The sequence below is a fragment of the Anomalospiza imberbis genome, chromosome 3 (genome assembly GCF_031753505.1).
Source record: "Anomalospiza imberbis isolate Cuckoo-Finch-1a 21T00152 chromosome 3, ASM3175350v1, whole genome shotgun sequence".
Classification (NCBI taxonomy): Eukaryota; Metazoa; Chordata; class Aves; order Passeriformes; family Viduidae; genus Anomalospiza; species Anomalospiza imberbis.
In genome coordinates, this window is record NC_089683.1 from 114,519,403 (window position 1) to 114,586,470 (window position 67,068).

Here is a 67,068-nt window from a genome sequence, read left to right on the forward strand (position 1 = left end):
GCTAGTCATTAAGAAAAGTAATAAGAACTTTCTCTTCCTGCTGCTGCCCCGAGGACAGCTCGGCCTCTTTCCCGGCGCCTCGGCAAGTCTTCCCCTCGACAGGCAGTCCGGGGGGGGTCTCTGCTCAGCCCCCCGCGGGCGGCGGGAGCCGCACTCGCGAACGGGGAGCAACCGCGCCCCCTTTCCCGGCAGGGCATCCCGGTGCGGCGGCGGAGAGAGGGGCAGCGGGGCCGGCGCGGCGGGGGCTCCGCCGGCGGGCCGCGGGCAGGCGGCAGCGGCGGGGCTCCCTCCTCGGCTGGGTTTCTGGTTTGGTTTGGGTTTTGTTGGGTTTTTTTGGTTTTTGTTTTTTTTTTTTTTTTTTTTTTTTTTAATTTTCAGACGTTAAATTCTTTTGCAAACATTCATGCCTTAGGAAGGGCTGGAACAAAGCTCAGCTGCTCCAACCGGTCGGACAGGTAAGCAGACTTGTTGACACCGTTATGTTTGCAGCACGCATGCTCCTTCCCAAGTTTCCTGGTGCATTTTTCTATTCCACCTTATGAAACTTTCCTCCCCCCCACCCTCTCCCCTCTCCTCCCCTCCCCTTCCCCTCCCCGCGCCTCAGCGGCTCTGCCCGGTGCGTGCGGTCCCGCTCCCCCGGACGGCAGCGCAGCGCCCGCGCCCCGTCGGGCTGCGGGCGGGCGGCGGCGCTGAGCGGCCGCTCCGCTCCGTGCCCAGCCGTGCCCCCTGCCCGCGCCATGCCCAGAGCCTTCCTGGTGAAGCGCCGGAGCCCGCAGCCGGCGGTGCGCAGCTGGGATGGGCTGCCCGACGAGGAGAGAGCCGACACCTACATCCCAGGTACGGCGCCGGCGGCCGCCGCCCCGCGCCGGGCGCCGCCGGGGGCGCGCAGGGAGCGGGGTCCGCCTTCCGCGGAGGGGGCGGCTTGGGGAGGGGGCTCTGCCGGGCCGGGGGAGCCCCGAGGGGGCGGGCGGCGGCTTAGAGAGAGCTGTGCGAAACGCGGTGGAGGGGACACGGACAAGGCTCGGGGGAAAAGTCCCCGGGCGGCGGCAGGGGTGCCAGCCCCGCCGGGCCGTGCGCCCCCATGCCTGGCAGCGTCTCCCACCCCGGGGAGCCCCCGGGATGGCGGGGCTCCCCGGGGAGCGGATCTGGGGGGGAGTGTGTGTGTGTGTGTGTGTCCAGGAAGGTGGGAAACCTCGTTTGCATGAGAAAGGTGGCTGGGGGAGGAGAAGGAAGGACCCAGGGCGGGGGGGGGGGGGGGGGATGATGTACTTCTGGCCTCCCCCTCTCCTCCTCCTCCCGCTCCTCCTGCCCTTGCCCGGGGTATAACGGGAAGGCGGCGGAGCTGGCTTGTTTGAACTTTGGGACCGTTCGTGTTTGAGTTTCCGATTGCAGCGTGAGCCGGGGATCCTCCCCCGCCGCCAGCGGCCCGCCCGCAGGTTAAACACCGGGGCCCGCCGGCTCCCTCCCCTGCCCTGCCCGCGGCTCCGGGGTCCCCCCGCTTTATCGCATCCCCACCCCGTTGCAGGCGGGATCGGCTGCGTGCTGCTGGGCTATGAAGACAGCTGCAGCCTGGAGAGCAGCGGCAGCAGCGGGACCCGGGACGCCGAGCCCAGCGACCCCCCGACGCCCCAGCCTGCCCCCGGCGAGCTGGGCACGGGCGAGGGGATGCTGCTGGACCTGGCCGTCAAGCGCCCCATGGTCAGGTCAAAAATCAAGGTAACCGCCCACACCCCGACCATCTCTTCTCTGGCAATGGGGTGACCCCTGTTCAAGGTCAAGGCCTGGCTGCTGCCCGGGAATACCAAACCCTTGGGCTCTCTTTGCTAGTGGTGACAGCACCTGTCCTGCATACCGAGGTGGAGGCCTGCGAGAGCAGCCGGCTGTAGGATGGCAGCGGCAGGGAAAGCCTCGTAAGCGATGTGCCATAATCTTCCAGTGCCCTTTGCCTTCTCTTATCCTTGCCTGGGATGTGCTGCCCCTGACCTGTTTGGCTCAGGTCCTGCAGGAGCTCTGAACCCAGCCAGGAAGGACCAGCCCTGGCAGCGAGGAGTCATGCCCCATGGTGCGTGGGTGGATCTTGTTCCTTAGCGTGGGGCCTCCTTAGAAGCTGCCTTCTAGGTTGTACTCAAGCCTTCACCAAGAGGGGCTGGCGTGACCCTTCAGGCTGCCCACCTCCCACCACGAGCTGTCAAGAAAGCAGCTAAACGTTCTCCTCCATAGCTGTGAAGGACCATTGCGACCTGCGGGCTTGGGTGAAATGAAGCAGTCGTCTGTCCACTGGCTGTGCTGAGGAGCCTCTGTGCTGCAAGGGCAGGAGCTCTGGCTGCCTGGCTGCTCCCTGGGCAGAGCCAGCAGAGCAGCGCAGTGATTTCCCTCCCAAAGGCTGAGAAGGCAAATTGCTCACGGTGCCTCAGGTCCTCGTGGTACCTGAGAATTCAACACCGAGCGAGCTCCCGAACAGCGCCGCGTCTCTCTCTGAGCATCCAGGGTCCGCTGAGCAGAGGTAGAGCCGGGCCACCCCAGCGCTAGGCAGAAGGAGATGTGTTGACCACTGCTAGTTAACACCTCGTTAAACCCTGGCTGCTGTTTTGCTGGATGGAGCAGTAGAAATTAGCATTGTCTGTGCGGGGCTGACAGCTTTTCAGTCACCGTGTTCTGAAGTCTCATGATTAAATTTCACCCCGGTTATATGCAGCTGCTTGAGGTGGAGTCATAGCCCTGTTGCCCAACAGATTCTTCCCAGATGGCTCCCCCTCCAGTTTCACACCTCGTGGTTTCACAGCTGCCGATTTTTTCTAATCTTTCTTTGCAGTGTTGAGTAGCGTAGCTTCAGTAGTAAGCAGAGGAGGAGAACCGGGATAAATAACTGGCTCTTCAGGAAAAAGAAACCCCAGACGTATTCCTGTCTTTGTGAAAAGCCCGCCCTGCTGCTGTTTGACTTTAACCTACTTTGTATAATTTAACCTGGGCTATTTGTGACTGTCACGGCAAAACCTCGTTTCAGCAGAGCTGGGTTTTTCAGCCGATGGATGTGTGCACGTGGTCCTGTCTGCTCTGCTGGCCTTCCCTCATCCCTGGCGTCTAACGGGGGCATGTCCGTGTGTTCCACCAGGAATAATTAAACCAGCAGCGCAGTATTTACATTTTCCAGACATTAACCCTTCTCTCTGAGGAAAGATCTTCCCAGGAGCTGAATCATCAGTGTCTCCTCTAGTCATGTCATGGTGTTGGCACAATGCTTTTGGTGCTAGGAGTGGGAATGAGATTACCCCCTAATGTGACTTTGCTGTTAATTAAGGAGCCGGGGACACCAACGGGGCAAGATTAGGGCCATTGTTTCAGACTCTGCTGAGTCAGCACAACGTGCCTTGGGTTTATCTCTCCAAAACCGCCTTTTTTATCACTGCTGGCTGGTTTTTGAGGGACCCAGGGCAGTTGGAGGCGTGACTATTGAAGGCAGCACATAAAACAGCTCCCTGGCACCAGAGAGGACTTCCCTTGTCCTTCCAGGATTTCAGCTGAGAGCAGGGGCAAGCACACGAGTGGTCCCACAGAGAGGTGCTCATAGCCTAAGCCCTTGTGTTCACCCATGTAGCAGGATAAGGGTTGCTACCCCTGGAAGGATACCACTTCACAGAATTTGTTTTAACCCCTGAATCCAAGCTGGCCAGTGATACCTCAGTCCCAAACTGTGCACATGAAGCCCCCCACTTGAGTGCAAGGAGAGCGTGAAGGTTTCACCCAGCAGGAAAATCTTGAATGCTTTCACTTGTAATTTTTAATATATCCCCCCCTTTTTTTTTTTTTAATTTTTAATGCCACAATAAGCCCTGCTTGTTTTGCTTTATTTTTTCTGTTGGTTCATCCCAATGCTCACAAAGTCCTCTCCCACTCCTCAGTTCACCACTGGCACCTGCAACGATGCTGCCCTGCATAGCTGCGAGCTGTGTGGCAAAGGCTTTCGCCTGCAGAGGATGCTCAACCGTCACATCAAGTGCCACAGCCAGGTGAAGAGACACTTGTGCACCTTCTGTGGAAAAGGCTTCAACGACACCTTTGATCTGAAAAGGCATGTCCGGACCCATACTGGTGAGAATGCCTTCCCTGGGGACCCGCGGGAGGCTCGGGGAGAAGGGGTGGGGTGGAGCAAGGACAAAGAGAGGGTGGGGGTATCCTGGCAAGATCATAGCACGGAGCCCTGGTTAACAACATTTGCCAAAAATAGTGGGGAAGCAGAGAAAAGGGGAGGACGTGCCTGCGGACAGAGAAAAGTCCTGGGAATGATGAAATCTGAGGAGAACTACTGCACCCCGTGGGAAGCCGTGAGGGTGCAGGACCTGCCGTCCACAGCTCGAGCAGCCACAGCGCCGTGCTGCCATGCCGGGGGCAGCGAGGCTGGCATTACCCCCAGGAAAAGCTGCCTGGGACAAGCACCCGGGACAGCAAGTCCCTGCAGTCATCCGTGTGCAGCGGGGAGGGCAGGCAGGGGCTCCATGAAAACGCTTTGCCCTCTAGAGGCAGCGAGCAGCAGCTTCCTGGGGATTTTGCTGTTGAGAGCCTTCCCGGCTGATTGCTGTGCAGGATGGGATTCTGCCTTGATTTTGGAAATGCCTGGAGGAAGCAGGGTGTGGTTCGTGCTGTGCCTCCCCCAGGCTGGAGGATGTGCTCTCTGCTGTGGGGCCAGTTCCTGAGTCCGTCCCAAATCGCAGTGGTTGTGTTTCTGTTGCCTCAAATCCAGCTCACTTTTCCCAGAAGTTCTTACCCCAGCCTGGAGCAGGGAGAAGGCTGCCAGTTTGATTGGCTTTTTTTGGGTTTTTGGTTTGGTTTGGTTTGGTTTGGTTTGGACAATGCTTCCTGGTGGGCCATTTGACTTTGCACTGTTGGGCACCCAGAAGGTGCATGTTCCACATCTCCCAGGCACATCCCATCTTTCCAGATGTGTGCAGATGCTCTGCAGAGCCCCATTAACCAGGTGAACTGCTAGAAGTGACACAAGGATGTTGGTAGGCAGGAGCTGTTTCTTAGTAGTAGAGCCCCCACAACCAATGCCACCTGTCTGGATGGGAAAGCATTGCCTGGAGCCAATGTTTTGGGCTGTTTGAGTTTGTTTGCAAAGCTTTCATGTGGGAAAGAGAGCTGCCACTGGGGCATGGCTGGAGTGTGGAGTCAGTGCTTCCAAAGGAAGTGATTTTTCAAGCTGTCCCCTCATCAGAGAGTCAGAAAATAAACCCAAGAGGGTCTCCGGTCAGAATAATTTGAAATGATTCCTAAATGATTTTAAATTATTCCTAAGTGATGAAGAGGTTCCCACTGCCCTTTCTGTGCTTGTGTTCCTGCCTCTGGAGTGTTGGAGCAGGCACCAAGGATGCTGGAGGTTTAAATTGCCTTCAAATGAGCACGAAACTGCTTTTGTGTGTGAATTCTGATGAAGGTTTGGGCTTTCTCTCCAACTCCAGTTTAATGGAAATGAAGCAATTTCACAGCAGCAGGTATTAGGAAACTTCTTTCTTGGTAGTTTAATCTAGTGCACTGGGATAACCTCTTTTAACTAAACAAAAATGCAGTTGAGATGCTGCTTGTTGGAACTTCTAATTGGCTTGGATTTCTGGTAGATAGATCAGGTCCTGACTGGTTACTTAATGCAATCACAAAATTACAACTGCCTGAACAGACCAATCTGGTTTACCCATTTCTGCCTGGCTCACCATTGGTCTGATCTTCCAGGTTCCACCTGCCCTGGGGAAAAGAGGGGGTTAGGTGACTCCTTATATCAGTTTTAAGGGTGGTCTTTGCTTGGAAACTTACTGATCCAGTCTAGTAAGCAGAATTCCTGCTGGTTTAAGTTCTTTCAAGTGTTGCTAAACCCTCAGCTCTTTAAGCACTGGGGGAGTTGTTGTTAAATCAGTGTTGATTGGTGGTAAAATTGATTTTTGTGGTGTTGGTTGTCTGGGCTTTCAAATCACAAGCCAGTTTCTTTTCCTTCTTCTGGAAACACACAGAGTTATTTCTTTCATCTTCCTGCACTTCTCTAGAATTTGTAATCTCAGTCATCAAAACTGTATTGTATGAAAGGGCTCTCGCTCCTTTGAAGCACTTGGGATTGCTGGACATTCACTGCTGCTCACTGAAGCCTCATTAAACCAAAAGAGAAAAATGAAAATCTTACCAAGACAGAAGTTTTCATTCATTGTAAAAGCTGAAACTGATAGTTTTACCTAATCACAGGATTTCAAATAGTCAGGGGGCTAAAATAAGTTTTGCAGGAGTTGATAATGGCTGCCTTAGGACCAAACCACTGACTTTAGGATAACATTCCTGGGTTTTCTATGCCTAAATATATCAACCCATTCCTGAAAACCCATAGCCTGAAAGGAGGATGTTTCATTTAGAGAGGCAGCTCCTCTGGCTGCTGGATACCATCTCAGCAGCTGATGTGCCAGAGCCTTGCTCTTGGCTGGCTGTAGGAAACAAGACACAGGTGACACCACAGGTGACATGACACCAAAGGTGACACCACAGGTGACACCACAGGTGACACCACACAACAGGTGACACCACAGGTGACACCACAGGTAACGGCTGTGTTTCCCCGCCGCAGGCATTCGTCCTTACAAGTGCGAGGTTTGCAACAAGGCCTTCACGCAGCGCTGCTCGCTGGAGTCGCACCTGAAGAAGATCCACGGCGTGCAGCAGCAGTACGCCTACAAGCAGAGGAGGGACAAGCTGTACGTGTGCGAGGACTGCGGCTACACGGGCCCCACGCAGGAGGACCTGTACCTGCACGTCAGCGGCGTCCACCCCGGCAGCGCCTTCCTGAAGAAAACCTCCAAAAAACTCGCAGCTGTTCTGCAAACCAAACTCAGCCCCGTCCTGCAGAGGAACTCCAAAGAGGACGGCAAGGACGAGTGACACGGGGGCTCGCGGCGCTCGGCAGGAATGAAGTTTACATGTAGGACTACGTATATTATTTTTTTAAGAACAGTTTTGAAAGAAACACCTGAAATTAAAGGGATGCTTTTGTTAACGGGACTCTCTCGATGCTGGTAAAACCTCGGCTTGACAGAAATATTCCCATTTGTGATGGAAACATCAGACTTTTTTTTTTATCTGGCCAATAAAAACGGAATGCTTGCAAAGGCTGTCACCTCTCGGATGGAGTATTTACTGCACTGACGTTTGGGCAACCTGTTTTCTGTTTCAGCTCTGCCACAGGTCTGAACACCCCTGACAAATGAGTTCACCTTTCCCCAGTGTATTGTAAAGCATTTCCCCAGTATTTTGTAAAGTTAATAACTGCTACCTCCCATGCAAATTACTTATGAGAGGTTTGGGTGAAAAGTGTTGGGTAAGAGCCTACTGGAGCACAGTTCTGTGCAACATTAATTGAAGTGCCTAAAGAACAGGAGTGCGTTGTATCAGCAAATGAGTTACAAAGTGCAAATACCCTCAGCTCTGCCCCCTGTGCAGTCTGCTAACAATTTATGCAAGTGTGATCCAAGGTGAGTTGAAACTCTTCCCAAAGGATGCAGAACGTTTTCTTCCCAAAGTTTCTCTACTAGCAAATGACATTATTCTGGGGCAGACCTTTGGTTGTGTCTTAAGTACTTGAAGCCATGAACTCACTTTTATCATGTTGATATGCAAGTGAAATCTTAGCTCTGATGTTCCTGGACTTGCCGTGCTCACTTTGAGGATTATTACATCCTTTTAACATACACTTATAGCAACCCAGAAACCAAAGAAAGCACTGTAATGACTTGAAAATAAGTATTTTCTGTCATGATGAAATGCAATTTGGTGCATATTTTATGGTGTGTGTGTTTGGTTTTTTTTTTTTCTCTTTTATATTCAAGTGCTGTTCACTAATACAACAATGCAGTGGAAAGGGGAACTGAGCCTGTGTCTGCTTCAGGAGATCAGTGCAAAACTGCAGGCACCAACCTGGCTGCTCCTCTGTGACCACTCCAAGTGTAGAAGGCTCCTCCCACCTAAAATACCAAGTCAGGCTTAGCCAGGACTTCCACAGTCATTGCTGCTGAAATGAGACATTTCGAGCAACTTTACAAGAATTGTAAAAAAGTCTTTTCAACTTGCTTCAGTTTTGTGCAGGCACCTGCTTGGGTTTTTGTGGGGAAAAGATTCTAGGGGTCTTAAAGCATGCTTAAGGATATTAATGCTTTATTGAGCACACCTGTTGGTGCTTGAGACCTTGAAAATGAGGATAATAAAGTGATGCTATTGTGTTAAGAACAAACTTATCCTATATAGCAGGAAAGTTTGTCATATACTTTAATAAATGGGAAGTTGCTGGGGAAAAAAAAGCATCTGAGGTAAATTAGAAGCTCCTGACTTTGCAGAAAGCTAAAGCTTGTACACCGACCCCCAGGTCTCGTAACTGAGCAGTGTAAAGGGAAGGTTGCTCACTGCAAGGGGATTAATGTTCACCTGACTGCACAGGATTTGCGAGCACAGCTCTGCTGAAACCTCAGCCCTTCCCCTGGCACAGCAGAGCTGGGGCTGAAACCCCTCCTCTCCAGCCAGAGACATGTTTTGTGGGTGTACCTGTGTGCACGGGTTGGTTTTTTATCCCTCCTGCACCACGTGTTGCTTTTGCTCTCCCTCCAGTGCCACTGCCACAGCACATCCCTGCTGACAGAACCACAGGCACAGTGAGGTGGGCACAGAAAGGATTCACAACAAATGAGAAAGGGAGCAGGTGGCAGGCCACAGGGAAAAAGCCATCCTGGATGGAGAGCAAAGCCCCGGGAAGCTGGACGTCAGAGCTGAAGCAACTGCCCTGGCTGCCCAGCAGGTTTTTCTGCAGAGGACAGACAGCCTATAGCAGTGCCCTGGGCACAACACTTTAACAGTCTGGCAACTCAATTGAAACTGGTCACAAAGAGTGCTTGGGTTTGTGTGACACTGGCGACAGCCACCTGCCACTCCTGTTACAGGACAAACCAGCTTGTGCTGCTCCAGAACTGCTCCACAGCTCAGCCAGGGATGCCCAAGGCAGCAGCCAGGCTTTCAGAAGTGCCAGACACGAGTGACTCCCACCGCTGCTGTCTTTTGAAGGCCGTCTGCCTCCTCCTGGCTCTCCGAGGTACAGACTCAGCTGGGACTTAGGTTTACAAAGTGGCTTTGCTGGCAGCCGTCCTCAGGCATGGGGTTCTGGCTGATTTTCTGGAAGCTTAGGGGTTGGATATAATTTTATTTGTAAACTGCAGTGTTATTGTGAAAACTCACACATACAATTCATAGAAGACAAAGAGAATGAGGAAAAAGGTTTTCCAGAGCAATACTGCCTGACATGATCAAGGCTTATTCTCTGCTTTACAGACTTGATTTTATATGCTTCAAAAGTAAAAGTTCTGTTTCAAAACATTTATTCACAACCTTATTTGGAAAAAAAAAACCCAAAGAACAAAGAGAAACCCATAAAAAACAGCCCCCAAAACCTAACCAGCAGTTCTTCACCGCTCAGAAGGCCCTGCTTCACAGCCGCAGGCCTGCTTTGACAGAGAAACTCACTCACGTAGCAATGGGGATCGTTCTTGGGGTGGGCTCCTTGTTGGCTCAGACCACAGCAGAGTCAGGAGAGCTCAAGGCAGTGGCAGCAGAGCTCCCAAGCCAAGGCACACAGCCCATCTCACAGTGCTTTTCTGTGAGCTGGGTGTTAAAACACCTGCAGGAGGAGCCACTAGCAGCAGCCAACATTCCCACCTCTCAGAACACTCACTGGAAATTTCTGGGAGTGTTGGCTCCAATTCTGCTCCTCTCTTGCTGAGCCACTTCTGCTAAGTGGCCACTTTGCTGTACTATTCTAAGTAAGAACTAATGAGGACTTCAATTATAACTCTCAGCACAGGTTTTCCAGTCGTAGCTATAAGAAAAACCACAAATAATAACAAGCCTGATGATGGCATGAGCAAGAACTGACTGAAACCCAGTCTACTATATCCATTTCTCTATCATTTGCATTTCTCTCAGCTCATACATCGTATATGTTGTTTTGCTTCAGTTCACCAACTTCATTTTTAAAGACTTAGTTCTGCAACATTTTTTCCCCTCAAAAATCACAAATGAAAGGTGATTTGATCAAGCAGTTTTTACTTGATAGTAGAAACTTTTCTATCAACCCCAGGCTGTATAAACTGTGTGGGATAAAAAAGAGAGGCCAACTAAGTTGGGTTTTTTCTGCCTGGACCAGAGGTCACCTACAGTATGAAGAAATAGATATTCCCCATTTGAAAGTTACTTGCCTTTTTGGGAGGGGAGAGAGGGGAGCTAGTAAGAAATTGGCCAAAGTTACTCAAAAAAGAACATGAAAGTGGTACATTTAAACAAAAGGTTCTTCCTTTGTCTCTGTGCTCAGGCCACTCGTGCTTTGTGTGGGTCAGTTTTGTCCATGTACTCCTCCAGGCGCAAGAGCCACTTACTCCAGTAGTGAGAGCACAGGTCAGGATCCATGAAATGCGGATGTGCCGGAGAGCCGTCCTTGTAGGCAACCACAACGAGCCCACAGCGAACCTGCGGCACAAACAGGGCTGTCACAAACCCGACACTTGTGTGCAACCCTAAGAGCTGAACCTCACAAAAACACCTTCCGAACGTACACATCTCACATAAGAATGAAAAGGGAAAACAGCTTACTGTAAAACACTTGGAGACTTAACATTCAAATGCTCCAAAAACCCCGAGCCCAAAGCTCTGAGTAACTCCAGTGAAAACCAGGGGACATGAACTCTGAGCATGAGTGATATTTAAACCCTGCAGGTGCCAGGAAAATTGCCAGAGACTGAGGAGTTTTTGCTTGGGGCCATACAACCAGACTGATGCCACCCTCCAGCTTCAGTCTGGATAGAAATGGTTACTTAGGGTATGTTCTGACATCTTTCGTAGCTGACAAATCCCAAATCCCAAACAGCCACTGGCAGTGGTGGACAGGAAGCTACTAGCAGAATTCCAGCCCATATTTCACTCCGTAAGGATCATGTCTGTGGACTGCTTGTGTTCACTGACCTTTACAGTATCCTAGAAAGTCATTTGCACAACATACAAATTAACCTGCTCTCTTCTGCTTCTTATTTTTCCCGTTCAATACCCGTACTGAGGTAAAAATCCTTCGGGCCAAGCAGGCAGGCTAGAATTGCTTTTGGAGTCTTTAAAAACAGTATTCCACAGTCTTCTGATGAATCTGATGAAGTGATTCCCAACACACTGCTTTTCCCTGAGGGAACACAGTACAGCTTCCAGACACCAAGTGCATCACTTAGTCCCTCATTTGCTAGTGGGACACAGCAAGGCAGGATCAGGCAAGACCCTCCCATACCATTTTCTTGTTTGCAGGTTCTTTTGCTTTATTTCCTCTCCGGCCCTTTCCTACTCTTGACACAAGCCAAAACCACACAAGACAGAGCACAGGGGATTGCCCAGGTGCCAAGTCCCTGGGAGTTCATCTGAGCATCTCTTGGTCCCACTGAGCACTTCCTTAAAACCACTGAAAATTCACTACTGGCAACCAAGGGCAGCAGGATTAACAGGAGTAATGGAATTATTTCACAGTATGACATCTTAACCTGATCTCAGATTGGGCTCTCTTGTTACAAATCCTACCAACACTTCCACAATGGGCAGCAGGTTCTAAAGACAGGAAGAAATGAAGATCACATAGGCATTGCTGCTTCTCTTGGCATGCAGCAGGCCTACTGACCTGGAAGTCATAATTGGCATCATGATTTATGGCTCCAATATATGCAGCAATCTGTAATGGGTTGTCATAAGTATTCTGCAGAAATGGCTTTGGCTTCTCGGAAGTTTTCCAGTCGATCACACACAGTTGGCCCCTGCACAAGAGAACAAGACAGGACAATGGTTTAAACTTAAGTTTAGTCACAAGTAAGAAATAAGGGAGCACATAAAGACTTTTCACACCCAGCCTGTTTTCCCCTGATTGCTCATTATTGTGACTAAACAAGTCTCTTTCACACAGGCAGTTTAGTTCCTAAAAAACAAACTAAAACTAACTCAAACCTGCCGCAGTCCCTGGAAAATGCTGACAATTGCTTAAACCTGTCCCTTCTCCAGTAGGGAAGTCCCCACCAGCAAAAACAGCACTTCTGCCATGAGGATCATCCAGGGGAGCTCCTCCAGCCTGCCAGTCCTAGAGATCTGTCCAGCTTCCCCCAGGCACTCAATCACACACTCCTCCACGGCACCGCAGGACAGGAGTTTTAGGGAAGGGCACCTCACCGATACTTGGCCACGCAGTCGACCAGGCCCAGGTACTGCAGGGTCCCATGGTGAACTCCACTTTCCAGAGCCTTCACCTCGCTGATGTCTTCCAAGACATGTCCCACACTGGATAGGTAGCCAGCCACGACATCATCTTCACCCTGGTCCCTAGCTGCTGTCTCTTCAGACAGGAATATTGATTCCAAAGCTGAATGGAAGAGCTCTCCTTGGAGAAAAAGATCTAAGAAAAATGGGAAAACCCCCTCACATTTTAGACACTACTTTAGATTTGCATCCTACATATTCCACAATGTAGCTCTTAAACCAGTCCGGGCTTTTGTACTGAAAGTTTGAGGGTGTGGGGAGAAGGGAAAGAAACAGAAAATAAATTGTCAATAGTGAAATTGACACTTCCTTTACATTTTTAGTCTCACTGCTTACTCATACATACACTGGATAAACCAAACAGTTACTGAAAAACCTCACCATAAACAGCAGGACACATTGGCTTTTAAACACTCAGGACTGTATGAGTTCAAAATGCCTATTTCCATCTTGTTACAAAGTAGCTTTGCAACTGCAAAGAGGCTCAGTAACATCATCTGAAAAATACCTACTTCTAAATAGATACTGGCAAACCAAGAACTAAAGGAAAGTCAGACAGGATTGTGCAAGTATGCCTACAGTCTGACTCTGATTTTCCACAAATTTATAAATCCATTTTAGTGGTCCCAGAACAAAGACCAGAGCTTAGGCTCATTGGTAGCAGGTACACTCACAACAGGCTCTCATGAAATGGAAACAACTTCATGGATTTCCAAACCACTTGGCCCATCGTACCTGCCAGCAATCCAAACTACTGCTTCTACTCTACAATCACACTGTGGCTAGACTTACTTTTGGTATACTCTTCAAATCCCTCTTTTCCAAGCTCCTCTATCATTTTCTGCTTCCATCTTTCCAGATAGAAGACTTGCTGTGGAGAGAGGGTTTGTTGAAGGATGCGGGTAACACTGGGCATCTTCGTTCTTTGTAACCCGATTTTCATGGGGACGTTTGAATCTCTGCTGACAGGAAGAATTCTCTTGCTGGGGTTTATTAAAGGAACCCAATTCTTGGGAGTTTTTGTCCCAGCTTTAACTGGAGGTGTGTGCTTAGCTGGTGGCCCATATAACAAATTGTCTTCCTCAAGTATTGTCTCTGGTGTTTGGGCGCTGGTTTTGTATGATGTAACAGAGTGGACCAAGTTCTTGTATTTTTCTTGGTCAACTTGTTCATAGCTGTTTCCTTTTTTCTTTTTGCTATAGACACATGCAGAGGTAGACACACACGTGTATGGGAACTGCTTTTGGCAAAATGGTATTTGAAAAAGCACTTCCAGGCTCCCCGGTTTCCTGGACAGGATCTGTAGGAATTGCATCCTGACAAGAAGTGTTTGTGAGCAGTTAGAGTTTTCTTCCTTCTGTCAGAAACAGTCTGTGTGTTACCATATTTTTTTCCTCCTGTGGAAAAAGAAATTTCTGATTTACATAGTCATAACACTCTGCCACTCTCCTATTCTTGCCCTTTGCCAAACAAAGAATTGCTATGACCAAAGTGTCTTCATTTACCTTTTATCACCTTTATTCTTCAGATAAATAAGATAAAAAAACAATGAGCGAGGAGAATAGGAAACGCTCCTGAAAGGAACAGCTGCAGGCCCGCCAAATCTGACATCTGAAACACTTGAAGATTTGTTGCAAGTAGCTAAAGTTGCATCACAGGACATCCCTACAGCAACAGGATCAGAACTGCCATGGAAGTAGGCACAGAAACCAGATCTGCCATGAACAACCCCCAAAAGAGGGAGGGGGAAATAAAAGCTACACAGAGGACATTGAAGCAAATCCATTGCTGTGAGGTATTAAAACTCTTAAGCTTATAGAGAATGACCAACTTCAGGGGATTGTGGGGACAAGGCACCTTATAGGGTATCAGCTCACGATTTTCTTTTGTATCCCTAAACAGACAGCAGCAGTAAATACAGTTGTGGGACTTGAAGTTAGAAAAGGCAAAGAGAAACCAGATGCACTGCAAATATTTTCAGGTTCAAAGAAATTTGTTTAAAGTTCAGAATAAAATATAAATGTATTTTTCCAAACCAGGTTTCAAACATAGCTGTGCTCAAAGACACAAAATTTAAAAGCAAGAACAGCATACGAGCAATACCATTCTCAGCACACCTTCCAGAGCTGTACTGAAGCCCTAGGAAGTTTTTGGCACACGGATAAAATGTAACACTTCCACAGTGGCATTTCCCATGCAGAATTGAGGCCCTAGTCTCCTGCTGGAGTAACCAGTTTACCATCCCAAAGCTGCCTCTACCCGCTGCAAAGCCAGAACCACTGCTCGCTGCTGGCCAACAGCAGCACTGTGCTCCTGCCAACCCTTCCACGCTGCTCTCCTCCCTCCCCACGCCCCTCACACAGCACCTCCCACACTGCCCGAGCCCTGGGCACCGCGGCAAACAAAAGCACGGGCAGCTACTCTGTGTGGGCACATCCCACAGCTGCAGTGGCCCCAGTGTGGGGGTGAGCATCTGGCACACACACCACTTCCCAAAAATGGGGCAGCTGATTAGAACAAGGCTCGCAGCAGCAGGGACACCTTGGACTTGGGATCCACGAGTATTGACCTTCATCAGTGCAGAAAAATTAATCCCCTCTCTCCTGGGGCTTACCTCTAACCAGAGGTGCCAGAGCTGGGATTTAAAATAAAAGAGGAAACATATATTCTTATTCCTGTGTGACAGTATCCAAGCTTGTGGATTCCCAGGCTGCTGTTGGATGATTATTAACAGGCTCATTAATGGTCACTGTGGACATGCACTAATCAGAAGAGAGCAAATGTTGGGCCCGTGGCTGTGGCTTTGTTACGTAAAGCCGCAGCACAAAAGAAAAAGTGTACTCCAGCTTTGTGCCACTGGAGGAAGCAAGAGGATGCCTGATTCAGCATAAATTCACTGGTAGTAAGCTGCTCCCTCAGCACTTTCCAAGGAATAAATTTACACCAGGTCAGTGTTTGAATCATGGAGCTATTGAGATATGGAATATTACGAGCTCCAGAGTTAAGTTTAGTGCAACACGGTGCTTCAGTGACTTGCATGAGTTTTGATTCAGCAGCCTTTGTTGTGCTGGGGAATACACCTGTGGACTTTCCAGCACTTGTGGAAATGTCTGTGCAGTGTATGAACCAAACCACCAGGGAAGGCAGAGTTTGCCAGCTGCTGTCCTGTTTTTTGTTTTACAAAAGGAAAGAGGTTCTAGGATTGCTAAGAAATGAGGAACCCTTGTGCCCTGCTGAATAAAGAACCATGTGCTTTCCAATAAATCACTAAAGTGGCATTTCTGTGCAGATAACTTACAAGAAAGAAATGGAGTGGTCGGGATCTACTCTTGTACACAAAGAACAGAATTTAATGGAGATTTCCCTCTGGGGAAGTGTCTCCCTTCTCTCTGAAAGCATTAGTGGTTGAAAACTGGCAGAATTGCTTCAAGTGTTGCATGCATGATGAGCCACAATGGAGAACTGAAAAAAAATTAAAATAACTTGGAGCTAAAAAAAACAACCCAAGACAACTTTACTTTCCCCAGCAAGTTGACTTTGCAGCTCCAACAGTACCTGAGCTAACACAACTGGGGAAATTTTTTTCCAGTATAGGAATGAGTGGCTTAACTGAAGGAAATAGAAAGGATTTCTTAAGGAAAAGTTCACATCTATAAAAACCTACCTCCAGCTGCGTTTTTGCATCATAACCAGTATGGCTTTTTCTCTACAGAAACCTATCCAGCTAAAAAACAAACAAACAAACAAAAAAAAAAGCACAGGTTTATTTCAGAGATAACAAAAAAGAGCACTCCTAAACACACCTACAGACCTGTTGCCCCTTGTCCCTAATTTGAGCAGAACAAATCCACTGATGAAGGTATGAGTTCCCTGCCGTTTTCAAAACACATTATTGAACCTATCCAGGTTAAAAATACACCTCTCTCTTTTGGATGTTTAGGGCACAAAGAGAGACAACTCAGCAAGCCCGTTTAAAGCACAAGCCCAGAGGTGTGAGCTTTAGTTCAGGGTAACCAGGCTTCAGTTCCCAGTTCGAGCTTCACTCCCAGATCAGCACTGGGAATGGAATTAGTGGGGAACAGGGCTGTAACATGCAGTCAGCGCTTTTTGCCATCTGTGAAAGAGCTGGGCCAACACCAGTGACCACCAAGTGCCCTCAGGAAAATAAACTTTCTGCGTGTGCCTGAAAATTCCAGTGGCGGACAGCCCTCCCTTGGGCAGAGGGGGATAAACCACTGCGGACAAGAAGCCCCGCCGGACGCGGGCACGCCCAGCCACGGCAGCCCGGCCGTGCGGCCCGCTCGCTAATGACCCCGGGGGCAGTGTGGGCCAGGGCAGCACCGGCACCCTCCCCTCCCCTCCTCTCCTGTCCCCTCCTCTCCTCTCCTGTCCGCTTGCCCTCCCCTGGCCTCCCCTCGCCCTGGGCCCTCAGACCCGCGGCTCCGCGTTACCTCAGCCGCGCTTCCCGCCACCGCCACGGGCCCAGCGCGCAGGCGCGCCCCGCCCGCCGCCTCTGCCGCGCCCACCGCGCATGCGCCGCCCGCTGCCTCATGGGACTTGTAGTTTCCCCGCACTGCCAGCCCCAGCCCTTTCCCCTTTGCCGGGGCGCCCCGAAAGGTGGCGAGAGGAACGCGTCTGCTCCATTCCGCGCTCTTTTGGTATTCTTTGAAAGGCTGTAAGGAAAACAACCCAAATCTTTAAATGCAGGCCGAAAAATAAAGCGTCGTGGTGCCATCCCGGGGGAAAGCAAGCAGCGCCCTGCCCTCGCCAAAGATGGCGAGTGCCCCTCAGGGGGTGTGGCGGCGGCGGCTCCGCCCGGGTTATATGAGGAGGAGGAGAAAGGGAAAGGTGCAGGGTGGTTGTCTGCGCCCGGAGATATGGCTCTGCTCCGTGGGGACGCGCAGGACAAGGTGAGGGTGGCGGCCCGGCTCCGGCTGGGGCGGGCGGCGAGGGCGCAGCCGGGGCTGGCCCTGCGGCGTGAGAGGGAGCTCCCTGCTCCCTCTGCCCCCGGCGGCACTGGGACAGTGACCGGTTTTTAGTCTGTGCTCCGTTGAGGACTCTTTAGAAGACTATCCGTCGCCTTAGTCCTCGTGCCTTTGGCGCACCGAGGTCCCCTGAGGGCAGGGGTCGGAGTGCCGGGGTGAGCGGGGGGAGCAGCCCCTGAGCGGAGCGGTGCCCGGGGAAGGACGAGGGGTGGGAGGGTTGCAGCCGGAGCGGGAAGGAGGAAGAGGTGGCAAGGGCAGCTTGTGCAGCTGCCGTGGGCCGGGCGGGCTGCGCTCTGTGCCGGGGCGGGGCAGGTGGTAACGCCGGCCCCGGAGCTGCGGGAGCCGGGCCTGGCGGGTGAGGGATGCCGGAGCCGGAGCCGGCCCCGGGCGCTGCGGGCGAAGTGCTGCAGGGGGTTAAACTTGCTCGTCCCCGGTGGGCCAGCTGCCCTGCTGTGTCTGTGACCGGCCCTCCTGGCTGTGTGCTCTGGCTAATTAGGCTGTCAGCTGTCACTTCACCTGCGGTGCCCCTTTGCCTTGGCTGTCTCAGCGGCAGCTCGCTTGGTTTTCCTTTCTCCGGAGAAGTGTTGAAGCTCTAATTGCCAAGGAGCTTCATATCTTCCCTTTAGAGTAGCACAGGGGATTTCCTAATGTCGAGGCTCTCAACTTCTCGGAGGAAATGCAAGTGAAATGCTGAAACAGGAACTTTGTGAATTAATGTTTATGTAGTGTAGACAGTGATTGGAATTCTCTCTTCTACTCGACGAGCTGCTTGGGTCAACCTACCCAAACTCCCTGGTTTAATAACTACCCTCAACACACCTTGAAAAGAAGGCAAGGCAGCCCTGTAAGAGTCAGCAAGTTGCCTATTTGCCTTTCATATTATCACATCTGCATGTGGTTTTGCATTGTGACTAAGCTTCACTGGCAGGAAGATGACTTTGCTTTAACTGTAAGGTGTGCTGAAAGTCTCTTCAGTCTGTGGTTTCTCCAGCTTTTTGGAGCATGTATATTAACTAACTTGGAGGCTAGAAATACACCAGTCTTTATTGACTTCTGGACAATTTCCTTGTCTCTGCTTCTTTTCCGTATGAATCTTGTTTTGAAACAGTCCTGAATCAGTAAGACAGACAAGAGTTTGTAGAAGAAGCATTTTTTAGTAGCTTGCTTTGAGCTGTAAGCTGTCCAGTGCTTTCTTTTCTGCTGCCTGTGAAACTCTCTGTATTAAAGTGTCTGCCCTTGGAGAATACTGGAGGGGAAGGTCAAATATCAACTCTCTTGCAACATTTGGTAACTTTTGAGTGTTTATGTGCCCTTCTAACTCAGACAGGAATACTGGGGGGAGGGGAAAATATTCTAGTGGTGGGGGCTGGAATAGCTTTAAACTCTGATGCTCAATGGACAAAGATTAGCTTGTTTTAGGTTGTAGGGGTGTCTTGGGATTCCAGAAGCACGGGGGAGGATAAAAATGTTCCTATCTTGTCTGTTCCTGTTTAGGCAAAGAAACAGCAACATGGAGCTGGTGTGTGACCAGTAGATAAAACTCATGCCTGTAAAGGAAACTTCATTAGGTATTAACTTAAATAGGAGCCACTGTTAAGTATAAACTAAAAACTGACCCTGAGGTGGCAAAGCAGGAGAGGATCAGGATATGTAGGAAGAGGAAGACAGGGTAGGATAAAGGTGATTGAAAGTGCAGTGGAAAATAAGGTGTAATCTGTCATGCGGGAGGAAAAGGCACTTCAGAATTTGAAGTGAGTGGTGGGACTTCCAAGCTAAGCTTGAGTAAATACCTTGGTATTTCTTAATGTCAGTGGCTTCATGGTATTTGAAGGTTTCACTCTCCAGTTGAAATGTTCTAGATCAAAATACTAAGAGCATGTATTGGAGCCCCTCTTTCCTAAACCAATCAGTGGAAGACAAAAAGTTGTGTCATGACCTGGGACTGGCTGTTATTACAAATAGTGACTCTGCTGGACAACTTCTGCTGCACATTCTGGAAGGAATGAGACCATACAGGATCTTGTGCTTAGCAAAAAACCTGCTTCTGCATGCTGCTGAGCCTGAAATCAAGTGGGGAGGTGAGCTGCTAGCAGGGTGCCAGCTCCTGGACAGGGATAATGCACTCTCAAGGACACGCAGCCTCCACGGAGCTGGCCCAGCAGTTTGGGCTAGTGGAAGGTGAGGCTGCTCTGTTCCTGCCACTCCCTGCCACCGGCTCTGGCCTCGCTGTAGGAGGTCAGCAAAGCATTCTCGGGGATGCGGACTGTGGCTTGGGGCTTGCTGCTGTTGCACAATTTCCATTTGAGCTGGGCCAGGAGAGCTCAGCCCCAGGCTGTGCTCTGCAGGCACACGGGGGGCTTGCCCTGCATGGCCAAAGCTGTGCTTGGCCCCTCCAGCTCAGGAAGCCCTGGCTTGGGTGGAGGGGTCCTGCGTGCCGCTGGTGGAACAGGGTGAGCCAGCAAGGCTGTTGCTCGGAATGTGGCATCCTTGAATGTTTATAGTGTCCTTCCCTCTGTCAGGAGGCGTGTGACCTGCAAGTTCCTGCAGAGAGTGATGCAGAGATCCCTCTGACAGGAGGGGGCCCGGTTTATTGCTCAGCCCGAGGCAACAGGTGCTCTGGGCCTTCTGCTTCCTTGGCCAGCCCTGCACTTGCTGAGGAATGCCATTTCAGTGTGACTGCATTGAGCTGTTATTCCCTCTTTATCGGCGTTTTAAGCAAAATAATTAAACCTTTGCATCACTGGAGTTCTTCAGTTTGAAGTCACAAATTTGGGGAAGCATTTTCCATAGCATAAGTAAGCAGTGCTTCAGTTTTCATGGTTGTGTGTAACCAGAGCACTTCAGGACTGTTCAGCTCAGTGTCAGAGTGGTGACAGCAAACTGCCACAAAGGCTGCAAAATCCGAGCTTCACATGTGCTCTGTAGTGCTCCATGCTTGCAGTGCACTTTCAGATGTCCTTTTAGTATCCTGATTAAAAGGAAACTTAAGCTGCTTGTGCTGAATATGACTAAAATGTAGTTCCAGCAACTAATGCTACTGATATCTGCTGGCCAGATCCTCTGGTGGCTAATTCCTGGGTGTCAAAACAAGGCCCTCTGGAACTGAGGGTTCTGTATAAACTGCCAGAAAACACCATGATCTTTTAGTGCTCTCTGGAGAGCACCTAAACAACTTTAATTAGAAAGCCTGCTCTCTAAAAAGTAATGGATTTTAGGTAGTGGCAGATGTAATTACTTCTGAAGTCTTGTTTGTGGACTATTGCTTGAATGACAGCAGGGAGGTGATCAGTAAGGGGAGAAGGTTTTTAAAAGGTAGCTGACAATAAGCAGAAAACTCTGACATGTGAGCCCTTGTGGAAGGGCTCCTTGCTCCTTCCAAGAGCCTGGCTATGTGGAAAACCCCTGGATTAATCTGTCTTTGAGAACAAATACGTATTTCACTAGCAGTCAGACGTTGTACACAGCTGCTTGCACTGGCAGATTCTTTTGTTAGAATGCAGAAGTGACACTGAAGTCAACTGGAGCCGATGCTAAAACTGCAAAGGGTGGAACTGTAAAAGCAGCAGCTCAGGCCTCTCACCAGAACTGACAGACTCCAGTGGCTGAGGGCATTTCCTCCCACTGGATGTCTGTAAGCATCAAGATGTGTTTGCATTTGGGTGAGGCCTGATCACAAATGTAGTGTCTGTCTGGCAGAACTCTGGGTAGCTGATGGTCATCACTGCCTTGTATTTAAGTGATCCAACTTTTTTTTTCCCCCTAGCATCTCTAACAAATAGAAAAAAAAAAAAAAGTAAATGTTCTAAAATTCTACCTGGATTGGGCACAGTAATGATCTCTGCTGTTTCCTAGGTTTCTAGATCAGGTGTTTATCATGGTGTCCTAATTAGTAGCATAATATCTATTTGTAGTCTTTTGGTTCTGAAACCTAGACATGTTAACCAGTATGATGTCTATGCTGTTGTGAAGGGCTCTGCTTTGTTCTGATTTACCAGTTGGATGGGTGGACAGTATCTGTACTGAACAGGGAGTAGTTTTGCTTGAATCCTCAAGAAACCCTAGGAATCCTGAAACAAGTCTCTGACAAGTCCTGAGTTTAGAAGTGGGAGGTGTCAGAGAAGCTGTAACAGTTTCTGGAGTCATTGCAAACCAGAAGCTGCTTCTGGGGAAGAGGAATGAGAGCTGAAAGTGAGAGTACTGTGCTGGCTTTGGGTGAGTGTTTCAGTTTGCAGCCCAACCCAGCTGTTTCCATTCTGTGTGTCCTCTGTACCTATTTGGGCATCTGCTACAAGTGGAGAATAATCCCTTCCCAGCTGCTGAGCTTGGATTTTATCCCTTGAGGGTAAGGAGTGACAGACTGGTTTCTGGTAACTGGATGGGGAACCTTCAGTTCTCTTGCCCCACTGCTTGGAGTCCAGGGAGGAAGCAGTGACGTCCTAGCAGAGAAATGCCTCTGGATATGAAGGAGCTGCCAGAGAGTGAAGATGGAGGGGTGACCTGGGAAAGCCTTGGGTTGGATGCCTGCTGTGGTAAAAGGACAAGCCTGGGGCCTGGAGATGGATATTTAATTCCTTTGCTCTGCACAGCCTTCATGTGCCCATGAGGAGGCTGGTCCCCACTCCTGCTTGTAGGATGGGTGCAGGAGAGATGGTGGCACAAAAGGTCCTGCGTGCAGAGCTGTTGGTGCTGCAGAGCAGGTGCTTGTGTGGGTCAGGGGCTGGTGTGAGACCTCTGCCCTGGGTGCTCCCTGAGTTAGTGCTTCACAGAGCTGTGCTGACAGGAGTGGGGCTTTCTGCTTCCCCCCATTCAGGGGACAAATGCTGCTCCAGCACTTTTTGTCAGAGAAGCAAAGTACACTCTCCTCCTGAAGTTAGACGGTGTGAATGTTCCCTTTGTAGTCTGAGCCATGATTCCGTAATCCTAAAGGTCTCTGGCCTGGAGTTAGGAGCCCACAGTGACCTTCATGGGACTAGAGCAGACCAGGGTCTTAAAATCCTTGGTTTCATATAGCTCCAGGACCCATTTGCAGTTTGTGCAGGGTGCCTGGAGGCACATGCTTGTGACATGTTAACTGCTTTAATCTGACCAAGCAGGACCACCTAATGTTTGTGCTTGTCTGTCTCCTGTGTAAGGAGCTGCTAGGCATGGAGGGTTCTAGACAGCATCTAATCACAGGTTACTTTCTCCACAAGAAAGAAAGAAAGCAAGCAAGCTCACAAATTCAGGACTGTCTGATTTGTGTAATCCTTTCCTTAGTTTAGCTGAGAGGAAATGGTTTCCTTTGGCTTATCATACTTTCCAGACTCAGCAGTTCATATTGTTAGCACTGCTGATCCTGTTTGGACAGCAAATAGAAGTAAGCAGGATGTAAAACGCTGGGGTCTGCATCTTGCTGCTCTGGCCGGTGGTGTTATCTGGCTGGGAAATGGGAAATACCAACCAGCTTGCCTTTCATTTGGCAACAGACAGTGAGCTGTGCTCCCAGTGAAACTAATGCCTGACTGGTGGCCTTCTACCTGTCCTTCCTGCAGTGCCTGGGGCAGGCAGCTTCTGCCCAAGCCCATGTCAGTGACCTCTGAACCATGCACCTCTGTTTGGCTTGTGCCTTCCTAGCAGGGACCAGAACTGACTGCCTGTATGGGAACATAATAGTCTGTCCTAAGTGGGACTGGAGGGAAGTGATTACAGTTGCAGTCCCTGTAGAGTTTGGAGTCCCACCATGTCCTGTGGGATGTGGACAGGGCCTGGGACTGCTAGGAACTGTGCTCCAGCATGCTCTGTAAGTGTGCTCGCTGCCAAGGCAATGCCCAGGATGGGCTAAAAGTCTTCTCTCCTTCCCATCTTTTGGGAAGCTTAGTGTCCTGCATGCAAGGTCATTCCATAGTTGTAAGGCTTCAGGAGTTTTATCTATTACTTATCTCCTTTTAATTCCAGCTAACAGTGAGGATGCAGCAGATGGAAGTGTTTTTAGCATGGCTGGAGGGTGCAGTGGCTGGGGTATCCCTCACTTATGCCCGGCAGTCTGATCATAGGGGAGAGCAGTGGCAGGGGCAAATGCTCCCTGTCCTGGCAGCTGTGTCCTCTGCAGGCAGCCAGAGAGACTTGTCACATAATAGATCTGGACTGCAGATGGCCAGCCTAGGGGGAGGGAGCTTGCAGAGCCTTTTGGAAGCAAAGCTTCACCTTATAACATGCAGCCTATCAACAGTTCTTAGGCAGCTTTACAGAGGCTTGAGGCAGCATTTAGCCATCTGTGATATGATAGAATTGCTCAGATCCTGGCACCATTTGCCTGTGGACTTGAGTGCTGAAGCTTACAGTGCAGAGGCAGGAGCAGGCTCCTGGCTGGTGTGGTCTGTGCTGTAGAGTGGTGAAATAGCAGTCCTGGTGCAGTTCTCTAGCCTGCTTTTCTGAGAAGACCTTCAGAATTATCTCCAAAGGATAACTTCAGCATTCCTCCTGGCTCTGACGGTCGCTCTTCAGCAAACTTCCTGTGTTGTGACCTTGATCTCTGGTGGTTTCTCCCTTCTGCAGAAAACAGCAAGGATTTGTCAGGCTGCAGCAAGGGAGGGCCTCTTAGAAGATAGTCTTCATGTGTAAGCTGGAGGATCTTCTACTGAGAAAGCTATTCCACTGCTCTTTAAAAGTTTGAGTAGGCTTGAAATGATGTTCTGGTCCATTCTGTTGGAATAAAAGAAGAAATAAGCCCCCAAAGGAAGATGCTTGCTCAGTTTATGGCTATTTGAAGCACTGGGAAATGAATTCTGGTCATAAGTGTGTACCTGAAGGCAGGTGTGTAGTGCAGTGTGGTTCTTGTTCATGGCTGATGATCAGTCAGCTTCACTAAACCTACTTGATGCTTGTTTAAGAGTTATTCTGTGAATTCTCTTGCAGCTGAGGTCTGTTTCTGTAGACCTGAATGTTGATCCTTCTCTTCAAATTGATATCCCCGATGCCCTAAGTGAAAAGGACAGAGTGAAGTTCACTGTGCACACTAAGGTAAGGTCATGGGCAAAAAGAGGCTGTGCAAGTAACAGATGTATTTGCAGTACACATACCTGCAAAGATGGGCTTGGCAATGAAGAAAATCTAATTAGATGGAGATTTTCCACTTAAAGGCGGCCTGAGGATGTGTGTATGCAGAAACTTCAGATTTCCTAGGATCTGAACTCTCTAAACAGAGGCAAGTAGTTGATGGTTAGGTTGGCTTTGCTAAGGAATCCTAGCTAGACACCAGAAGGCTGGAGGGTAGGAAGGGAGCTACTGTGAAATGTCACAAAAGAAACTGCATTAATGCTGTTCTACAACAGTACTTTTTTTTTCTGACAGTCTCCTTAGTGGTGCTCTTGAATAAGTGCCAGCTCAGCTAAAAGGGAGTGGGCAAGGCTCTTAGTAAGCAGAATAGCTTCCTTTGGAAATGGGCAGAACTGTTTCTAAAAGCACTGATTTACAAAACAGTAGGGCTTCTATATATTCTCTTCCAGACTACACTGCCAGCTTTTCAAAGCCCTGAGTTTTCAGTTACAAGGCAGCATGAAGACTTTGTGTGGTTACATGATACACTCACTGAAACTGAAGAGTATGCAGGACTCATTGTAAGTACTTCCTAAAGAATGTGATTCTAAGTGAAAAACTGTAGCAATCTAAAGTGCCTACTAATAAGGGCATGAAGTATATTTTACCAGTGGTCCTGGTGTTCAGTGACTTGGGTGTTCCCTATACTTCCTGTTGCCTTAATTCCTAAACAACTTGAATGGTATGGCATTTGTGTTAACTTTCCATATAGCTTGGAGCAGCAAAAGATGCTGTGAGAGTCCTTGACTATCTGGTGGTATTAATGTCTGCCTGAAGATGGCACACTGAAATAATCTATTAAATGTGGGCTTTCCTTCCTATCATGATTCTTTAAGAGATGGCTGGCAATGGGGTGCATTACAGAAGCTGTTTCCCTCCTGGGGAGGGATAACACAAACCAGGGACCAAGAATTCCTGGATCATGTACTCTTTACCACACTTTCCTATGGCCAGGCAAAAGAGCCTCCTTCTAGAGAAGGCTAGAAGTAATCTTGGAAAACTTTATTTGCTGATATCCATGACTAACCAATTCCCTGCCTAGATACCTCCAGCACCTTCAAAGCCTGACTTTGATGGTCCCAGAGAGAAGATGCAGAAGCTGGGGGAAGGAGAAGTGTCCATGACAAAAGAAGAGTTTGCCAAAATGAAGCAAGAGCTGGAAGCGTAAGTAAAATGATTCTACTTCCAAAAGCTGCCTAAGTTTTTTTTTGCTGCTTTAAGTTTAGAGGAGCCTCCTGGGGGAGCAACTCGTTTGGTGATAACTGATCTTGAGTGTCTCTGTTTTGAAGGGTGTCTTGAAAATCCTGGAGCTGGGGAGTGGCCCAGGTTTTCCAGCTTTCAAGCTGGAAAACTTCCTAGCTAAAGAGATTGAAAGTAGCTTCACTATCACAAGCTGGCTATTTCAAGGTCTGCAGTTGAATATTGTCATGGGCTAAACTTAAAGCAATTCTTTGTATACTGAAGAGGGTAGTACAAAGAGGATCTCAGTCTGTTGTTTCCTTGCAGTGAATACCTCGCTGTCTTCAAGAAGACTGTTTCATCACATGAGATCTTCCTGCAGCGGATTGCTTCTCATCCTGTGCTCAGCAAAGATCGCAATTTCCATGTTTTCCTGGAGTATGACCAAGATGTGAGACATTTTCCCTTGTTTCCCTTTCCAAGCGAGGCAAACTGTTGGGAGTGCTGTTGTTTTTGCTGGGCACAGTCAGAATGTTCTGTGGTTCTATGTGCAGCATCAGCAAGTAGATACTGCAAGTATTTCTGTGAGATGTCTCAAGGGTGAAAGCCTGACCTTTAGACCTTTCTCTGTTATAAATCTCACCGTGTTTCTAAATCCTTGTCAAGTTGGTTAGGAAGCCACCTTTGCATGTCTTTATCTTGGGAGCATGTATGGCTCTGGTGTGCCTGCGCTGTGTTGCATGGTCCTAAAGTGGAGGAATGGAGGTATATTAAAGTCACTCCTGCATATGTTTTGTCACACCTAATTATGAGTGATAGATGCTGAGCCAAGATATGCAAGGAGAAACAGAGCTGTTTATTGGAATTGGAAAAATCCGTGGTGCTGAACAGTTGAACTACTTGTAGCCAAGCCACGTGTTGCATGTTGCATTTTTATATGGGCATTATGGAGGGCTTGGAAATCAACCTGCTCTGACATATGCTAAGTGTAAAGCACGTTACTAACATTGCAAGTATCAAAACAGTCACTTTTTTCCCCTCCCCTGGTATAACTTTAAAGCTGCTTTGGCCTCTCTATTACAGCTGAGTGTTCGGAGGAAAAATACTAAAGAGATGTTTGGTGGCTTTTTAAAAAGTGTTGTAAAGAGTGCTGATGAGGTCCTCTTCTCTGGAGTCAAGGTAAGGTTGTTGCTTTGTCTCTTACCCTAATCTTGAGTGTTTCTTGCTTCCTGCTCCAGGGAAGTTACTCCTGTCTGCTTCAGGCTTGCTGTGCATGAGGCTCAGCTAGTGACATTAACTTGCCTTGTTACTGCTCTCCCAGTTGAGGGGAGTAGCCTGTATTAATTCTGATTTCTATGAAAATAAGACGTTGTAGCTTTAGGCTGTTCAATTTCAGTGTATAATTGAAGTTTCTGGATGCAGAAAACCTACCTTTATACCTGACACTGGAGAGGAAGGAATTATACCTTCAGGAAATGTGCTTGTGGCCTTTGTCTACTTTGGAGCTCTGAACAGACATGATTTATGGGTTTCTGCTTATACTAAACAAGATCAAATACCAAACTGGTATCCTGTAACTGGTCTTTCTCCAGCTTTTGTGTTGTGTTGCCAGGGCAGCACTTCCCGATAAGCAAGTTGTCCTATGAGCAGTGCCATGAAACATTACAGTATGTATCATGTTCCGTGTGGATGAGAAACAAGCTTGTAAACTGCTTAGTACTTAGCTACAGTGTTGCAGCAGGCCTAGGAAAATAAAATTCCAGCAGTTGGGAGTCCTGAGTGCTGTCCCGTAACTTACTGGCTGCTTCAGACAACCTGCATCAGTATTTGAGTGTCAACTTCATCTTCACTGCATAGTGAGGAAGAAGTTTGCCAGGTGGCTTGGGATGTCAACCCTTGGCTCACATCTTGTATTGAACAGTTTTTCCATAGGGATTGATGAGCCTCAAGCTCATGCCCAGGCTATGGTCGTTTCTTTGGCCCTTCCTAAAATAGGGAACAGCTTGTATTCTGCAGTTACTGACTTAACAGGTCATATTCTTTTTCAGGAAGTAGAAGATTTTTTTGAGCAAGAGAAGACTTTCCTTGTGAACTACTACAACAGAATCAAGGATGCATGTGCAAAAGCAGATAAGATGACAAGATCTCATAAAAGTGAATCTTTTCAAAGCCCTTTCAAGAGATCATGCAGTTTTGATAATTTCAGCCTGAAAACCTTGTCTTGTTCTTGCAGATGTTGCAGATGACTATATTTATACTTCAGCTTGTTTGAACAGCCTGGCATTAGAAGAGCCTACAGTTATCAAAAAGTAAGCAATTCCAACTGTTCATAAACATATCCTGAGTCTGGGAATACCAAATTTCTTCTGTAAAATCCAGAGGATTGAGTCATAGGTGGTTTGAGGTTCTTGAATTGCATGCAAGTGGCATTAAAACTTTCCTTCTTCCGGCACTCCTGCTGTGGCAGACCTAATGTTATCAATTGCACCCAACTCTGAACTAGTTGATCACTTGCCAGTTATGGCTTAGAGGTTACTTGTGCTGGTCATCAAACTACTTCTAAATAGAAATCTCCTTGATTCTCTTCCTGTCACAAACTGCTGGAGACCCCTGAAGAAAGGGTTTGTGTGTGTGTGTTCTAATGTGCTGTTAAATATGACTGCACTAGGTCAGCTTACACTAGGTCTGTACTACCTTCTGGACCTTTGCACTTCCAGAATAGTAGGGGATTTTTAAGCTGGGGGAACTCAGTTGCTTTTTGAGGTGACTTCTTCCACCTTTTGACTTTGCTATCAATTTACCAAGACCTTGTTAAAATAGTGTATAGCTGAATAAACAAGTCAGCTCATCTCTCTTGGATAGCAGCAGGGAAATTCTCCACAAGACTTTTATGCTCTGGAGATCAGCATTGTTAAATTAAATGGTGTTGAGCTGCTCAGCTGTACTACTCTGGTGAGCTGGAATCCAGCACATTGAACCTTTTCTCCAAGGTTCGATGCCTAAATGAGTGTTTGCCTAAATGAGTGTTTTTCAAGCCCTTGTTTGGATCTGCTTACAGGAGTAAACTCCAGCCTTCAGCTTTCTGGTTTCCTGCAGATTGATCCTGGCATTTATCAGACTAAGAAGTATCTCAAACTTACTTATGCTTTTTTTTTTTCTTCCCTCCACTAGATACTTGTTGAAAGTTGCAGAGCTCTTTGAGAAACTCAGGGTAAGGAAGCTTTGCTGGGGGCAGGTGTGGGGGAGAAGTTGTTCTGACTCTGGATCTTGCTGTTCTGTTACACACCAACCAACTGATTGTTTTTTTTTTTTTTTTTCCCTTCTGCAGAAGGTAGAGAGTAGAGTTTCATCTGATGAAGACTTAAAGCTCTCTGAACTGTTGAGATACTACATGCTCAATATAGAAGCTGCTAAGGTGAGAACACTTTTCTTTTTGAAGCTTAGTTTTGTTACGGGCAACATGACTCACTCATGGTATTCTTTGTGCTTTAAGAAGACAGGAAAGTGGACCCTTGTTTTGCCTAAGAAACCTGAGACTCTTAAACCACAGCAGAATATAGAAGCTGTATATTAGCTAGCTGGAACCCAGCCACTTACAGAAGACCTTGGACCAATTTTTCTTTGGCATGTAAAGTGGAAGAACTCTTTAAATTTCTGTAAGTTAGAGCAAACTGAATTTAAGTCTGCAGCAGTTTCTTTCCTGTTCCCTGCCCGAGTACTTGGGGACTTGCCAATAAAATCAGTGATGACTAATTAGTAGTTGTGATTGACTTCAGGATTTTTAGAGTACCTTAGCACAAATACATGGTAACTTCTGAAAGCTCCTGGAGTCTGAGCTTCCAAGAGGGCTTTGGTAGATTGATGTGACTGCAAAAGCATTGCTGGCAACTCTTTTCTAGTCAAAACTTGATTTGACAGGGGATGACTGTACTGCAAAAAGGTATCTAGGTACAACCTACTGGTCCTCTTCATGTGGTGTCTTACCTGTAAGGTCAGGTACCTCAGAAGATCCACTACAGCCTTCCTCCCTGGGGTGTACTATTATTTAGCCATCACAGCTATACTTCTGCTGCACTAGCAAGAGATTGGCTCAGACACCTGTACTACTTCTCCTGTCTACGTTAGTGCAGTGCTTCAGTCAAACTGTCAGATCTCCAACAAATTAAATGTCTGCTGGAAGTAGACTGAGGGAATTCAGAAAGTGCTTTTTGCTCTTAGTGGAGACATCCACCTTACAGCAGGAGAAACTACTTTAAGGGAAGAAACAATGCCTATAGTTGCCCTTAGACTTCCTTCACTAGGGCATAACTGGCTGTCCTGAAAATGTAGTGCTGCACTGTGAAAGGCTGCCAAGAGCAGGCTGTAATAACTTGTTTGAAAAAGCAGAATCTGGTGCTGAAAGAAGTGTAACCTCCTGCTGCTAAGGTGGTTGTAACCTCAGTTTGGGAAGTAGTCCTGCTATGGCTCTGGTGTGCTATTTCTGTCTATTCAGGATCTCCTGTACAGACGAACCAGGGCTCTTGTTGACTATGAGAACTCGAACAAAGCTCTAGACAAAGCCAGACTAAAGAGCAAGGACGTCAGGCTGGCTGAGGCACATCAACAGGATTGCTGTCAGAAGTTTGAAAAGATTTCAGAATCTGCTAAACAAGGTAAGACGGGCTTTGCTGAACTCATGCTTAAAGGAGAGCTTAATGCAGCTAAGGTCTCCATCTGACCTTCAGCTGCTGAAAGCTCCTGAACAAACAGTCTGGACATCCCAAGGACAGTAGAGATAGATGCTGTAAAACTAGCGCAGCTAAACATTTTTTAAAGTAATTTTCTGTAGCAGAGCTGTGTCAGTACTACACCAACCTTATTTATAAGCCCCTAGTATTTGTTTTTTGGACTGAACTCAGCCTCCACGTGAATGTAACTACTAGAGGGTAACTAATTATCTCAGTCAGAACTGTGCAAACAGGCTTTTGCTCTGTCCCAGTACAGCTGAGTGCCTTATACAGAGTTTCAAACACTGGTTCTCAGTAGAAGAGTATATGTGTGTATATATATTTATATATTTGGACAATATAAAGCAGAAGAAATATGCTTTCATGGTATACATGCTGCTCCTTTAGTGTATCTGGCTTTTAAACAATCCAGGTTCTCGCAGAGCTTGTGTGGCTTATTTCTGGTTTGTTCCAGCTGTCTTCCTAAAGCTTTTCTGTCTGAAGCTGTCTGTGTATCATGTGATGACTGCATCTCTGTCTAAAAACAGCATGACTAACTCTTTAACCTTTTTTTGATCAAATACTGTAACCTGAGCTGCACAACAGAACTCCTGCAACATAAGGGGCATTATTTGTCACACTTTGTATATCTCTTACCTTTGTTTTTTTCCTTCTCTACAGAACTGATGAGCTTCAAACAGAAGAGAATAGCAGCATTTCGTAAAAACTTAATTGAAATGGCAGAACTGGAAATAAAACATGCAAAGGTGTGTTCTCTTTGGAATTTAACAGGTGTGGGTTGAGAGAAACGAGTAGTGTGTAACTGGGAGGATTTGCTGGGTCATCTGACTTCCCATCAGGCAGCCTCACCTGTGAGGTTTGACCCCTGCTACTAGAGGCAGCTGCTGCTTCCAGTGCTCCCGAGTGCTGGGACAGGAGCACATCCTGCAGCTTGTGATCAGGCTGTCAATCCCTGTCACTTGGCTTGTCAGTAGAGGGGAGGCTGGCTTTATAGCAGCCTCTGCCAAGCTTTGCTAGGCAGGCTTCTAATGTCCCACTCCCTGAGAGTACTGGACTGTACCACAGGCAGCTACTTCAGTGCTGAACTGGAATGTGACACAAAGCCTTGACTACGCTGCTCAGTTTGGCCCACTTTAAAAGTTTCCTGTTGGCTCTTGTCTCTCTCCTTACCACAAACTGATTTATGGTTGCAGGACTGCAGGAAGAGGGAGATTGCAGAATGTGTGATCTGGTTTTGATTCTTTACTGCTCTAATGCCTGTCTTTGCAGTAGGAGATCTTTAGCATTGGCACAGGCTACAAAATCCTGTGACTGACCCACTATTTGGGAAGCTACTTCATTGTGAAAGGCAGGATTTGAATTATCAGTCATCCTCATGTGAAACTAATTCTCTTCCTTTGCAGAACAATGTGTCTCTCCTGCAGAGCTGTATTGACTTGTTCAAGAACTGAGGAGTCTTACTCTGAAAATGTGACAAAAGCATCAATTGCACTCAATAGCCAGGGACAACTTACTGGCGTGACTTCATTAGCTTAAAATAATATTGTCACTGAGATTGTTTCACTAATACTTAGGTATGTTGATAGTGATACATTGACTTTGTTGGTATAAATGGGAGCTGAATTGTGTATGAATTGTCTGGATGTAGCTAACATCCTGTTGGCTGATAACTCAAAATGAGTCAAATGTAAGAAATTAATTTGCTGTTGACTGACTTCATCTAGCAGAAAAAGTTTACTGAGAACTCCTTTTTTGCAGGATCATAATCTGTCTCTTCATGGCCCTGATATATTTAAAACTTGCCGAGTGAGAGTGACTTAAGGGTAATAATTTTATAAAGTGAATATCTTAGCATTCCACTTCCCAGACAGATTTCTACTACAATATATTTTGAATTTCTATAACTACATTCACTATTTGTACACTTGGGCAACACAGCAAATAAAGATGTCTGACACAACAAGCTGTTGTATGGCAAGAATTTTTGTGGGATGTGAAGTGACAAAGATGCTTCAGACACAGAACTATCATGAATTACTCATCACCTGGAGCTCTTCAGATCACTGGAGAGAAATATTTGACTCAAGAGGATTTTTCTTGGAATGGGTGTTGAAATGAAATGTGTGGACTTCAAGTCACATTGCTGTTTGAGTGGCTGGCTGCAACTTTTACTTCCCCTGTGCTGCACGTACAGCATTGTCAAGTAATTTTATACCTCCTACTAGCAGCAAGAGGCTGTTTAAATCTTCAGGGCTTCTGGAAGCATAGGCCTGGACAGCTTTCTGTAAGGTATAAAGCTCTTGAAACAGCTGGGCTCACGCTGCCATAGCTGAGGTGGCCCAGCCCATAAACCCCAGGGCCATTGCTGGACAGTTTACTATCAGTTGGCATACATGGATAGAGGCCAGCGAGTCAGACCCTCCCAAAGGCAGCTTGTGGGTGAGAGGAATGCCTCAGCCTTGCTTAATTTCATGTGACTAAACTTCTAATCCTGCTCAAAAGTGGGCTCTGTGGCTGTGCTCTGGGCAGACTGGCTGAAGCAGCTTCAACCAGAGAAGCTCTGAGAATGGGCAACTCTGTGGCAGTTTCTAAGGGTTTACTTTCTTGTGCCCTACTGCTTTTTCTTCTTGATACTCCATGAGAACTGAGCAGCTTGTGCCAGCCACATCATCCTACAGCAGAGTAGCTGAAGAATGTGTGAACTCCTTTTTCCTTTGTTTGGCAGGAAAAGTTTCAGCCTGGGGTTGTTTGCCATAAGCACATTGTTTGTGCATATGTGGCCTCTATATGGCTGATGGGTGACAGTGATGCTTCCTATGACAGATGTCAAATAAGCTCCTAGCACTTGTCCTGGAGCCATCAGTGGTCCCAAACTGGATGGTTCATGCTGGCAAAGCTTTGGTTTTTCCTAAAGAAGCATACTGTTTATCCTAAACTAGTTCAACCTGGCTCAAAGGCTCTTCTCATTTTCTCCAGAGAAAGAGTGCAGTTGTTTTTGCCATGGTAAGCAACACTTTGTCCCAACCCCACAAGTGGCCCATACCGTGGTGGGTTTCATGCACTGCCAGTAGCAGTGTTGGAAGCTAAGTGAGAGACCCTTTTTCCGTTTCAAATACCCTTTTGGAGCTTTTCCACAAGATGTTTGTTCTTGTGTGGTTGGCACTCTAAATTCTTGACATACCTTAATCCAAGTCAAGATATTAATGTAAACAGATTAAAAGTATGTTAAGCACTTCAAATGGCTGTAATTATGGCTTTATACCGATGTTGCAGTTATTGTAGTTGCAATTAATTTACAGTAACTGCAAGAAAGCTGTAAAGAAGTCTCTGCCAATGCCACTGTTGCTCTGGAGGAAGCTGCTGCCTGTCAGCTGCTGCCGGCAGAGTGCATTGCAGTCAGCTTCAGCGTGGTGACTTGGAAAAGAAGCCCTAGCACAGCTCACACCTCTGGAGGCCAGTGGGTGGCAGGCTGCAACAGCCACTGCTTACCTGCTCCCGCGTTTCCCCTCAGGCTCAGTTGCGGTGAAGTCCTGAAAAGGCTGCTGCATCCCCCAGTTTCCTACCTGTCCAGGTAGCTGGACAAATGTTGATACATAAGAGAAATTAGCTCTGTATGAAGGCAGCCTGCTCATAAGGAAGGATAGAAATATTCCTTTAGGGCATGTAATATCACTGGACTTGCCTTTTCTTATAGCAGGGTTTTGAATAAAGCCTTAGCAGAATGAAGATCAGCTTGGGCAAATCAGTGTGATAAGGCAGGTTATCATCGGTACGAAAATAAGTTTATAGAAATATTGCTGAGACTTAATTTAAAAGGCTGGTTGGGGTGGATGAGAGCAGAGTCTCATAGATGTCCCAAACAAAGATTGACTAATGTATATTTACTGATCCCATCTGTAAAGCTGGTTAACTTTAACTTTGCAAGCTTGTTCCTCTAGTTTATGAGTTAAAATTTGGCTTTTGAGAGCAGGCCTTATCACTGTGATGGTAACTGCTGGGAAAAGCCACACGCTGCAGATGTCAGTTCTTCACCCCCTATTTGAATGAGGGCAGAGGAAAATCTGCTATTTGGTCACTAAGGTGTGTTAAACATTCAGCTGTAGAAAAACTGCAGATGGGAACCAAGCTGGTCCCATAAGAGAGGCTCAAAAACGTGTCCTCTTGTACAAGGCTGTGATTCCAGGTGCTGCAATAAAATGGGTTTGTAGGCAGAGAAAAGGAATGATTAAGGATCAAATGTACTTCAGGAAGGAAGTGGTTTGCCCTGACATATCTGAGTAGTCATGATTCTAGGAAGACACATCACTGAGGCTGGTAAACAAAACAGAGAACATTTTGTGTGCTTTTGGGATACATAAATCCTGGAAGAGCCATGGGCATGTACTCTTTGTGCTCTTTATCCCAATTCATTCGGCTTTTCTCCATTCCATCCTTTCTTCTGGACTGCACACTGTAGAGGAGCTCTGATCTGAGGCCCTTGTGCTGCACTTCTGTTAGCAAATGTGAATTTCTCAAAACATGGACTTGGGAAGGTTTTCTCAGCAGGTATTAAGTTTCTGACTTGCCGTCTCTTTCAACAGATTGTGAGAAGCTGCTTGTTTGTGCTGTGAAGCAGAGAGCTCTGCAGAGTTCCTGTTCTTAGATGGAGTTCTCAGTTCTTCCCTGCTCTCCCAGCACTTGCTGCTATGGTTGGGAGCACAGTTAAGAGTGATTTCAGTTTGTCCTCCTGAGCACCTGCGTCACTGCTTGGTGACACTGGAGTGTCTGAAATGGGTTTGAAGTCGGTCCACTGGCGGATCACTGCTCACCAGTGAACGAGTGCACAGGTGATCCACGTAACCTCTCACACTGTTGGCTGGCTGCAGCTTTGGATCTGCAGCTCACTGTTTACCAAAAGTTGTGTTTCATTGCCTATCAGAATGCTGCCTGGTGGCTGAGCTCTGCTGTGGGCTCAGCTTTGCTTTTTGTTTACTTTTAACTTTACAAAGCCAATAAGAAGGCCCAGCTGAGATCAGAGTCCAGCTCAGCTGGGTTGTCATGCTTGCATGCTAAAAATAATCCCTGCTAGGAGTGCTTCATGACTTAAACAGAGCAGCAGGAACGATGCCTGTTTTACGGGACAGGGAATTCATGTGGTGTGCAGAAAAGGGGACTTGCCCGTGGTTCCATGGGGAGTTTTTGTCAGATCCAGGAAATTAACTTGAATCTGAAATTCCATTCCAGGGCTCCTGCTGTCTTGATCAGCTGCTCTTGGAAGCAGTCAAATGAGTGCTGGTGGTTTTGAGTTTGGCTGTCCCTTGGCTGTGGTTTGCTGCTCTTCTGTGCAGATGTGGCAGCTGCCAATGACACTGTTTTACCTCCACTCCAGTGCAGTGAAGCATTTCAGTCAGTTTAAGTGACTTTTAGTGCTCTCTTCTGTGGGTCTGTTTTACTTGGCAGTAGAATTGCAAAGTCACTTTCTGCAAGAGAGGCTGCTGGGGTCCAGGGCAGGTAGAAATGTGTTGTGAGAGCTCCTGTGCTTCATGTCAGCACTCAAAGCTAGAGAGCGGTGACCTTTGTGCACTTGCTGCTTTTAGCACCTTAACCTCCCTTATGTAAGATTGTATAAGTCTTCCTTATCAGTTCAGAGATTCTCATTCCCTTTTTGTTCCTTGTGTTTAATGTTGTTTTGCTGTTACTAAAAAACTTTCCTGTTTCATTTGAGGAAAAAGCTCCTGAGAGTGACTCACTGACATAAAACATGAGTGAAAAAGAACTTTAAGGTTCCTGTTTAATGCTAGTCTACTGCCTACTTTGAAAACAATGTCCTGCTTTATTATGTCTGGTTTAGTTAGGATCAAGTTTGTTCTGCTCCCTTGCCAAGGGATTTTAAAAGAAAAAAGTAGAAAGAAGAGAGTTCGACTCTGAAACAGCAGAGGGAGTTTAGATTGCACCTGTGACTCAGCCCAAAAGTGTACCTCGGGTTTAGTACAACTTAATCAAGAGCTTCTAGCTTTTTCTTGAACTGCTCCTCCTTGAAGGCCTTGCTAAACAAAACCTCTTTAAGTGTAAGGGGTTAATGAGAGATGTTCTAGTACAGTAGAACTTGAGGCAGCAGTGGAGGTAGTTTCATCATGAACTCACTGTCACTGAAGGGAGATGGCCTCACTTCCCCTCCTATTTTGTTCTTATGGCATGCCTTGGGCTGGTCCTGATGTTCGTGTGGCCTCAGGCCAAGCTGATGTAACTCGCTAAAATGGTGTGAGATGGGCCAAAACAAAACAAAGGCTTTTTGCCAAGTCTCTGCACTGAATCTGTGTCCCTGGAGCTGAGAAGCACACAGACCTAAGCAAGGGCAGTTCAGAGGGGGTGGAGAAGGACACCTTGCTGGTGTCCTTCTGGAGGCTGGAGGCTTAGTTTGGCTCAGCTGTTTTTTGGAACTGTTGGACCAGCACTGGTCCACTGAGCGCTTCCCTTCCAGGAAAGATTACTTCTAAGCCTGTAACAGAAAGACCTGGGCCATCAAAGTCCAGGGCTGTCTTCATGACAGGGACTGTCTTCAAACTGGGAGCTGTGCCTTGCTGGAAAATGCAAAAACCTTGTTATTTGGACGGTGCACAGACAGCTCTTGCTGGGAGGTGCTGGTGGTTGGTGCCTTCCTCAGGAAGACTTGTGTCACCAGTGCTTGAGAAACTCCCTCTGCATGGGCAGTGCAGCACTGGAGTTTTACCCCAACTGGCAGCACTTTTAAGGAGGGCAGAAGAATGGACTGGAACCACGTGTGTGGAAAACATCAGCAAGTTAAAGCCAGGAGCTAAGAGGCAGTGCCACTTTAAAAATTTTCATTCTGCTCTGGAGATTATTGGCACAGCCTCCTTCAGTAAATGCAAAGTGGTTGCCATGGAGGACAGGAAATCCCTCGTCTGCACGGAGAAAGAAAACATTGGAAACTGTCCTACTGTAAAGCACAGCTGCCTCTGTGCTGGGAGAGGGGTGCTTGCTCCTACGGAGTGTTTTCCAAAGGTCTCTGGTTCTGTCTGCAAATCTTTGCACGTATTTGCTCTGTTTCTTAGTGGGCTGCTTGTGCGTTTAAGAAGAGCTGGACAAAGGAAGTAGGAGCAGCTGGTTAGGACTAGTTTTAAGTGCCCTGATTAATGTGAGAAGCAGGAGGGATTTTCACTTGGAAGTAAGATACTTAGCAAACTTTCAGTGTATGTCTCTCCATTTAACTCTGCAGCTCCTCTCATTCCTGTTTCCCTCTACATTTCCTCTCTGCCTTTTCTTGCCTTGGACCTCTTGGAGCTGCAGGCCTCTCTGCTGTGCTGTGCTGTGTTCTCTACCTGGAATCTTTAACATAACCTGGCTGCTGCTGCTGGAGGTGGGAACACCAGTTTGGGCAACGTGTGCAGGTCGAGCAGCTGGCCATCTGTTCCTGCAAATATCCAGATGTGAAAAATGCATATTTTATGATTGGCTTTTCGCAAATACTAAATTGAATACTATATGTATTATGTTATATTGATTAGAAGTGCTGTATTAACATTTTAATAGTATGGTATATGTAGTTTTGTAGTTAAAATAGAGCCTATGTATGTGGGGGATTTTTAATAGCTCAAGCAAGAGATGAGATAATGAAGAAACTCTTCACACAGAGATGACAATGATGGGGGCCCATAAAGAATTACTGCCTCCTTATCGGAAAAGACAATCATTCTTCCACCTTCTCTCCGTCTTTATGGAACCACCAGGATTAAGGGGAAGAAGTTGACAAAAACCAGAAAAGTTCTTAATTTGCAAGGAATTTATGCATCATGTATGAGATGTATGAATATGCAACAGGCTACTGCTTTTAAAGGTTATTCCTTTGTTCACAAGGCATGCTTATTGGGCTTAAGTGCCCGAGAGCATCCGGACATCCGTAATTCTTTGCTTTTTATTGTCTTGTAATTGTCCTAACTCTAAATTTTCATTACTCTAATTGTATTACTATTTTTATGACTATTTCATTATTATTAAACTTTTAAAATTTTAAAAACCAAGTGATTGACGTTTATAACACAGATGTTCAGAGCTACCCTGTCCTTACAAGTGTGTAAGAGGTGAGACTGGAGGCAGATCTTTGTGGGAGGATGGATTGTAGGAGATTAGAGACAGTGCTGGAGCCATCTCACCCCTGAGGAGCTGCAGCTGTACTAATTACCAAAGAGTAGGAACAGCCTTGCCTTTAATGGGGCACAGCTGTGTCCAATAAGGATGGTCCAGAAAGGATGGGTGTTATAAAAGAGTGGGTTAGCTGCTCCAGAGGAGACTGGGAGTCAGTTGGCTGTGCTGCTGTGAGGAGTGAGGGTCAGGGTTCCTGTAGGGACTGTAAGGGTTGGTGTGTGCTGCTGTGAGGAGTGAGGGTCAGGGTTCCTGTAGGGACTGTAAGGGTTGGTGTGTGCTGCTGTGAGGAGTGAGGGTCAGGGCTCCTGTAGGGACTGTAAGGGTTGGTGTGTGCTGCTGTGAGGAGTGAGGGTCAGGGTTCCTGTAGGGACTGGAAGGGTTGGTGTGTGCTGCTGTGAGGAGTGAGGGTCAGGGTTCCTGTAGGGACTGTAAGGGTTGGTGTGTGCTGCTGGGGACAGAAGGGTCAGGTGTGTGTGAGAGGGACAGGTAGAAGTCAGCCAGCCATGCAGAAGAAAGAGAAGGAGTCAGAGTTGTGAGGAGCTGCCCGTGGGAATTCCCAGAGAGAAGGTAGGAAAGTTTTACAGTAAGATAACCAGCTGGAGATGACAGTCAGTTCTTATCCACCGTCGATTGGTGCCAAGCACCGATGCTGACAATCGGTGGCTGTAGGGGGTTGGATCCCTACAGATCTTTTAGGACATGTTGGTGCCACCTTTCCACTGCAAGCTCTGTAGGAGGATCCAGTTCCCTCAGGAGCTGAGACCAGACAAGCCTGTGGTGGGTTAACTAACCTTGTCAAGCCATTACTGTTAATTAACTTTATCAAGCTGTGTAAAGGCTGAGCTGCCTGGATGCTGCTAACCCATGAATACCTCACCTATCACCAGGGTTGTTCTTGCCTGTGGACTGCTTTGGAGGCCAGATAAACAGGTTACCACTGATGTCCACCAGTGATTATTGATCACCTGTAGATACTGATCACCACTGAATCAGGAATTTCCCTTCTTCCAGAGACAGGTTTGTCAGTTGTTTAGTTCAGGTCTGGTTCTGTGTTGCATCCCGCAGTTCTGTCCCACTGCTGTTCACACCACTGCAACCCCAAGTTGTGTTTGGAACAGAAAAAGAGAAGGCCATGTCTGATTTGGTGAGCTTTAGCCTGTGCTTGGCAGTGTTTTCTAAGTCAAGTTTTTGAGCTGATGCTCGTGAAACTGGACTTGTTTCAAGGCTCCAGAGGATATTCCTGCAAGTAGACCGTGGTGTTGTGGCTGGAAAGGGAGCTGTGCTCGTCAGCTTCTCTTTGTACACCAGTCACTGCTTTCAACATGATGTGTTAAATCAGCAGCAGGGTCTCTGGGAACCCCTCTTGGAATTGCTCATAGGGACACTGTGGGTGAATTTAAGGTACCTTTGGCACCCAGTGTGATGGGAATGGTGTCAAAATCTCAGAACTCCCGTATCCTTCCTGAAGCTGCTCCAGGATTTCCCTTGCAGCTGTTCCCAGCCTTGCCACAGCCTGGCTTTGATGCAGTGCAGAATGTTCAAATGATCCTCTTGCTCTGCTTCTTCTCACGTTGGGAGAGAGTCTTTTGATGTCACCTGGCATGGCTGTGTTGACTGAAGTCAACGCAAGACTGATTTACACCAGCAGGGCTCCCTGGCTGTGTTTGCCCAGCCCTGAATAAGGCAAGTTGTGACGTCTGTCTGGAGTCACCACAAGGCCACCTGATCCATGTCTTCCTTTTATGACTGACCACAAAGTGCCACCTCCTCCTTTCCACCACCAGCCCTCCCTAGGTATATTTGCACAAGTCAAGTCCCACCCTCTGTGCTGCTTTATTTTCCCATCAGTGGCTGGGAACACTGTGTGTTTTAGATGTCTTCACCTTGCTGGGATGGTGTTCTTCTTCCCTGGTGGGAGGCTGGGCTTTTCAAGCTTCACATCCATTTGTTGCAGAATGCCTGCTTAACCCTTAATTCCGGGGCTGAACTGGCACCGTTTGGCCCATTGGTATAGGGCCTGGCTGGGTTTCTTTAGGGCCACCTGATTCTCAGAGTGTTTCTAGTCCTTTGGCCTGTAAAATGTGCAAGGTGACACAGAAACCACTCACTGATGTCAATGAGACCACGTGAAAAGGAAACCCCCTGGCCCGTCCCTTAGGTGTGTGCAAAAGGAGGAATAAAAGGCAGTAAATGAAAACAGAGATGGTCTTGCTCATCTTCAATTTGGTTGTCAATGACAACCATTCTGGAAACTGTTGCATGGAGCCTGTTGTTTCAATTTTCTAGAGGACCAGGACATCCTTTTGTTAAAAGAAGGGGGTAAGGAACTTGCTTGGGGGTAAACAAATCTCTTGCATTAGACCTTGTGACAGCATCTTCCTCCTTTGTGGCACAGACTGGCAAAAAGGACATCAAGAGCTTGGTGTTCAGCAGGAGGCAATGCTGGGTGGTCGTGTGTCTGTCCATCTTTTGCATACTCACACCATCTCTTTATGTCAGACATTTCAAGGGACTCTGGAGAGGATGACTTAGAAAATCTCTGGGCTGCAAAAAGCCAAGTGCAAAATATAATGTGGCATCTGGGTGCTGTGCATGGCTCAGCCTTCGCTCGAGGAGAAGAGGGGAAAATGAAAGATTTATTTGCTCTCCTTGGGACTGTGCACATAGTATTTGTGTGCTTCAGTGAGATGGCAAGCTGGAGGATGTGCTCTGGAGGGAGAAACACAACGCTTGGCTGGAAGGCTTTCCTCAGGCAGGATAATTTGGTCTGCAGAAACTGGTTAATCATAAAAGCCATGTGGTGTGTGAGGACACAAGACTTAAAGTGCCAGAGCTTGCTTGGTGCACGCAGCAAGCAGGGGGAGGTACAGTGCAAACAGGGAGCTCTTGTGGGAGACAGGCATCCCTGTGTCTTAGTGGAGAAATCTTCACAAATAAACCACCTGGCTCTGTTTGAAGCAGCTAAAAAAAGATCAAGGACAGCGGGAGGACACCGCTGACTGATGGCTGGTGAGAGATGGATTGCTCTGGGGAAAGATGGAGGTGGTGACAGCTTCCTGCCCCAGCTTCAGCCACAGCAGGAAGGATGTAGGAATCGTGTTATCGCGTGTTGGCATTGTGCTGTTGAATATTCCTGCTTGGTGCTCAGTAACCCGCTCCAGAGTGGGTGGTGCAGATAAGAAGGGGCCTGTAAGAGTGGCCTGGGGAGCAGGCTCAGCAGATAGCCCCAGATCCATTCCTTGCTCCTGGAACAATGGATCTGGGGTTCTCTGTGGGCTGGACAGGTAGAGCACTTCGGGGGACACTGCTGGAGGAATAAAAAGGGACCATTTCTTTCAAAAGCACAACAGAGAGAAGGAAATGGGAGCTCTGGGTGCACCTCCTGTCCTCTGCCTGCCCCTCTGTGCCAGTGTGTGCATGTCCTGTGCCTACAAAGCCACAGATAAGGCAGCACTGGAAGGAGACTTGTTTCCTGGGTGAGTGACTGAGCTCTGGGCTGAAATTACACAATCCATCAATCCATGTGTAAGTGGCTGTCCTGCAGCTCTGCATGGACTGACAAAGCAGGCAGGGGAGAGGTGGGGAGGGGTCTGTCCCCCAGGGGGTTGCACAGGGAGGTCCAGCATGGTGGGGTGCTGATTCCTCACTAATTTCACCAGAGGTGTGGCAGTACTCTCCAGCAGCGCAGTCCTGTGACTTTTCAGTGCTCAGAGATGGTTTCCCTTGCTCTCCCAAGAAGGTGGGGGAGATGCTGTGTTGGAGCTGCTTTGCCCAGGGCATGCCGTGGGGAATCGGTCAGTGATCAATCAACACCCTGGCTGCACAGTGGGTTTGGGAGCAGGTCAAATCCTGCTGAGCCCTATGGAAGAGGCATTTTCTGTCCCTGTAATGTCAGCCTGGATGCAGTGCAGAGCCTGGATACATCATGGGCCCACTGGCTTTACAGAAGGCTGCTTCTCAGCGTTCTCAGCTGCAAGGCTGCTCGAGGCAGGACCTTTGGTAGTGTTTGTGTAGCACCTCGTGTACAGGAGTCCCAATCCCAGCTCTAAGTGATCAGCCCAGGAGCAGGTGCTTCCTGAGTCCTCTGAACCTCTGAGGCTCTTTGCTCTGCAGAAAATGGGTCCATCCCCTTGGCCTGGAATTGTAGGAATCCTTAAAGGGAAGAGTTGTAATGCTGCAGTGAACAAGCACAGATCCAAGGGGTGGAAATGGGGGGGAGAGAAAGTGTCACTCACAATGCTGGGATAAATCAAGGGTCCCCTGGCTGCAGGAATAATGCGTCTTCAGTGTTCTCATCCAGGCCCAGAGAAGTGTATCCCTCACGTGTGTGGCTGCTGTGTTTGCTGATGAGGAGTGTCCCTGTGCCAGCCACTCGGCTCCCAGATGGAGAGCAAGCTGTTTGCCTGCTGGAAGGAGAGGGTAAAGAAGCCCTTTGCTCTGCCCTGAACCTCCCTATGGGCTCCACCATTCCTTGTATCCCTGCCTGGCCACTCCATTAGGCCTCCTGGATGTGTTCCTGCCACATGGGTGTTTTTGTGGTGAAGGATGGAGCCCAGAAAGCTGATCCATAAAACAATATCACTGCTGATTTCCTGGAGCCAGTAAGGACAGGGACTGGAAAAATAACTCGGCATGTTTCAGTGAGGTGTAGTGAAGCACTCGGCTGGGGAATGAGCAGCAGAAAGTGGAGGGTGATGAGCTGTGGCAAGGACACCACAGCAGTAGGAGGGGGGGTTTAATGTGTAAATTTGGGAGGAATATGCTCTTCCACTGAGGCAACGCTGAGTGAAGTTCTCCCTGTTAACATCAAAGGCAGGTTGTGCTTCCCTGGAAAGTGCAACTTGCTTTCCAGCTCCAGGAAAAGGAGAAACCCCAGGAAAATGGCCTTGGATGGCTGCAAAGGTCAGATCAAAGAGGAATCCATAAATGTCCCTGCAAAAACTGGAGTGAGAGAGATTCCACCCAGGCCAGGGTGCTTGTACTTAGGTCTCCCAAAGGGGAAAGGAAGGTGCAGGGGGCTACAGTGCTGTAGAGAAGTTAAAGGTATGTAAGGGTGTTTTGTGGCCAGGTCTGGCCACGTCTCTTTGTTATTAAATTACCCCCAGCCATGTCCCTGCTGCTGCTGGAAGTGCTGTCTGACCCATGCTGTCTCCCAAATCTTGGATACCTGCAGGATGGAGCTCCTTGCCATGGGCTGAAGCCACACCAGGTACCATCCTCACAGCCATGGTTCCAACTCCCAGCCAACCCAGAATCTGCCTCCCCCTCCCTGTGATCCAGTGGGAGGCTGGTTTGTCCCAGCTGGTCTGTGTGAGGACAGGGGAATGTTCAAACTCCAGCACCACCTGGACAAGAAAGGACTGAACTAAAGGAGGGTCTCTTGGGGCATTTGTTGGGAGGTGGTGGTGGAATTCCTGTGGCTGCTCATCTTTCTTGCAATGGTGCCAGCCTTTCCTGCTGGGCAGCAGGCTCCTAGTGGCCCCAATGCCTGATGTGGGGTGTTGTGGTGAGGTTCCTGCGCTGGAGAACCTCGTGTATCACGAGGGCCTTGTGATACACGTGATCATTGTTTGGCACGTTAATGGGATTGTTTTCCCACTTCAGCTCTATTCAGATCAGCATCCCAGCTTTAAACCAAATGCTCTGAAATCGGTCCAAGAAAAGAATATTTGTTGCTGGATTTGGGGTTTGCCAGGTCTGTCTGTGCAGCAGGCACAGGCCACAGGTACCCTGGCAGCTCTGTTTGCTGCCCAGCTGCAGCCACAAGCGCAAAGCGTGGCAGAGCTCCCACCCTCACCTTGTCTGTAAATATTGGTATCCTTCTCTGGTCAATCAACAGCCTGGTATTTGCACAGGGAGAAGGCAACAGACATTTGGAGAATTAAACTTCTGTATTTGCACAGGGAGAAGGCAACAGACATTTGGAGGATAAATTTTCTGTGCAGCCTGTTCACAGGAGCTGTGCAGGAAGGGTTCTTGGTGGGGCTGTGGGATAACAAAGCAGAGGGAGCAGCAGTGATTCCTTCTGCTGTGTAATGATGCCAAGGGGCACAGTCTCAGCAATGTTCCTGTGGGGATTTATGGAGCACTGAGCTTATCACCTGCCTGCAAAAAAGGAGGTGCTTTAGGCTTGAAGTACGGGGGTGTGCAGGCAAAGAACAGGGCTCTTGCTAATGACGTGTCTAATCTCTCATCTCCTGCTGCTTTCCTGAGTCAGCCAGCCCCGGTGGTTACAGATTTACAGTTTCTTTCTCTGAGCCTCACCATGGGCTGTGGTGCCCAGCTGCCCAGGGGCAGGAAGAGGTGGGCAGGCAGCCCTTGCCAGCATTCCTGCAGAGCCATGGCCCCTCTGAGATCAGCAACGTTCCCAGGGCTACGGGCAGCTTCCTGCTGCCACGTGGAGCAAAGGAAGATGGTGGGACTCTGACTTGAGGCTCAGCAGCCTTAACTTTGTGGGGACCTTGCTTGGCAGCTCCTGCCTGGATAACACCCTCCCCTCCACGTGTGTGGATAAATCAGCACTACTTTGGATCCAGAGCATGAGGGTTGTCACCCCTGTCATTTTCTGCCCACCCTTGCCCCATCAGTGGCCGTGTGGTGGATTGGATCAGGGACGTGCTCCAGTTTAAAACTCTCTTCCCTCCTGATGGATCCTTCACCATCCTCACAGAACCTAGACGTGCCTTGTGCCATCGTGCCAAAAACCCGTCCAATGGTTTTCAAACTGTCACAGTGTCTTGCTCCCGCTCAGAGATGAAAGAAGGGAGAGGGATGAGGAGACAAGCCAGGCACAATGGAAACCGTTGCCCTAATTTCTTCATCTCCAAACTGCTGCAATCACTGTAGAAGGTGCAACGTGCACCTTCAGGGCACAAGTCCACTGCATCCTTTGGTGTGTGCGCTGCTAATGCCACCCTTGCAGCAGCCTGGAGCATGTCAGGCATCCCAAGCAGGATGGCTGCTCCCATGAGCAGCAAAGGGAAGCATCCCTGGGTGCTTGTGCACTACTCACCTCTGCTGGGGTCAAGATTCCATCTCCAGCCTTTTTCCTGGTGCTGTTCAGGAGTACCCACCCTCTCCCTGCTCTAAGAAAATAATATCTTTTTGGGAAAGATTTGCCAAATGTTTCTCTTTGCAGCAACACAATCTTAACTCCTTCTTGCCTCACTCTTTATCCACAACACCAGTTTGTGAGGCCAGGAGTGAAACAGGGAAATGATCCAGGCTAAAAATAACCTGGAATGGATGGTTTAGGTGTCAGTCCACTTGAGAGATTGTGGCCATGGTCAGAGACGTTAGGTGGACTCCTAAGAGCTGCTCTAGGCTTTTGGGTACAGGCTTATTTTGCCTGAAAAGCCACAAACGTGGTCTCAGAGAAGGCTTTGGAGAAGTGTGCAGCTGTCTCTATTTGTATGTCCGCTTTTGAAGGTAGTGACAGCATATCTCAGGGCAAAAGAGCCCCAGTCCCCTTATTACACCCAGAATTGGCCAAAATGAGTGTGAATGATGCACCAGGTGAAGTCTGACGCTGTTCCATTTCCTGACTGTCTTCCTGGGAAGATGTTTGCCCTGGTTAGAGGGGGTACAACACTGTCCCAGAGTCAAAAACTCTATTTTGACCTGGGGAAGGGGAAGGCAGCAGCAGAAGGGGCTGGCCCATGTGAGCAGGCAAGGAGGCAGCTGGTGTTTTTACTGGTAAGTCTCTGCCTCCTCCACTTGCATGTTTTCACACAGTGTATTCCCACTTCCTCAGGAAGTGCTCATTCTTTTGAGAGGAGAAGAAGTTTTATTAATGGCTTTTCTGGGTTGAAAGGAGGGATGCTGCTCTTTCAGAAATGGCCTGTCACCTTTCTTTACTCAGTGCAGAACAGCTGATGGCCCTGTCTTGGCCAGTCCAGCCACACTCTGCCCATACTTTTTGCCTGTCTCAGGGCACTGGGAGGAAGACTTTTCAGGGTTGTTTTTTTTTTTTTTTTTTTTTTTTTTTTTTTTTTTTTTTTGTTTGTTTGTTTTTTTCCTTTTAGTTCTCCCCATTTGTCACCTTCCTTGTGGGTTCACCTTGGGATGACCCAGATGAGGAACTGGCTTTCTTTGCCTGAGTGTGAGCAGCGACAGCCTGGCCTGTGGGAGAAAGGTCAGGTCTGCCTGTCCTGCTAAGCCCTTCTCCAGCCTGGTTGCCCGTGTGGCTTGGTTTGTAGCCCAGTGAAGCCCAGCAGTGCTCTGCCAGTCACAGCTGGGGTGTGGGTGGAGGTGGTGGCACATGTGTGACAGCCACAGGGTCACGACCACCCCACACCAGGGCAATCAAACCTGCTTGCTAGGAGGGCTGCAGCCTTCCCGTGATCCGAGGAGTGGGCAATTAGGGCCAAGCAGCACCGTGGGGGGCTCAGGACAGTTCCTGCCTGCTGGAACATGCAGCTGCAGCCACATCTCTACCTCTGCCAGAGACTGGTCTCCAGGCTCTCTTTATTTAGAGCCTAAGGGAGTGTGGAAACCCCTGAGAGGAGCTGGAAGTGCTGTTGCTGTTCTCTAGCAGGTTTTCCTCTTCCAGAGGAGATTCCAGAGTATGCTGGAGGTCACATTTCCTCCTCTTGTTCTCCTTGGATGCTGGGTGCCCATCCTTGACAAAAGCTGGTGACTGGGGAGGTACGGCCCTGTTGGGTACTTGCATCTCACATCGCTGGTTCGGTGTTTACAGGACACCTGTTCTACTCCTGAAAGGGCAAGTGCTGGGAAAGCCCCTTCCCTCAGCACAGCACGCTTCAGTGTCCCTTCAGAGGAGGAGTCCTGGCCTTGGGCTGACGAGGCTGTTAAGGGAAACAGCCTATTCTTGTCCTTTTGGCCACCTGCAGAAACCATCACAACTGCAGAGGTTTGGTCAGCCTAGGAGCGTTTTACACAGCTGCTGTCCTGCCGTCTTGGGGATCTCTAACCTTGGAGGTGTTTTTTCCTGCTATTTTTTTTTACTGTTTGAAGCACATTGGAAGAGCTGAAATTTGGTTGCTCACCTGTGTGGTCCTCTCCTAAGTGCATTCCAAGGCTCTGCCCTCCAGAACGAAGCGAGGACAGCCATGCTCTTTTGTCACAGGGTGAATCCTGTGCCACCTCCTGTCCTCTGCCACGCTCCTTCCCTCAGCTGCAGGCTGTGGTTTCAAGGCTCCTGGGAACCACATCAGAAAATATCCCAGCCCTGTGATGCAAGGCACTAATGACCCATGCAAACTCACTTTTCTGGTTCAGATTTGTTAAATATTCTTGTCTGACTGGAAGGCCCTGTGCCACATCAGGAGCTGCCTGTCTCTGTGTCCCATGTGCAGCATGGCTTGCCTGTTTTCCTGCACAGAGACAACAAAAGCTCCATGAACCATGGCTAACTGGGTAGAAATTGGGTGTTCTGCTTATGCAAAACCGAGATGAAATGTGTGCTGCTGAGTGGACTGGTGCACAGATGCTGTGTTCCTGGTGGTGGACAGTCAGCCCTGGCACTTGGATGCTGTCCCCGAGTCCTGGCACAGCCTGCTGGGATGGGAGGCTGCTTGTGACCGTGTCTCACAGCAGGCAGTGCTGCTCCATCCCTGGGTGTTCCCCACGGCTGGGAGTGCAGGTGCTGATGTGGCACAGCTGCGATGGGAGAATTCTTTAAGTGCCTACAGCTTGCAGCATCTGAAATCAATTGTTTCTCTCACTGAAAAACTGTTGCTACACCATTTCACTTTGCAGCCTTTCAAACAGGCACATCTGTCAGATTTTCATGTTGTCAGTGCTTTGCCATGTTGGATTTTCTATTTATTAAGAGCAGGGCTTTTACCAAACAAGCATCTCGGTCACCATCTCGGTTAAAAAAGTACATCTCGGGGTAAACTTACCTGAAGTCATCTTGTGGAATGCTTTAACTTAAGGATGGTGTACAACCCCCCAGCATCTATGATTATAGAATGTGGCCAGTTTTGTCACTCTTCAGGCCCCAGCAGAGATATGTGATCTTTCTTAATTTTGCTTGCATGGATAATTTAACATCTACTCAAACACTAAGAAAAAATTATATATATATATATATATATATATATATATATATATATATATAAAATAAAAAAATATATTACAATTATGTATACACCTTCTGTGTATACATAAACTGGGAGCTCCACAGCTGGTGCTCTGCCCTTCCCTGTGCTCTCCAGCCCAGAATTTTGGCATGGCACTCCATCCCATGGGAGCGTGAGGAGGAGAGGAGGGTGAGGGAATCTGTTAGTAATGCTATGGTCATCAGAAAGTCGGTGCCTGCGGCCAAACTTACAGTCAGGAGCTCGCTGCCAGCCATGCGGGCAGGCTCAAAGCCTGGCTCATGTGGCATGGATGCAAATTCAGTGCTCTTGAAAACCGAGCTAAGCCTGAGGGCTCCGCAGCGAGCCCGTGGAGAGCAGCTGTTGTGGCAGCGCATAAACGAGTGGGAAGGGAGAAAACACTCTTTCCTTGTTCCAGAGAGAGAAGAATCTCTCTTGCCTGGGGCCCTGCTGTGCAGGGAACTGCGGGGCTGCATGTCAGCCTGTGGCTTGAATGGCAGGGTCAAGATGGGGACAACAGTCTTGGCTGCAGACCCGAAAGGATGGAAAAGCCCCCACCTTCGTTTGCCAGGCTAGCTCAGCTGCGTGCCAGGCTCCCGGGCCAGGAGGCAAGGGGACAGCCAGGGGCTCCAGTGCCATCAGAGCAGCGGCTGAGGACTGCTAGGATTTGGGAAGAGTTAAGCAGTCTGGAGATGAGGAATGAGCTGTGGTGTTCTTTCTGTGATTTAAAGAGGGAAAAATGTGCCCTCCCTCTCAGATGCTTCCTTCTGTCCAAAAAAGGCTAAATAGGCTCAGTGAAAAGCCAGCAGAGGCATTCCTCATATTCTCTGGAGTAGCTGGATGTAAAAGCCTGGATTTAAAGGGGTAGCTTGCAGCAGATTAAATGCAACTCTGGAAGGAATTCACCTCCTGCAGGAAAGCTGGCTGTGGTTTCCATAGGGAAGGGTGAGCTGGGTGCTAGCGACAGAAAGATGAGTCTGTGTACGAGATGGGTCTCAACAAACACACATGATTCTTAAGTCACCGTGGATTATTAAACACAGGTGGCCAGTTTGTCTTCTTTATTTTATTAGGGACAGCTTACAAGCACAGTAATAACCCCAGGGCTCAGCAGCTACCAAACACCCTGGTTAATGGAATTAACCCTGATCCAAACCCTGTGCATGTCAATGGGGGACTCTCTCCTGACGTTCAACATGCTTTGGAGCGTGACCAAAGTGCATTTAATGAGCTCTTTCAAGATATTCTGTCACCCTTCTGCAGCCAAACAGGCTGTGCTGTCCTCCCTGGGCCAGCCCTGTGGGCACTTTCTGCACCCTTCGCTGGTGGCTGTCGGCCGCTTGCAGAACACACGTGAGGGCTGGTTTGCAAAATTGCCTCCATGCAGAAAAAAGCCACTTCTGGCACCCAGCAATGAGTCACAGAGGCAGTCTGGGGCTTGATGGAAGGGCAGGGCAGGGAGGGGGGTGAGAAAAATCTTTAAAAGTGAAAGGAAAATTAAGGGAAGTGGGAGGAAGGGAGGCTGAAGATGATTGCCAAAGTCAGTGTGATGAGGAAGGGAAGGATCCCTGGCAGACAGGCACCGTGGTCCTTCCTTCCCATCTGCCGCCAGCAAGAGATGAGAGCAGCACGGGGCACACCTTCATGGTGGGTGGACCACTGCCTCACCGTCCCAGCTGGATCAGAGCTGGAGAGAGGTCCACCCTGCTCTGCTCATTGCCCAAAAGCAGGATTTCAAGGAGAATTTCCTTGTCCTAGGGGATGAGCAGGAAGGTCTCTGCAGGCCAAGGAACCTCATCAGGCAGCACGTACCAGCTACTCTGAAAAACTCGTGCCCCATCAGACTCCACACCCCTGTGAGGGGCTTGTGGCTTCTTTTCAGATCCTGCTCCTGTTTGAGGTGGAGTTTCCCAGTCCCATGAGAGTGGTTAGCCAGAGCATCCCTAGTGAGCAAGGCTGAGACTATGTGAAAAGTGAAGGTCAGGGGGTAAAATGTGGGAAGAAGGAAAACAATTGATATGGAGGGTGGAGGAGGGGATCTGGAAGAATGTTTCAGTCACATCCATGAAGTCAGGGCTGCTTTTGCTTGGACCTTTATACTGGGGAAAGGGCTTCAGGAAAGTCTCCTGAAGAGAAACCAGGGAGGCAGGGGAGTGGAGCAGTGTCACTCCTTAGCTGCCTTTACAGGGTAAGGATTAAGCTCTTCACCTCAGTGCCTTCTGCAAATGCCAGGCCTGGGCAGCTCATTCTCTAGCAGTGCCTCGACAGGAATTCTGCAGTTTCTCCAAATCTGACCTGTGCCTGTGGGTGGCTCTTACCCTGCAAAACTCGGTCACGTGTGGGAAGCCAAAGCTGCAGGTCCTTGTCCCCTGCCTGGTGGCAAAGCGTGACAGGGCAGGGTCTTGAAGGGCCCTACTGGAGCCCCTCCCAAGGGTCACAGTGCCTTGGTGCCTTTGCAGGTGCCTCGGGAGCAGACTGCATCCACCCCCGTGGGGAGTGCTCCCCGCCCTGGCTGCTGCTCGCTCACTCCTTGGGGCTGACTGAGCAGGACTTAGTGCAGGGCTGCCAGGAGCAGCTCCTGATGCTTGGCAGTGCTTCCATGTACGTGCTGGGTGGGGGCTGTGGGTCCGGCCCTCACAAAGGGCTCAACCAGGTGAGGACTTGGTGCACATCAGTGCCTGGAGGTTCCCTGAGCAGCTCCCGTCTGATTTGTGCGTTTACTCCGTGCCTGGAACGGAATGCACATTCAAGCTCGTTTCTAAGGAAAGGTGTTCAGAGTTACTGCCATGAGCAGCAGGGTTGGCTTCACTTTTTATGGCTGGGGAAAGGAAAGGATTGCCACCAAAGTCAAGTAGCTTTTAATGTGAACTTGATGGCCAAGTGCTGGCCTGCAGTGAGCTGGAACCAACTGAGAAACCACCCTCTGTCCCTCCCTCTCTCTCTCTCTCTTCCCTACCGAGTGTCTGGCTCTTAGTAGCACAGACCGCCCCACAAAATCTCACACATCTCCTGTTGGGTGAAGCATTGCCCAGAGGTGGGAATACCCACATGGATTTTCTGTGGAGCACAGCCAGCCCCAACGAGGTTATGAGGTTAAACAGGAGCATGTTTAAAGGAAGGGGGAGGATTTGGTTTGCCTGGGCTTTTCCTTGAAAGGAAATGCCCTTTCAGAGGAGGCCTGGGAGAGGTGGATGCCAGGGCTCGGGGAGCAGGATGCAGTGACTTCCAGAAGCTGCAGAGGGGGAAGGACTCCAGTGAGGATCATTTGGACCTCTGGCAAATTGAGGGTGGCAGGGAGGGACTCAGCTGGTTGTTCTGCTCTTGACAGTCTGCAACGCTGTGCAGACTGGAGCTCACTGAATGGCAAATCCAGCTTTGGTCCACCTGAAATGACCCAGCTTGGATTTGCCAGATGTGTTTCAGGGGAGACCTTTCCTGGCTGGCTGTGATGGAAGGGCTAAGGGATCTTCAGGCAGACTTGTTGGCATGGCTGCAGCTTGAGATTCCCAGCCAGGGCCAGCATCCCCAGGGCTCTGAGCAGAGAGTGGAGCTGGGGGCTGAGCCGGGAGCTGCTGGGAGTCCTGGATGGTCCAGCGGCTTCCCGGCCCTCCCCCTCCCTGTGCCTCAGTGCTCCAGTGCATTGTGGGCTGCGTGGGCAGAGCATCCTCCTGGGAGGAGGGAATTGCTGAGCATTGGGCTGCAAAGGAAAGCCTGGTTTAAAATAGCTTTGTTGGTGAGTCCTGTTCCGGCCTGTGTCCCTGCAAAATCGGCTAAAAATCGGTTAATTCAGTTAAGAATACAAGAAGGGGTGTGTGAAGGCTTCTCTACCTCTGCTCACCAGGGAGGCCAACACTAAAATCTGTGAGAAGATCCCTGTAAGAAGGACCTGTACTTGGGTCCAGACAGGATCATGGCATCAGACAAGCCCCCAGTTGTTTGTCAGAGAACACCCATGATATCTGTGAACCCAGACATGGTGTGGGTTTGGTCACAGCGCAGGGGAAGCAGAGTGGGAAGCCTTCAGCAGCTCATGCAGCAATGATGCCAATTTATAAATTGGTCCTTGGGGCTTGCCTTGCCTTTAGATTTTCAGAAGGACATCGGGGTGATGCTGGCAGAGGCTCTCCTGTCTTAAATAACTTGGAAGAGAAAGAGAGAGGAAAAGCAGAATCAGGAAGACAAACGTGAATGGAGAGGATGGCTCTCCTGCCTGGCGTCGAGTCCCTCTTTTAAGTTACTTTCTCTCAACTTGCAGATTCTAAGCTGCTTGGCTTGTCTCCCCCCTCACCTCCTGCTTTCAATTCCCTGATCTGACAAGGCAATTACTCAGTGAAACCAGGCTGTTGGGATTTTCTTAGGGGTGTGACTCAGCCTTTGCAACAGCGAGAGCACAAGGCTCCCAGCTGCTGAGCTTGCACAGCTGGGCACAGGTGAGGTGCTCAAGGAGTTCATTTTTTTTCTCTCCAAGTCTCTTATTTCCCTCAATTTAAATTGGCTGCTGAACTTTCCTGCTGTTTCTAACTGGCCTTTAAGGGAGCATGTACCTGGATTGCAGGCATGGGAGGGTAAAGGAGTCAGGAGTGCATTTCTTCCACACACTCGAATTGCTGGCCCTGAGCAGGACCCTTTCCCAGCTTTATCCTGCCTTTTTTTTTTTTTTTTTTTGTATTTCTATGACTTAATAGCAGACTGAAGTCACAGTGTGTATCTCTAGCTCTGCTTCCTGTCTGCTCATGATAGGCATCACATCTCTGCAGAGGTCTCCATCTACCCTTAAGGAACCAGACTTTACTTTTTGAGAGAGCTAGAGAACCAGCACCTCAATTCCTTGGGCACCAGTAATCAGAAATCTCACCACTGTGAGATTTCCTGCCAGCTCAGAGTGTCATAAAAATGACAGAGTCAAAAAAGTGCTTTACAAACTTGAAAGAGTACTGGGATCCACCTTTTAACCATTTTTTCCTCTGTGGGCAGAAGATTGTGTGTCTCTTGTGCTGCTTTACACGTCAGAGATTTTTTGCAATCCTGGCTCTGGTCTTTGAGGAAGAAGCCCACACCACAAGACCCATGAGTCCTGGAAGCTGGGAAATATCTCCAACTTTCCCTCTCTTGCCGTGTAAAAGGACACAGGTAGAAACCTTAGTGTCCTTCCTTGTATCTAACCCTTTCCCCAGGTCTCCTCCATGACATTTCCTGTTTGCACCTGTGGAAAGGAGCAGTATTTAGAGGCACAGGTTCTGGCTGTCGCAGCAGTGAGTGGGGCAGCGTGGCTGCTCTCGGCCACCAGCCCTGCTCCTGTCTCCAGCGCTGGGCTGGCAGCACCACGGCAGGGCAATGACTCAGTGCCTGGCAGAGGCAGGGAGGGAGGCAGCAGCCCCCAACCTGCGGCTGAACAGGCTCAGCTTTGTGCTGGACATCTTAAAAGGAGCTTTATGACTCCTCTGAGCACAGCACGAGCCCCAGCTCCTGCACAGGCCCTTCTTTGTGGGTGGTGACGTGGGCCCGGCGTGGAGGCGAAGCCAAGCAGGAGGTGGGGAACAGCACTGCTGGCGGGGTCCCTCGAAAGGATTGGGACTGGGAGAGGGGAAGAGCCAGGACAGGGAAGCCCTGGACAAGAGCCCAGGGTGCCGAATTCTGGTCAGTCCAGAGGGGAGGTAGGTGCCCTAAGGGCGTGCCAGGGATCTGAGTTGATGGTGGTCCCCGGCTGTCACTTAGAGTGACAAAGTTGGCTGCTGAAGACTGCAGCTCTTGCAAGCTGGTGTCAGAGGTCCCAGGCAAGATGGGGGAATACTTAGAGAGGCACACATTGCGTATTGAAATTCCGTGTAAATGTGCAAAGTCTCGGCTCTGCGAGGTTTGGAGTCACACTTCCTCTGCTTGGTTTCACGTTAAAAAACCCCCACCAAATCCTCTGCAGCTGCCTCCTCCTCTCTCAGTCACAGGGACAACTGTAGGAGCCATTGCTTTTACCATCTGTCTCTCAAAATATCAATTTTCACTTCGCTTGAGCTAAATGGTTTCTCCCCCTTTTCTCACACGTTTCCGTCAGCGAGTAACGAGCGCAGGGGATGTTCTCGGCTCTCTGCCGCTGCCTCTGCCCGGGTGACAGGGTGCACGTGTTCATGCAAGGCGTGTTGCTGGGAAACCCAGTGGCCAGAGTCCCCCTTGCTGCCTTCCCCTGGCCCTGAGCACGTTAATCTCTGCCTCAGCCTCAGCAGACAGACATCTGCTGCTGTTTTTCCAGGCGGTGCCGTGCTGGGGTGATCAAACACAGCACAGCTTCTGCAGCTCAGCTGCCTCCTAAGGCCACCTAGGACCTAAGCCCACCACCAGAGCAGGGCTGCAGAGCCAAAGGCTGAGCCCCACCTTGCCCCGTGCCAGAGGGTCTCCAGGAGGGGAATTACTGCACATTTCTGCTGCACCAGGTCGGGGTGATTCCCACCCGTTGGTGGGGTTGCAGAGTAGGGCTGGGAAACGTCCCTTCTGCAGCTGTTGTCTAATTTTGCTTGAATCCCGCTGAGCTACATGAGAAGTCCCAGGAAGGAGCTAAAATACAAGAATATTAAAGCACTGTTTGCAGCCAGGCCAGTGCCCTTGATGCCCGACTCCAGTTTTAGTGCTCCATCACTTCTGTGGTGTCACCTCAGTAACTGCAGGGCATTCCCATGGCACAAATCCTGGAGTGGTGCAGGATGAACTTGGCCTAAATGTGTAGAAACAGCTGAGACTGAATCATTTGTCTCCTAGGTATGCCAGTGACCCTGAAGACGAGGCTGCCAAGTGCTGTGACCAGACTTGTGTGACAACAGCAATGCTTTCAGCAGCTGTGCAGGGGCTGCTGGTGCTGAGCTGGTGCCCAGGTGGGTGTGGGAGGTGCTGGTGATCTGCAGGCTGGGATACTCCTGCTCACAAATCCAGCCCTTGAGCCAGGCTTCACATCCTCCTTGTGCCCTGCAGCTGGGTGCATCAAGCCTTGGCTGGGCCAGGCAGCATAGGCAGGTTGTGACACAGAGGGAAACCTGGGAATTTCTTCTCTCAACTTAGTCAGTCCTGATGGTTTTGGACTGGACAGGGTCCACAAGTGAAAGATTTGCCCCAAACCCAGATGGGAAGCACCAGCCCTAGAGTGCTTGAGGCTGGCAGGTTGGGATCACACCCATGTGTCAGCCTGGAAATCCTGGTGCTGGGCTGCCCATTGGCATTTTTCAGAAGCTTTCAAGAAAAATAGTTCTTATGCATGGGCCTCTGCCCAGAAACCCATGCAGCTGCATGGCTTGGAGAAAGCTGGATCACCTGAAACTGCTGCAGAAGAGCAGGATGCTTGTTTAAACGCCCTCTCCATCACAGATTGCAAATACCAATTGTGAAAAAAGATAACACGCCTCCTCAGAATGGGAAATAGCTCCCTGCAGACATATGGGGATGCTAAAGCCAGGCAACAGGTGAATTAACACAACTACTAGCCACTTTTTTCATTTCTTGAAAGTGCCAAGCTGTATTTTTAGCACCAAAATTTTTGGTGGTTTAGGTCTGAAACCACCTCAAAGTCTGAAAATCAAGCTTGCTTTACTGAGCCCCACAGCTGTGCTTGGGCAGCCAGGCATTAAAAAAGAAAAAGCCACATAGCTGGAGAATTCAAACACAATCTGTTGCAAACCTGGTTTGCTGAGAAGATGAGGCAGCAAGGCCAGGGGAAAAAAATGGTCCAAGGGGCATTTTGTTGCTCTTGCACCTCTGAGCTGAGGAGGGTTTGAGGGGATATAGTGAGAATAGTTGTCTAGGTCCTGCAGCAAGGGGCGTTGCAGCTCACCAGAGCACTGGGGCTTGTTGCTGTCTGAGGTACAGATATCAGTTAAACTAATCCTCTAAAAATACTGTAGCATCCTCTTAATTCCTTTTAAACTGGACTTTCCTCAGGACAGCAGAACCCTGAGTTTGTGCTGTGGTTGGATGAGCTGTGCTGAGGTGCTGGGTGGGGAGCTGGAGGAAGCTGGTGGGTCTCATTGTCACCACACTGTGAGGGGGCAGGAAACTTGGGTGGAGGGCCTGTGGGATGGTCAGGCTTATTCTTCTATATGAAAATTTACAAGGAACAGGGAGTAAAGCAACTCTCCCTCTCCTAGCTTTCCACAAAACTCCCAGCAGAGCAAGCAGTCGCTCGAGGCACATCCACACTTGGGTTCACCCAAGTTTTCAGAGTCAGGAAACAAGATTTAAACCCCACCCCACCAAATCTCTTCTTTCAGGAAAATGCTTCTTCTTCTTCATGTCATGAGGGAGGTTTCCTTCATGTGAGAACACTGTGACATACGATTTGTAGGCTTCCCACAACAAAATTTAGAGGGGAGGAAAAGTTTCCCTATTTTGCAGGTCCCGAGGGAGCAGAAGGCACACCCAAAGTGATGATATTCCTGCATCAGGATCCAAGGCTGCTGGTTGTCCTTGGAGTTGGGATGAAAGAAATCCCGCTGAAATGGGGAGGAGACAATGGAGGGAAGAGGCAAAGCAAAGATGGAGAGAGGCAGAGAGCTGGGTACAAGGAGAGACTGAGGTTACAGGTTCCTGAGCATGTCAAAATCATGTTTCCTGGCATCTTGTGCGACTTTACAGGGACAAAATCCATGTTTTTCAGCAACAGTAGCTCAAGTACGGCTCTGAGACTACTCTGGACCCTCCTGCACCTGTGAGCAGTCTCTTGCATCCTGAGGGCAAAGTCACACGCGCACCAGCATGGCAGATTGATCACAGCAGGGCTGATGCCTTTTTCCCCTCGATGCCCTTCAGATTCTTTCAGGAGCTGGGCTGTGGCTGGTCAGGCTCAGAAGGAGGATTGGAAAGAAGGTGGCCAGGTGTGTTTCTGGTGGCCAGAGTGGGTGAAAGGTGGGTCAGATGAACCCAGGGGAAGGAGAGCTGAGAAGGGAAAGGTCACCTAGACAAGGCCAGGAGGAACGTGGCTCCTCCACCTAGAGAAGAGAGATAAGAGCGGCCTTTGGGGACACTTTGTCTCCTGGTAATTCATGTTGCTGACTCCTGCTCATTGAGCCCAGACAGGCCTTCTGGGGGAGGTCTAAACATTAACAAAGCAAGTGGTGTGCACACAGCAGGGCAGCTCAGACACAGTGTGGGTGGTTTACTGGAGGGCATTCACACTCAGCCGTGGCACAGCGGGGTCCTCCCGATGCTGGGCATGCACGGGTCAAGGCTGCATTTTATCAACTCATCAAATATTTGTTTACATCTGTGACCTTCAGAATTTCCCATCATGGGCATGATTTTGGCTGCAGGTTTGCTGGCAGCCACTTGGACTTCCAGTACGGGCCAAGAGCAGGGCAGGATGGAAGAGCTCCTTGCCCACCCCTCTCCTGGGGACAAGGCTTTCACCAGCACTCTTTCCTTTCAGAAGATTTGTTTTGAGAAAAGGTGGTGCCAGGGAAACCTCTGCATGATGCAGGCTTGGCCATCCCTGCTGCCAGCTGCAGAAATGACTGTCACTCTGAGCACCAGTGGGGAGCAGAGGTTTATCCCTGCTGGGGACACCCCCTTTCTGCAAGCAAGCAGAGACTGGACTCTCCTTACTGAAGCCAAGGTCATCATTCCAGTGAAAGAACAGCATGAATGTCTTGATGTGAACACCTCTGTTCCCTTCATACATCCTGAGTGCCCCTCATGGGGAATTTGGGGTGAGTGGGGTGGAGCTGTCACAGTGAAGGTCTCTTTTCCTGGCAGTACTCCCCAGCTGCTTCTGGCTATGTGGGCAGCACCATTTCTGTCCTTTTCACTGGCTAAATGCTGCCTTGCTGACTGGACTATTTCCTGATAGCATCTTTTTCTGTGTTTCTGAGGAAGCTTCCCCTGATCCCAGACCTCTCTTCTTCCTAGCTCAGGACTCCCTTCTCCAGCCTGACGTGCTCGTGCTCCCGGGCAGGGTGCCACAGTTCTTCTGCAGGGTGGCCTTGCTGATTTGGTAACCTGCTTGCTCACAGGCTTATCTGAACTTGGTCCTGGCTTTCTTGGCCAGCCTGGGTGTGCGTGCTCTTTGAGGCAGAGAAAGGGAATGAGCTCTGCAGCTGCTGATGGCTGCAGCTACCAGCAGTTCTTGTGTCAGCTCCTGTTTCCTCTTTCCAGAAAGGCAAACTGCTAGCACTGAGCTGTCAGTGATATGGACAGAGGCCAGGATTTGGGCTGGCTGTGTGATTATGTGAAGGCTCTTGCTTTATGTGCCAGTTGGGAATTACCAGCAACAGTGCTAACGCATTTCTGGTGGTCAAAGCTTTTGGCAGTGCTGATGAGAATTCAGCTGGTTTTGTGCTCTGCTGTTGAGGTGCTGCTTTCATACAAACACCCTTCCCAAGCCCAGAGGGTGCATCTTTTCCCCAGGATTTATTTTTAATATAGGAACTTGTCAGAGAAAGGGGCAGCAATGCTCTGCAGTGTTTTCTGGTGTATCTGCATCCACAGCTGGGCTCAGGCTGGACATGAATGAGGAGAACCTGCAACAGGACCTTTGGATGTCATTGGTCTCAGACAACAGCTTAAATAACATAATATAACACAGCAGTGGGAAGTCCACAGGTCACCAATTCTCTGTATTAGAAAATACAGCTGCTTCTTCTCCTATTCCCCATCTTAAGCTCTGCAGCTTGACCTCAGCCAGTCCCTCCCTTTTGCATACTCTGGGTGGCCACTGTTATTTTTTTTTAAACTCTGAACAGTGCCTGCTTGATGGGCTGTAAGCTCAGCCTTTCAAAATACATCTGTGCCCACCAAAAGTCTCCTTCCATGTGCTGGAAACACAAATGGAATGGAGCACTGGGGAGCAGCCATAACTGGTCTTTACTGCCAGCTCCTCTTGGCTACTTGGCGAGGAGGAAAGGATGTTTCTCTCAGACCTTTTTTACATCCCTGTCTTGATTTTTCTAGTAGGAAATTGTGAGCACGTGAGTTCAGCAGAGAGCCCCAGGGAATGGGAATCTCCATAGGGACATATTAAGGACCATAACAATCCAATATTATTAATGACAATCAGAACAGACACCACATGACTTAACCCACAAGACTTCTGTAAAGGAATTGCTCTTAGGTGTTGAGCTGCCCAAGGGTGAGGGAAAAGCATTTTGTGCAGAGAAAAAAAAAAAAAAAAAAACAAAAAAAAACCTCCGGATGCTTCAAAATCCTATGGGAAAAGGAAATAGCTGTAAGAAAATAGAGCAGACCAGGCCTTCCTTGGTGATCTGGTGGATGAGCAGAAGCACATCAGCTTATGGAGAGGCAGAGATGTAGCTGCAGGTGGTCTGGCCCAAGGATTTTTAGCACCTACTGGTGTGGCTCCCTGAGAGGCTGCAAGCAGCTGGAAACCTTGGTGTTCAGGCAGGAACGTGCTCAAAAAGCAAGAGTGAGCCCAGGATTCCACCAAGGCAGCATCAAAGCTGAACATCTGTTAAATGCGAGCTGCCTCTGGGGGTGGTTACAATAGAAAATGTGAGCCTGGAAAGCTGGAGGAGATGCCGTGCTCAGCTCTTCTGGCAAGGAATTGTAGTCATCTCCTTCAGGGATGGGGCCCTTTGGTCTTGGCCTTCAGAGAAGTTCTGGCAGGCACATGGTCTGAGCCAGTGCTGGGGTGGGAGACAAAGAGCAGCCTTACTGATGTCCATGTGTGCTGATGGAGAGCTCTGAGTGGAGAGTGACCAGGGAACACTGAAACAAGGCAGACCTGGCCAGGGCAAGTAAGACCTGATCTGCTGCCTCTGGTTTGGTGCGGGGTGAACTGTGATGGGGGGAAACAGTGGGAAGGAGGCAGGTGAGGTTGCAGCAGGGCTTGTCCCCTCAGAAGAGCTGTAGCTCACATCCTCTTCACGTCAGCAGCCAGGAGGGGCTACCCCTAGCCAGGGCAGAGCATCTTCTGGGGCTTTCCCTGCTGCCAGCCAAGGGATGCTTTCCATGGTGGGTGAATTTGAGCAAGCAGGGCGACACTGGCTCTGCTGTGAGGTGAAAGTGTGATGGGTGGGAAGCACGTGGGTTGCAAACCACTGCCTGCCTCATTCCCTGGGGACCTGACCTCCAGAGAGCCTCTGGAGGTCATGGAGAACCTGAGGCACCTCTGCCTTGAAGCAGCTTAGCTTTTGTCCTTGATCACACACTGGCCTTCCACGGGGTCTTGTGGTAGCCGAGCTGTGCCACGCTGGATGCCCTCCCAGCCCAGCTGCCTCTCTGCTTGGAAGGGAAGGCTTTGTAGGAGCTCTTCTCCACAGTCCTTTCCCCAGAAAACTCCATCACTCTTGAAAAATTCTGTTTGAAAGGGTTCAGTGGGATAAAATGTTAAAAGAGGGGAAATGCTGAGCAGATGCAGCTCTTGCTTTGGTTTTGATAGCCTTAAGAAATCACACTTTTTTCCAGGAAAAGTTGTCCAAAGTCTCAACTTTATTTCCTTTCCAGTGTCATAAAAGCTGTTCTTTGATAAAGATTTTAATTAAAATCCCAGCATTCCTGTCTTTTCTCTGATTGATTCTAATGCTATAAATCCAGAGGAAGAAGGGGACGCTTAAAAACCAAATGTCTGTATTTTCTCATATAAACATATTGCTCTCAGGAAGACACTTTCTTCTTTGACAAGGGTCTTTCTGTTGGAAAACCATTGCTTAGCTTTGCCCTGACAGCCCAGGGACAGTAAAAGTTGTCAGCATGGAGAAACTGAGTGGCCAGGCTGGACAATGTTGGTATTAAGAGGGCAATTGTGTCTCTAACTTGGCCCTGCCAAGCAATCCCCTCCCATTCTCCTGATCCCCTTCAGAGCTCCAAGGCAGCTGCTGGCTTGTGGCACATTTCTTTTCCTAGATGTCACCTTGGGGGTTTCTTCCCCCGCCTCCCTGGATTACTAGGATGCTTGAACTCATTTCTGACTGTGGTATTGCAGATGTGGATGGGCTGGGCTGCATTTTTAGGATCTGATTCAAAGCCCACTGAAGGCAGGAACAATTTGCTGTTGATGTCAGTGGTCTCTGGAGCAGGCTCTGTGTAACTGCTAATTTTTATTCCAGGCAATTGCAGTTAAAAGGAGTGAAGTAAAACCCCCACATTTTATTTGAAATTAAAGTGCTCAGCCAGGTCCACTGGCTGCTGAGCAGCCAACACACGGATTCTGCTTAAGCCAGGGCTGTGCACCCTTGTGCAAAGCGTGCCTTCTTCAACCTGGCAACTCTCTGGCTGCTCCTGCCACGTGTCCTCTTTGTGCTGTGGGATGCTGGTCCCCGCTGTGTGACCCATGGATCCCACACCCTAGTTTTGAGCACTGTTACATGGAAATGTGCTGCTTTTGGGGCTGCTCAGGGGCTTTCTTCCTGCCTTTGGAAGTCTTTAAATACTCTTGTAACTACAGGAAGCTCAAGGAGAAACACCAAATGCTCAGTCTTGTGAGAAAGTCACAGACACCAGAGAGCTGCCAGGGGAGCAGGACCCAGGAGCAGTTTGTGAGTAAAAAATGTATGTATAGGTATATACAGGAGTACAAACTCCCACCGCGGGGGCCAAGCTGCAAGGGAGGAGCTGCCAGGGCAGGTGTGTGAGATTTGGGTGGCTGTTCCATTGGCAAGAATTACAGACTCATTGGGACCTGACCTCTCATTTCACTTTCCTTGGGCTTCATCTAAAAGCCAACAGGATTTTCTTTTCCACCAACTTCCGTGGGCTTTGGATCAGGATCTTTGTGCCTGCAGGGTTATCTCAGTTTCCTGGAACTCTTTCATTGTTTGAATTTGCTAAGTATATTTACTGCCAGGCTGCTTTCTTCTTTAACTCCCGCTGGCCGATTGCAAAAACGTTTTGTTCCCGGCAGCCGCTGGTACAGGAGCGGCGTCGCTCTCTCACAACTGGCTGTGCACGTCCCTGGGGGTCCCCTTCTCCTGCTGGCCCCACGTAAATCTTAAAACTTCACGAGATCCACTGTGGACTTGCCCCTTGCAAATTATTTGGTGCAGTTGGGGAAGGTTCAGCAGCGTCAGGCAGCATTATTAATATTTTTCCTTTCTTTTTGAGCCTCAGACAGCCCTTCACAAAGACATGGGCTCCCTGGAATACATGTGTGGTCTGAGTTTATTCCCTCTTTATTTGTTTGGTCACATGAGGAGGGCAGAACATTCAACTGGCTGAATTGACAAAGGTAGCCTCATCAGTAGGGTCGATGAATCAATAAGCATGGGTAAATCAAATGTTCTGGTTGGCTGTTATTAAATGAGGAAAATTTTCTAGCAAAAGCCCTGGCTGTAGGTGTTCAGCACCTTCTGAAGAACAGAAGAACGTGGCCTGACATTTAAAAATAGAGGAGCCTAGAGCAAGGGGGTAGTTTGGAGAGCAGAGGCTGGTGCAGAGATAGGACTGAGCCACTGTGGAGCCTGTGGATCCTCCTCCTTGGATCCCCATCAGATGATGGAGAGCCATCACTGGAAACACCAACCTTCCAGGCAGCAGCACAGGTGCTGATGGTTGAGCAGGGCTTTGATGATCACGAGAGTGCCCTCAGTAATACCTACAGAGTTGGCTATTGGAAAGAAGTCTGGTACTTGCTTTTCCATTTGTACTAGGGCAGGCTGACAAGTACCTGTTCTCGCTATTTTAGGCATTGATGGAAATGTGACACTTTTAGGAGAAGGCATCTCATCCAGGAGTCAAGACAGGTCTTTAAAATCCAAATAGGAGTGGAGGCAGCAGTGCAGACAAGCTTTACATTGTATTTCTCTCAGTACACAGAGTCAAAGTACAGCTTGCAGTATAAATATACATGTGTGTGTCTGACCAGGACAGCTGAGAAGAAGTCTGAGAAGTGTAACTCCCTGCCCTCTGTGAAGTTTTAAGCATGTGCTGCAATGTCAGAGAGACCCCAAAATGTGTTATTTGAAAGGATTCACTGCAGGGGCTTTTAAAGATAGTCTTGGCACTTACGGCACATCTAAATGTTTGGATTTTACAACACGTCATTCTTTATAAGCCATTCCCAGAGGATAATTAGGCTGTATGAAGAGATTTACAAGAGCCTCTGCCCCTGGCAGTGGAAACGGGAAGCACTTCTGCTGCCTGGGAGGGATCCATGCTCAGCTCCTGGGAGGAACGAGCACACCAAAGGCCATTGTCCACGGGACGGCTCTGCTGTGTCAGAGCACTGCAGACTGACCAGAGTCATGGTGACCTGATTCCCAGCTTTCCCATTCAGCCTCCTTTGCTCCAGTTTTACTTTTAAGGCCCTTGTCAAACACCAAATAACACTGCCCCTTGCCAAGGCGATTGCTGGCCAAAAGTCCTGTTTGAATGCGAGCCGGAGGTTTTCCAGGGCTCAGGGACATGCTGGGAGAGCAGAGCCCAAGTCTGAGTGGCTGGGGATGTGCCTTCCCCTCCAGGGCAGGTTTTGTTCCAGTACACCTGAAAAACAAGGAGCTAGCAGTGAGGTGGCAGGCCAGGCTGGAGTCACTGGTGTGTGAGCTGCTGCAGGAGTCTCCAGGGAGCTTAAAATGTGAGGAGCAAGTGAGCCAAGCACAGGGGTGGCACAAGAAATCACCCTGGAGTGTCAGTTTGACACCAGCCTCCTGTGCCATGGTGGGGGGACAACAGAGACACCTCTGGCAAACCTGAAACTGGACTTGGAATTCCTCCCACAGCTTGCAGCTTCCCCCTGCGCACCCCGAGACCTTCCCCAAGTCCCAGACACCGTGTTTTGACACTCCAGCATGAGCCTTCACACTGTGCTGCTGCAGCAAGATTTGGGGCTTGCTTTGACCCACATTCAGCCACAGCTTCAAGCCCCTCACCTGGCCAAAATGCCAGCCTGGCACCTGGGTGTAATTGTATGTAAGTGTATGTACTTGGAGAGGAGTTGTTTTATTTATTTATTTGTTTGCTTTTTATTTGCTCATATAAAAATCCCTTTTCTGCTCAGAGACAGGGTTCTGAGTACGAGTGTTGTGTGCAGCCAGAGAGCACAGCGTGTTCTTGGACAGCAATGTGCAGGTACATGACTCCGCTCTAAGGAGACTAATTCAGAGCTAGGATTTACCTTGGCATTATTCAGTGCCACCTCACACACAGATTTAACCCCTAGCCTGAGGTTTCCAGCTACATTTTTTGGAAGAGAAACTGCTTTAAAAATTACAATTAAAAAAAAATCCTTTTCTTTATTATCTTCTTTTTTTTTTCTTCTTTTTCTCCTGCTTCTCTGGGTAAATAACCATCCCTAGGTGTGTTTATTTTAGAGACCTTCTCATACACTTCAGTGCTGATGTGGCAGATCCCAGGACATTCAAAGTAAGGTTTTTTTCTGCAGAGAAAACAGAGAGGAGCTGTTGGCCCTTTGCAAAGTCCCCTTTGCAACAGTGGGGGTGTGTTGGATGCCTGTGCCCAGCAGGAGAAATTCACTCTAAGATTCATGTGCAGCAGAGGGGGCTTGAAGTGACATGGGAATAAAGAGATTTAACGAAATGCAGGTGGAGGGCTTGGCTGCTTTCTGCTGGTGCACAGGAGCAGAGGAATGAGCAGTGGGAGCTATGTTAGCCTAGGTGGTGTTGAGCTCACACAGAGAAGGTTCCTGTCCTCCCCATCAGACCAGAGGGATGGCTTCCCATCTCCCCTCCACTGCTGTCACACAGATCAGTGCCACCTTCCATGGGTGTCCCTTTGGTGTCTGTGGGCTGGAGAAACATTCAAACAGGACAAGGGGAAAAAATGGCAAGTTTTTTTTTTTTTTTTCCCTCACATAAAATTTGGAGTGATGAAGGCAGAACAAAAATCCATATTCTATGAAGGGGTTCTTCTCATCCAGAAAAATATTCCACTTATAGAATGTATTTTTTCATGGAACAGAAGAAAACCCCCTTCAGGTCTTGGCTTTCCCTTCATGGCTGTCGGGCCTGTATTTTGCAGTCCCTCCAAGTGCATCCAAACCTCTGACTCTGGACCTGGCTCACACTTTTCCCCTGTTGGCTCCTGGATTCAGCCGGGTGAGAAAAGGCATTGCACAGGTTTCACTTGGAGGTGTGGGGGCAGTAGGCAGAGGAGCCTTGGAAATGTGGGAGAGCCTCAACCAGGGAAGCCTGTCCTCAGCTGAGGTGTGTTTCTTCTAAGCCAGAGGCACTTTGTGGCCTGTTATTGAATGCTGAAAGTGCACTGTTGTCCTCTACTCACGCTCTGTAGCACGAGCATCCCCAAAATACCTTAAATTCTCTGTCTGGGGCCATGGCCCGGGATTTCTCAAAGCTGGGAGCTGTGCTTGTTCCTGGCTTGTTGGGACAGCCTTCCTGGGCTGTGTTAAGTTGGGTTACAGTTTCCAGATGTTGAGTCAGGCAATGAGCATGAACCCTGCCACGATCATCCATGGGATGTGGGAAGAGTTCCCTTGACAGAGCCAGTGATTGCCCCATCCCAGTCTGCTGGCAGTGGAGCAAGGCAGGCTGCACGTCCCTGAACTGCTTCAGCCCTTCTCAGCTGACCTGCCAAATTCTGATGAAGTTTCTTGCTAAGCTCCTGAGTCACATAAGTTTGTGTCCAGCCAAACTTTCAAGAGAAGCATGAATTTTTTGGGACCTAAGGCCAGTTTGGGGCTGGGAAGAGGAGGACTCTCCTCTCTCTCATCCAGTGTGGATGGAGAGGCTCTGGAGGGAATAGGTCCCAGGGGTTTTTTCCTTGCCCAGATAGAAATGCCCTTTCTTCCAAGCTGTGCATAGCCCTGGTCCTTCAGCCTGGGCACAGGGACACCACACTGCACATGAAGGATTAGGTAATTTCCTTCCCTTCTCCTCTGGAAGGTGTTTTGATTAGCATAACCATTGTGTTCCCAAATTAGCTTGTGTTCCTGCTTTGCCCTCAGGCGGGCTTTTCCTGTTACAAGCCTGCCCTGGCACAGGGATACAGTTTTCCACTGCAGCATCACAGCTCACATCTGGACAGATCCAGCCACACTCAGTACACCAGCTGCCCTTTCTGAGTAACCTTAGGCTGATGCTGAGGCTACAGAGAGCTGGTCCTACAGCCCTGCAGGCCACCAGTGCATGGAAAACCCCAAACAGCCCAAAATTTTTTGGTGAGGTTTTGGGGGGCCGTGGTATGTGCTGGATGGAGACGAGCAGCAGGCAGGACACGGGTGCATCCCGTGCCCTGTCATCGTGGCAGAGGGAATGTTAACTTCTGGCACAGGCTGAGGTGCACATCCCTGGTACCTCAAGGCATCCTAAATGGGGTCTGAGCCTGTCCAGCACATCCTTGGCCAGTCACTCACCTGTTCCTGCTTTCCTCCTGCCAGGAATTGTTCTCAGCTGAAACAAAGCAAATTCTGGGAAAGAATTAACAGGAGAATGCAAAATATTTTCCATGTGCCAACAAGACACACACACACACAGAAAATAACCCGGGGCCCTGATTTAATGGCTCTTGAGTGCCACAGAGAGCAGGAACTGCTTGCATGAAGCTACTGGTTGGGAGATCTCTTTGGTGTCAAGCCTTATCCACAGCAGATGCATCTAGGGGTCTGAAATCAGATGGTTTTAACACTTCTTCATTACTGGCTGAGCTACAGGGGTGGTGCAG

The 67,068-nt window shown here is 48.9% G+C and overlaps 3 protein-coding genes across 6 annotated transcripts; 2 read left to right on the top strand and 1 right to left on the bottom strand.

Annotated features, from left to right (window-relative positions):
• The first annotated feature begins 233 nt into the window (after positions 1-233).
• OVOL2 (ovo like zinc finger 2) lies at positions 234-8,279 on the top strand. The gene is made up of 5 exons (XM_068186629.1): positions 234-455; positions 605-837; positions 1,526-1,716; positions 3,900-4,089; positions 6,599-8,279. Exons 2-5 carry the CDS (start codon positions 738-740, stop codon positions 6,907-6,909), a joined length of 792 nt encoding a protein of 263 aa, XP_068042730.1. The 5' UTR covers positions 234-455; positions 605-737; the 3' UTR covers positions 6,910-8,279.
• An 886-nt stretch (positions 8,280-9,165) lies between these two features.
• Positions 9,166-16,821, bottom strand: MGME1 (mitochondrial genome maintenance exonuclease 1). 3 transcript variants are annotated; one of them, XM_068186627.1, is made up of 5 exons: positions 16,791-16,821; positions 13,132-13,736; positions 12,253-12,475; positions 11,714-11,846; positions 9,166-10,530 (listed from the first exon to the last, which is right to left on the bottom strand). In XM_068186627.1, the coding sequence occupies exons 2-5, from the start codon at positions 13,652-13,654 to the stop codon at positions 10,372-10,374; spliced, it is 1,038 nt and encodes a 345-aa protein (XP_068042728.1). In that variant the 5' UTR covers positions 13,655-13,736; positions 16,791-16,821; the 3' UTR covers positions 9,166-10,371. The 3 variants fall into 3 exon arrangements, with proteins under 3 accessions (XP_068042728.1, XP_068042729.1, XP_068042727.1); XM_068186628.1 differs by lacking the exon at positions 16,791-16,821 and adding an exon at positions 16,004-16,027; XM_068186626.1 differs by lacking the exon at positions 16,791-16,821 and adding an exon at positions 15,638-15,845.
• A 283-nt stretch (positions 16,822-17,104) lies between these two features.
• SNX5 (sorting nexin 5) lies at positions 17,105-32,267 on the top strand. 2 transcript variants are annotated; one of them, XM_068186624.1, is made up of 13 exons: positions 17,105-17,249; positions 24,219-24,323; positions 24,809-24,919; positions 25,441-25,562; positions 25,905-26,028; positions 26,661-26,756; positions 27,626-27,731; positions 27,811-27,886; positions 28,749-28,788; positions 28,906-28,992; positions 30,070-30,229; positions 30,965-31,050; positions 31,708-32,267. In XM_068186624.1, the coding sequence occupies exons 1-13, from the start codon at positions 17,217-17,219 to the stop codon at positions 31,753-31,755; spliced, it is 1,194 nt and encodes a 397-aa protein (XP_068042725.1). In that variant the 5' UTR covers positions 17,105-17,216; the 3' UTR covers positions 31,756-32,267. The 2 variants fall into 2 exon arrangements, 1 of the variants encoding a protein (XP_068042725.1); XR_010997925.1 differs by lacking the exons at positions 30,965-31,050; positions 31,708-32,267 and adding an exon at positions 29,074-29,233 and having other exon boundaries at positions 30,070-30,165.
• The last annotated feature ends 34,801 nt before the right edge of the window (positions 32,268-67,068 follow it).

Coding starts and splice junctions, on each gene's coding strand:
- OVOL2 (XM_068186629.1), top strand. CDS start 738: ATGCCCAGAGCCTTCCTGGTGAAGCGCCGGAGCCCGCAGCCGGCGGTG. Junction 838..1,525: donor AGCCGACACCTACATCCCAG/GTACGGCGCCGG, acceptor ACCCCGTTGCAG/GCGGGATCGGCTGCGTGCTG. Junction 4,090..6,598: donor GCATGTCCGGACCCATACTG/GTGAGAATGCCT, acceptor TCCCCGCCGCAG/GCATTCGTCCTTACAAGTGC.
- MGME1 (XM_068186627.1), bottom strand. CDS start 13,654: ATGCAATTCCTACAGATCCTGTCCAGGAAACCGGGGAGCCTGGAAGTG. Junction 12,476..13,131: donor ATTTGAAGAGTATACCAAAA/GTAAGTCTAGCC, acceptor CATTTTTCTTAG/ATCTTTTTCTCCAAGGAGAG. Junction 10,531..11,713: donor ATGCCAATTATGACTTCCAG/GTCAGTAGGCCT, acceptor TTTGTGCCGCAG/GTTCGCTGTGGGCTCGTTGT.
- SNX5 (XM_068186624.1), top strand. CDS start 17,217: ATGGCTCTGCTCCGTGGGGACGCGCAGGACAAG. Junction 17,250..24,218: donor GTGGGGACGCGCAGGACAAG/GTGAGGGTGGCG, acceptor ATTCTCTTGCAG/CTGAGGTCTGTTTCTGTAGA. Junction 24,324..24,808: donor AGTTCACTGTGCACACTAAG/GTAAGGTCATGG, acceptor ATTCTCTTCCAG/ACTACACTGCCAGCTTTTCA.